The 72089-nt window shown below is 37.1% G+C and overlaps 1 protein-coding gene across 1 annotated transcript; it reads right to left on the bottom strand.

The window, feature by feature from the left end:
- Positions 1-22206: 22206 nt before the first annotated feature.
- Positions 22207-67241, bottom strand: LRRC63 (leucine rich repeat containing 63). The gene is made up of 8 exons (XM_008585195.1): positions 67073-67241; positions 66526-66594; positions 63561-63718; positions 51920-52018; positions 49265-49401; positions 34132-34215; positions 29724-29963; positions 22207-22505 (listed from the first exon to the last, which is right to left on the bottom strand). The coding sequence occupies exons 1-8, from the start codon at positions 67239-67241 to the stop codon at positions 22295-22297; spliced, it is 1167 nt and encodes a 388-aa protein (XP_008583417.1). The 3' UTR covers positions 22207-22294.
- Between the last annotated feature and the right edge of the window lie 4848 nt (positions 67242-72089).

Genomic DNA, 72089 nt, shown 5'->3' with positions numbered 1-72089 from the left:
GTTGGAGCACGAGGTTACTGAGCTAAAAACTTTGTTGTACTAGTCAATACAATGCAAATGACAAAACTTAGAGCCTGTGCCAGACGTGCTCCGTTTGCTCCTCCAGATCCACTGCCTGCCCTTCTCTATGCTGCTATCTGCCCCAGAGGCCAATCTGTGAGCTCTGGGTCAGGGGCTCTCTAGCGTTATGGCTTCTAGGTGAGATTGGATAATTAGAAACCCCCAAAGGAGGCCTGAGAAAGAAAGGAGAATAAGGTCAGGGTGTCTGTTCCCCCTGGTTTCTTCTTGTGGGGCTGCCTTGAGTTGGCCACATTCTTTGACCAAAGGTGGCGATTCTACCTAGCTCTCTCCTTTCTGGCTCTGAAAACTTCTATCTCCCTGAACCCTTCAGGCTAGGAAGTGGTTGGAGCTCTGCTGCTGCTAGACCAGGTTCCTGTTCAACTGCACCCTGCCCATACCATTGTGAGCATACACCATTTGTGTCTGCCTCCCCACCCCCAAGTCTCCAACATCGCTGCTGTGGAAGGCTTGCAGAGAAGCAGTGCTCCTGCTGTGGAGCTGCGATCATTCCTGGTGCGGAATGTGGGGAAGCCAAAGGAAGAGATCCCATGGGAACTGGACGAGCTATGGATCCAGCTGGTGCCCCACACTAACGAGGTGAGTCAGCAGGTCCATGAAAGTGTGCATGAGCTGCAACAGGGTCTGACCTGCATCAGTCTTCAGAGGGGAAACGTGGCTCGTGCCTCAGGCTCACTTCTCTTGTGGCCAACCCTAACTAGAAACGTACTGGGAAAATGTAGCTCAGCCCAGGCAAGTTGACACAAGACCACCACAGGAATGCCTCTATTATTCTTTCTAAGTTTCCTCATGATATTTCTAAGACACTAAACTAAGATGATGAATTATGGTTAAGAAAATGTTTGGTTTTATCAAAACCTTCAAACTGTGAAGGGAGTAACTAGGGGTGTCAGCTCTGGTGAGAAAGCTCAGGGGATGACAACTTTTCAAGCCCCCAACAGAGTTGAATCTGGATTTTACCTTAAGACAGTAAAAATAGGGAAAAATTCAATACATATTTGAAAAATTTTGTCTACTTCCTTAAGGAAAGTGTGAAAAAATTTACCATATCTGTAGGCACATGGAGGAAAAGTCACCCATGAAAAATAAAAATGCAGCGCTTGATGTCAGAGTGTATCCTATTTGCATAGCTTGGGAAACTTAAACCAAGAAGTAAGTATGCACACTGAGCCAGAGCCACTGAAACCCCTAGAGTTCTGAAAAAACAAATGAAAGACTTTCATAGCTGAGGTTTCATGAGATTCCCATGGAAAAATAAATTCCTAATAGCCCAGATATGGAATCAACCTAACTGTCCATAAGAGATGAATAGATAAAGAAAATGCGGTATATATACACAACAGAATACTATTCAGCCATAAAAAAGAACAGAATCCTATCATTTACAGCAACATGGATGAGCCTAGAGAGCATTATGTTAAGTGAAATAAGCCCAGAGTAGAGGGAGAAATACCATATGTTCTCACTCATTGTGGAAGCTAAAAATGCTGATAGCATAGAAGTAGGGAGTAGAATAGTGGTTACCAGAGATTGGAAAAAGTTGGGGGAGAGGGTGAGGTAATGACAGGTTGGTTAATGGCTACAAAATTACTGCTAGATAGGAGGAAAAACATCTAGTATTCCATAGCACTGTAGGGAGACTATAATTTAACAATTTATTGTATACTTTCAATTAGCTACAAGAGAAGATTGTGAATGTTCCTAAACCAAAGAAATGATAAGTGTTTGATGTAATGGATATGTTAATTAACCAGATTTGATCATTACACATTGTGTACATGTATTAAAATATCACAAGTACCCCATAAATATGTACAATTATTATGTGTCAATCAAAAACTTTAAAAAAGAAAAAAGAACTCCTACTAAAGATGAGTATAATTTAAAAAAAAAATTGCTAGCCAAAAGAGGAAACCGTCCACTACAAAGGAGATTCAGCACACATAACAAACAGATCAGCATGTTGAGAATTTGAAATAACAGGACAATCTGAAAGAAACTATAAAATAAGCATATTTATAATGACTAAATAATTTTAATAGGACTAGAAATTATAACAAAAGGATAGATACTGTGAAAAAGACAGAGTTGAGAAAGAATCAAATGGAATTTCTAGAAATAAAAAAGATACTGAAAACAAAAACTCAGTGTATGAATTAAACAGCATATTAGAAACTAGAAACAGGGCCGGCCCCGTGGCTCACTCGGGAGAGTGCGGCGCTGGGAGCACCAAGGCCGTGGGTTCGGATCCTATATAGGGATGGCCAGTGCTCTCACTGGCTGAGCATGGTGCAGACCGTACCATGCCAAGGGTTGCGATTCCCTTACCCGTCAAACAAACAAACAAACAAACAAAAAACTAGAAACAGCTGGAAAACTGGAGTCACCTCGAATGCAAAATAAATAGATGGTAATATGAGAGAAGGTAAAAGACATGAAGGACTAAATAAGAGGTTACAATTACTTCTAAATCTAACAGGAATTCTAGAAAGGGAGCATAGAGAGAATGGAGAGGCCATTAAAGAGCCAATGTCTAAGAATTTTCTAGAAAGGAACAGTATGCAGCCTCAATTTGAGGAAGTATGCCAAATTCCCAAGCATAATAAATAAAACCAAATCCACACTAAGCATATCATGGTGAAACTTCAGACCATCAAAGACAAAGAGGAAATATTAAATGATGAGAAGATACAGGTTACCAACAAAAGAATATTAATCATATACAGAGAAAAGACTTGTTATTAACAATAATAGATCCAGAAGATAAATGTCAGAGTACTGAAGTGAAATAGCCATCAGCCTAGAACTCTACTCTCAGCTCAATTATTATTTTAGAATGAGGTGAAATAAAAGCATTTCGTGCATAAATGCCTATCACATAATAAAACTCCTGCCTGTATTTAAAATATATTTGCCTTTAGAAATTAATATGTTCCCATAATACCCTTTGCAAACATTACAATTGTTGATTCAATTTTCTGAAAAAATAAAAGCTGAGATGAAAAAACACCAACTTTCCCAAGTTTACCAAGTAAGTAGAGGACAAAAACCCTTGAATTGTTTCTTTCTGAACCACAAGATATAAAAAGATAAGAAAGGCCTTTTTTCTTTTATCAAAGATACACAACTTGGATTAGTTAGCATTTGCTAGGTTATGCTGCAGTAACAAACAGCTCCAAAATCTCAGGTACTTATAAAAACAAAGGTTTATTTCTTGCTTACAATACATGTTGGCTGGTGTCAGCCATAGCTCTGTTCTACATATTTTCTTTATTCTGGTTTATAGGCCAAAAGATTCACCCCTACCTAGGACATGTCATTTTTGTAAGAGAAGGAAAAATAACATGGCTGAACAATGCAAAACAGCTTTTAAAGCATCTGTCGAGACATAGTATAAGTCATCTTAACCAAAGCAAGTCTTTGGCCAAGCCTGTCAATAGCATGAGGAAATATATTCCATGGAAAGGTACAGTAAGTCACATGGCAATAGTCATGAATGTATAATTCACTTACAGGGAGGGTGTAAATAATTTGGAAAAAAAAATACTGCACATCCCAAAGGTATTTTTCTCATTTATATTTTTACAAATAGTTGTTAAATATAATTCCTCTCCTGTTGTGCAAAAAACCCTAGCTGTCATGCTCTAAAATTTTTCTGATATTAACCCTTGGAAATGTGGAGTCTTTCTACCTTAGCAGTACTCACAATCTGATCCAGGAACTATGTATTAACTATCTGCAATGAGATGAGAAGACTATGCCAAAAAGTAAATCAACACACTGCTTCCTTCATCATGAAAGTCTTGCTATGAAACGTAAAATGACAGCAAAGCTGAACAGTTTGCTTATTGATGTGGTGGGTTAACATCTTGGCTTAAGCTCCTTATCTTGTCATGGACAGGTTCTAAATAGTTTGTGGACTGACAGTGATTGACAAACCATTCTTTGATTGGCACCTGCTCTGCAGAACAGAGGTTTCACTCATAAGATCATCCAATTATAGAATTTTAAATCTGAAAGGTGTCTTAGATATCATCTAATCCACATCCCTGGTTTCACAGTGGAGGATCCTGAGAACCTGAAAGTTTTAGCAAATTGTCCAGAGTCACATAGTGGTTGTGATGCTATATGAGTAGAGGTGACTTGTCCTGACACTTTCTCATCACCAGAAAGCCCTGAAATTCCTGAAGGAAGATGAATTTCCTCGGAGGTTCCTGCTAAGTAGTCTTCAGGCTCCATCTGGTATAGACTCAATAAAAGGGGCCAGAGAGCCTCCTGGCTGGGAGTACGGTGTAGAGGATGCACATAGGATTTCATAACAGACAGATGTGGGTCACTTTCCAGCACTATCTCTTACTCACAGAATGTCTTTGGGAAAATTACTTAAATTCTCAAAGCCTGAGTTTCTTACTTTGTAAATGTTCTACCTCCAAGGTTACTGTGAGTACAAGGGATACAAAACCAAAGTCTCTGGTGTTACCTCTAGTTGTAGACATAATAACTGCCCCTCAAAGATGCCTACCTCCTAATCCCCAGTGCCTGTGACTATGTTATGTTACATGGCCATGGGGGGAGTTGAGGTTCCAGATGGAATTAAAGTTGCTAATCAGGTGACCTTGAAATGGGGAGATTATCCTGGTTAATCTGGGTGGGGCCAATGTAATCACAAGGGTCCTTCTAAGAGGGAGATTGGGGAGAAGACTCAGAGACGGTGGTGTGCAAAAGACTCAGCCTGACATTGCTGGCTTTGAAGACAGAGGAACAGGGCAGTGAGCCAAGGAACGCAGGCAGGCTCTAGGAGCTGGAAAAGTCAAGGAAACAGATTCTCCTGTAGAGCTTCCAGAAGCTGGAACAGATCCCTGCTGACACCTTGACTTTAACCCAGTGAGACTCATTTCAGACTTCAGACCTTCAGAATTGGGCGATGAGAAAGTTGTGTTGTTTTAAACTACTGATTTGTGATCATTTGTTCCAGCAGCAGTAGGAAACTAATACACCTTTCATTTGAACATTGTTACTGCTTCCCTAGAGCAGTTGTTACATCATTTTTTGGAAGACAAAGCCTTTTAAAGACACATTTTGTAGTGGTATTCTTGGGTAGAATCTGCTGTAACACAAACTAAACACAAAGTCCTCCTCCTGGAGGGTTGCTTTTTTTGAGGGCGTAGTTTCTCTTCACTGTTTTTCAATTCCTTTCAGGCTTTTTGGATATAGCTGAGTTGAAAACAATGGTTTGCATTTCGGTGTTATTGCCCTGGGAATTCAAATATAAAATAGCTGGTAATCTCATTTTTGTTCTCTTGCCTGATCATTGATTTTAGTTAGAGCTGCAGTCTTTCCAGAAAACACTGCCCTTTTGCACTGTGTCAGACACTATTTGCCAGAAAATGGTTGAGGGAGAGGCAAGAATGAGGTTCCATGGTGCCGGGTGGTGGTGGCAGACGGTTTGTGGTCTCTGCACTTTGCAACACCCATCATCCTGTTTGATGCAACTCTTTGATGCCCTGTGACAGGCACTGCAGCAGTGGTAGGATCCTCTGACCTACTTCCTTACACTCAAGCACAGGCACTGGGATTTGAATGTCTGATATCCACACATTCACTAAATTGCATAACATTCTCAGCATGCAGCACACAATAACATGATTATCACCATGATGAGTTTAAGTGAGAAGAGGAGAAAAAGCACAGAGTGAGACTGAAACTAGTTTTGACACATGCATACCCACCGGCTTCCCATCACGTGCAGCTGTCACATGCAGCTTCCCTTGAAAATGTGGATGCTGGGGCTGAAGCTCCAGCTGTTGAGAGGAACTGAGCAAACTTATTTCTGGTTCCTCAGAGTAGAGAAGCCATTCCTTTTTTTGGAACCAGCTGTCAAAGCATGGGAACAGCTAATACTTTTAGCTTTTCCCTTTTCTAATTTCTTCTTTTCTTTTAAAAATAAAATAGCTACAGCCAGTTCCAGGTAAAAGAGTGAAGCATTTAATCTACTTATTTAGGAATTATGCCATGATTACTCCCTACAAAACTCAGAAGGATTACAAGGAATTTAAAACAACTACAATGGTACACCACGTTCCCATATAGAATTATGAAGTGTCTTGAAAGACAATCCTCAGTGCTTTGGTGAGCCTGTGATGAAAGGGTGATCGTGTAGCTTGTTGGGTTTGCATGCTAGTGGGGCACAAAGTTTTCAGAAAGTAGATTGGCTTTCTGTATCAAAAGCCTTAAACACGTTTATGTTCCTAACCCTGAAATTATATGGCTTGGAATCCATCCTTTCTTAACTCTATTTGCTTCCATCTCCTTACCTATAAAGTTGAGATATAAGTAGGAACTATTTCATAGAGTGATGCGAGAAGTTGATCACGGATAACTGGCATATTGTGTGCTCAACAATTGTGAGGCATAATTACCAATGAAAAAATAAAAATCTTTCCAGACTAAAATTATTACAGCATGGTAGCACAGAAATTCAGGGCATTGTGCTGCAGCGAACCTAAAAGCCATTTTCAGAGGAGAGCTTTGGCTGAGCTTGTGAGCCTTCACCCACCCATTTCCCATGCTTGAGTAGGTCTCTTAAGACGTCTGAAAGTTATGTAAATTGGAGGTCATAATTTAATACAGAGATTTTATTAAAAAAAAAAAAGTAAAGGACTTTGATAAAAGAAAACTACGTACGAGATTTTTATGGATTGCTTTGGGGGCAAACACTGTTCTCTCTGGATTGTGTGTTTAGTGCCGGCTCATTGCCTTCCCCAGAGGGCACTCTCGTGGGACTAGAATTTAGGTCTATTTGAAAGTTTTCAAAGGGCTTTGAAGATGGAGCTTTCCTGGTTCTTGAAGAAAGAGGAGCCAGATTGTGTTTGGCTGGCAATGACCAGGCTGTGGTTTAGATGGGCAGCTCAAGGCCTGTTGTAAACAAAAGAGGAGAACACACCATGAAGAGGGAACCCAAAGAGAATAAAGAGGAGGGAGATGCACTGTGTTTATGGGATGGAGACCCAGTTACCTGGGACTTGAGCAAGAGGGAATCATCAGAACTTGGAGAGAGGCTGTCAATGTAGTGCAGGGGTGGTGGGGTGGAGTGAGATCAGGAGGGATAGATTCACAGGAGGCCTAGTGCAAGGTCTCACATGCTTAACGGCAACCCATTGTCTTTATAAGTAATATTGTTTTCCTACTTAAACTGATTTGTCTTTTACATAGGACATACACACTGAAGACTACAAATAGCTATAATTCCATTTGCTCTGTATAAAGTGGGAGGCAAGGAAGATATATCTAATACTTATGATAACAGACACCTCTATCATCAGAATAGAATAAATTCAGTTAGATCTAAATACAGGGACATCTAAGGGTTCTTTGAGCTTTGCCAAAAGAAATATTGTAGATTCTTTTGGGTCTCTTTCTTGGTGTATTGCCAAACAGAAAGGGAAAATGAAATTGGAGAGTTCCAATTAGACAATTCTTTCCATGATGCATAATGTTACAAAGAAATGTCCTTGTCTGAAAGCTGTTTCAAGGACTCTATGCTTGTTGGGCTAAGAGAATGTTCAGTTAAGGTCAATTGGAAATCTGGTGTCCCAGCAGATATTTCCAATTACATAATGACTTTTTGTAACTGCCTCTGTATCTGGCTTAGATCTTATGGAGACTATTGATCTGCTTGCTGAGCCAAATTTTGCATTACTATAAATTACTTGGGTAGTGCTTACATTTTAGTATCTCACTCCTTAAATTAAAAGGGTATGGCAAAAGCAAGAGTGACCCTGGGATCCAAAAGTATAATTAGTGTGCATTTCTTTTTAGTAGAAAAAATTTATACAATTCGTAAGCTATATGAAATTAGGCTACAGAAAAGTAAAAGAAGAAAATCAAACTGACTATTATTTGTACAGTGTCAGGCAAGCCCATGCTTCTTACTAAACTTTAAAAAATTATGGTAAGTGGCTGGTCTGAGCCCCTGAAAAATATGCCAATTGGCCCCATAAGGTTGCAGTTTAAGGGAAATCTAGTCATGATAGTATTCTGGAGATACCTCTGCCTTCTGCAGAATTTCCTAACATCAGCACTCTTTATTTGAAACCTAGGGAAAATTTCACTTGTGCAGATTTTCCCAGTGGTCAAACGAATTCAGATGCTTTTGAAATGTCGTTTAAAAGGATCAGACATTTCAAAACTGATGTGACACTCTGAGTAGGCTAATCCTTACTCTTCTCATGCTCCAGGTGTCAGGAAATATTCTTTCCAATTTTCAGATGTGGCTGGGTGGAATTCTCTTAAAAGAGACAAGTGGTTCCAGTGCCTGGGCTCACACATTGTCTACGGCCACACTGGTCCTGAGGGCAAGCCTGCTGTGGCTGCCTTTTTGAACATGTAGGGCCCTGTGAGGGGTGGGTGCAATGGGGGCAGCATGGAGCAACTTGGTTCTTTTATACCTCTTCCACGGGCTGTTTCTTTCCCTGCCCCTGCCTGAAATCTCTGGCAGACCCAAAAGCCTTTCCCAACCTTTTGTGTCATAAGAACAATATCATTGCAGTAACAAAGTGTCCAATCCAGTGTAACAATTACACTCCAAGCTCTTAACCAAGTGAGGACAGTATTGGGTCAGGCATGAAACCTACAAGCCTGACCCATCTGTCACCCCACCCCACCCCACTCCAGTTCCACGTGGTTTTTCCACTGACTTGCTGCAGTTTCTGACCCCTTCAGAGTGGTGCCCCAGGTACAAAGGAGATATTAGGGGAAACTGGCACAGTCTTGTGTTCCCGGCACTGTCATGATCTGGCATTGTACCATTTGGATGCTCAAGGCTGACTCTCTCTGCGTAATTTTGTGCGGTTTTTGGAGAGTTCCCCCCACCAGGAATCTCCCACTACAGTTCCCACCATCCAGGTGATGCTTCCATCAGTTGCCAATTTCCGTCCTCTCCCTTAAGCCCTGCACTTCCAGCAGTAGATCCCTCTGCAGCCATTTTGCCCCACCCCCTCCCAAAGAGAACCTTTCACTCACATCTCACCAGCCATGATTTAGTGGCCAGGTGTAGCTTCAAGGGAACCTGGGAAAAATAGTGTCTTATACTGGGAGGCAATTGTGTCTCCAAGTATAAAAAAACCAGGATTCTGCTCCTAAGGAGCAGAAAGAGAAAGAAAATGGCACCGGTAATCAGTCTTCTGTGCCACACAAGTAATACTAGAAAAGCCTTGACTATAAAGCCTTCCCTTCCTTTGGTATATGAAAGTGCTTTGCAAAATTATAAAATGTATAGGCAATGTAAGCTTGTTTATACTGGAATGTAAGAGTTTAAAGTGATGCAAAGGTAGTATACTGTTTGATGAGAGATTAAGTGAGCAAATTAGGAGTATTCAAATTATAGCGTCTTTTTCTCCTAATAAACAACTTAAACATCATGATGGTATACCTAAATCTATTTTTTAAAATAGAAAATATATAGTCTGCCACTTAATCTGAGTCAGAAAATAGATCAGAATATTTCAAATTGTGAAGTAATTTATGCAATATATTATTAGAATCACTCTGTTGTTTTGAGAATTTAATCACTTGAATAAATATAGGCACCTTCTGGTGCCTGCTGTGTGCCAAGCACTGTGCTAGAAAATACCTTAAAAACTAGCAGAATGGAAAATACCATGTCCTATTTTTTTTCATTGAAACACAATTGATTACACATATTTGTGGGGTACAAAGTTGACTGTCAATACCTGTGTACAAATATGCAATGATTGGGCCGGCCCGGTGGCGCACTGCTACAGTGCGCCGCTTGGGAGCGCGGCGGCGCTCCCGCCGAGGGTTCGGATCCCACATGCAGACCGGTTCCCGCTCACTGGCTGAGCGAGGTGTGGGCACAACACCGAGGGTTGCGATCCCGTTGCCGGACACGAAAAAAGACAAAAAAAACCCAAACAAATATGCAATGATCAAATGAGGATAATTAGCATATTCATCATTACAAAATGTAATCATTCTTTGTCTCTCTTAACCAATTTCTTTCTAGCCCCCCTCCCCCTCCCCTTTCTTACCTCTAGAACCACAGTTCTGTTCTCTCCTTCTGAAAGTTGAATGTATTATTGTTTTTCTTTCTTTCTTCTTTCTCTTTCTTTCTTTCTCTTTCTTTCTCTCTTCTCTCTCTCTCCTCTCTCTCTCTCTCTCTCTCTCTCAGCTCCCACTTAGTGAGGACATGTGGCATTTCTCTGTCTCTGCCTGGCTTATTTCACTTAACATAATCTTCTCCAAGCTCATCCATGTTGCTGCGAATGGCAGAATTTCATTCTTTTTATGGCAGAGTAGTATTCCATTGTATATACATACCTCATTTTTCTTATCCAGGCACCCACAGATGGATGTTTAGGTTGGTTCCAAGTCTTGGCTATTGTAAATAGAGCTGCCATGAACATGGGAGTGCAGGTATCCCTTCGACATGATGATTTCCATTCCTTTGATTATATACCAGGTAGTGGGATTGCTGGATCATATGGTAGTTCTGTCTGTAGTTGTTTCAGAAACCTCCATACTATTTTTCATAATGGCTGCACTAACTTACAGTCTTACCAACTGTATAGGTTCCCCTTCCTCTGCGACCTCGCCAGCATTTGTTATTCTCTTTTTGATAATAGCCAGTCTAACTGGGGTGAGATGATATCTCAGTGTGGTTTTGATTTGCATTTCCCTGATGATTAGTGATGTTGAGCATTTTTAATGTGTCATTGGCCATTTGTATGTCTTCCTTTGGGAAATGTCTATTCAGCTCCTTTGCCCATTTTTTAATGGGATTACTTGGTTTTTTACTGTTAAGGTGTTTGAGTTCCTTTGCATACCCTACCTTTAAAAAGAAAAAAAAAAGAACAATTCATTAGAATGTAAATTCCATGAAGATAGAAACTTTAGTCTGTTTCATTCACTGCTGTAACCAAAGTGTATAAGGCAGTGTCTGTCATAGAATAAGAATCATGTAAACATTTGTTAACGGAATGAGTGAATTAATCCTGGAAAATACTGAACTGTCATTTACTCTAAAAAAAAAACATATCTTGGGGGAAAAAACATAGATTGATTTGAAAGTATGTGTGTCTATTTTTAGAAAGATATGTTTCTCAGGAGCAATGTATCAAATCCTTTTCAGAGCTGACAATTTAAAGGTGTCATATAAAAATCTATTTATAAAATAGAAGGAATTCTTTTACAAAGAGAATAATCACCTTTATTTTGTTTGTTTGACAAATCTGGATTTTTTTTTACAGGTCACAGTTGCATAAAGTGGCTTTGACTACACTTTAGTACTGAGAAGACAACAGAATACAAATTAAAACCAGAATGCAGTTTTGCAATATCGCTCCTATAAAACTAATTTTCTCAATGACAAAGTTATGGCAGAGTAGTAAAATAGACTTTTTTTCATATTTCTTCCTCTCATAAAATGCAAATCAAAAAAATCATCCCTCTCTCCCTCATGTTCAACATCCAATCTGCCAATTTTATATTCTAAATATTTCTTGGAAAATCTCCTTACTGCTGTTGTCATGCCTCATCGAAAACCTTAGCATCTTCTCTGAATTTCCTCTGTACATCTACCAGACTAATCTGTGTGGAATACACATTTGGCTATGTGATTCTTCTGCCCACACCTTTCATTGACTCTTTAACAGCTACTGACATTCCTTAGCATGGCAAATGAGAGCTTTACAACCCAGTCCCACTTATGTCTCTAATGTCCTCTCCCGTAATTCTCTGCTGTGCATTTTACGGCAGCAACTCTGTTCATTTAGTTTGACTAATACACCCTCAGAAAGTCTTCCTTGAATTCCCCGAGTGGCTCTGTGCTGCTTCACTGTGCTCCTATGGCATGCTGGTCACACCTCTGTCATAAAATAATCCACATTCCACTTTATCCAAAGGGAGTAGCATGTGCCGGGTGTCTAGTAAGTGCTCCATAAATCACTGGTGAATTGAACTAAGCTGAAAAAAATGTGATCTCCAGTAACACTAGTTGGAAAGTTTGACTCAAATAATAGTTAATATGATTATTATTTATTTTCTTTCTCCCACTACCAAACAACTAATCTCCAGGTCTCCCCAGAGGTGTGCAGCAAAAGAACACTCTGGACCCCTGGGTCCCACTATTCATAAGTACTCTGACAATCATTTACAGCATCTCTTTCTGGTGAAAAATAAAATGTTAGAAAAGAGTGGTTAGGTAGTCCAAATGGTTTGGCACTCTTGATTTGTGGACGTATTGATGTCTGAGATTAATTGTATTGGGGACATTTGCATTGCTCGCTGGCCAACGGAATCCTATTTAAAGACTAGAAGTGCTTAACTAAGCAAAACTTGGAGAAAATAGAAAGAAGAATCAATTTTTATCATTAGTCTACATCCTCCCCTTCCCCTAAATGTAATGAAAGCAACACAGGAAAAAACAGAGATTCTCGATTGATATTCAATTATTTGGAAAGATCATTGTGTTTATAATTTAAAAATAGAAGAAATTGGAGAAATACACGTTTAAAGTCTATTTAAACAAACAAACAAACCATAATGCCCTTGAAGTCAGCCATTACGGTATAGGAAAAGGGAGAATTGACCTGGGCCTGAGCAGATATTAGTTCTGACATAAAAAATAAGAGCTACTCTTTTCTGAGTCCCTACTCTGTGCCAGGTCCTGCACCAGGTACGATATCAGTCCTGCAGTGAGCTGAGGATCCTTGACCAAGTCACTTACATCTGATTTTCACCTTATTGGAACTGAGGACCCTGAGTCTGGGTTCTTGGGGAAAAAAGAGTCAGCACCCATCCTACCCATCCATCCCTCCACACCCCATGGCGGCTGCCCAGGCTGAATTGACCACTTGCTAGAAAAACTCCCCATATATATGTGACCCTCGTTGAGACTGTCCAATTGGTTGTTAACTCACACTGCTGGTAAGTGGGAGGAGAGAGAAATTTGGTAGGGATTGAGCATTGGTAGAAGAGGGTGGTTGGCCTGGAGAGGGCGTATTTGCCATGACAGAATGGGACAGTCACCTGGTCATCCTGAGCAAGCACACTCCAGGGCTTCAGCACCTGCCCTCCACGCCTGCAGGAAGCAGAAGCCCATGGGTGGTACCACCACAAATCCCTCGTTTCTGCTGTGCCAGCCTGGGCTGGAGAATGTTCTGGGCTGCCTTGGTTGAGGATTGGTCTTTTCCCACCCCCACCCCCTGCTATCTCTGGCAGACAATGACATCACGTAATATCTTCAAATCGTGGTGTGTGGTAGGGAGTCAGATCACCGGAGTGAAGGGTCAGGACGCATGATGCCAAATACGTGAAAGTAAAGCGCTGCCTCGATGGGCAGGTTGTGGCTAAATAACCATACCAGAGAGCTGCTTTGGACAGTGCCTGCTGCCCAGAGGATACTTAATATCCCTTGTGATGTGCAAGGAGTATCACACAGTTCTTCCCTCTTAGATTCCAAGCATGAAATGACAATCCCTAGCAAAGGGATCTTAGAATACTCTGCCCTCACATCCCCACTCCCTGTCTTTCACCACAGTTGGCCAGGAATGCAGATCCCAGCCAGAACTCTAATGGTGGCTGAGAGAACAAAGCAGAGAGCAAGCAGAGATCACATCCAGTCTTTCAGAGCAAGGCAGGGAATTCCATGGACCCATATTAGGCAAAATTCTGAGCTTGGTAATTATGCTTTTTTGAGTAAGTGCATAATTACAACTCCCAATAAAATGCAGACTAAAAACTGCAGACCACATTGTTTTTACCATACAATATGGAGCATGCAGAAGTAAATCTCCCAATGACTGAATTATTATTATCATTTTTATGTAATGAAGTTACACAGTATGTTCCTGGATGGGGAGACTATATTGTGTGGATGTTAGTTCTCTTCTAAATAAAGTAATTCTACCCCAAATCTAAGAGTTTACTTGGTATGGAAAAAGGAGATAAAACATAATAATTCTAAAGATGATGAAAATTATTGTGGAAAAATAAAGGCACAGGAATAGCTAAAAAGTTTCGCATAACAATAGTGATGAGTTGGAACTTGATAAACCAGATATATTGAGATGTGGTTTTGGTTAAAATAATTAAAATGGTGTGGTTTTGGCATTGACTAGACAAGATAATGGAACAGAACTATGAGTGCAAAAAGTCTAAATTTATAAGGATTTAGTGTATCATAAAGATGGCATTTCAACTTGGTGGGGTAGATATTGAGCAGATGATTGAGAGCACAACTTCCTGGCCTTCCAGAAAGACTTGAATTTTGGAACCTTGGAACCATATGTCACTTACCACACTAAAGTAATTCTGAGATGAATCAAAGATTAAAGTGTAAAATAAGTAAGATATAAGTTAGTGTTCATGTAATTTAGGGAATGAGGAAGAACTTATTAAGCATAGAAGTAAAGAACAAAAACATAAAAGAATAGACTGATAGATTTTATAACCTAAAATATAATATCTTCTCTATGCTAAAAAATCCCACTTCAGCTTCCAGTCAAGATGGCAGAATAGTTGGTCCCCAGCATCACTCTGTCCCACAAATCAACCAATTTACAACTATATAAAAGCAACAGCAGCCAAACTGGGGCTGCTAGAGCTCAGGGGAAGAGGAGGAAAGACCTACTGAGTGCATGAAGGCAGGAGAAGCCACGATGAGAGAAAAAAACCACTCTGACCATTTCATGCCATGGCCACTTTAAGGCTGGAGCTGCTGAGCACATGGAGCAGGAGCCAGCAAAAGCCACAGCTGTGCCCTTCAGATGGGGTTGCTTGGAGGCAGAAGGGGAGAAGAGGGCCTTGGTGGACCCCAGGCCAGCAAGACCACTGATAGGGTTCCCGTGGATCCATATAGCAGTGAGGAACCACAACAACTGAAAAAAAAGATCCACTCAGAGGCCGGTGAGTCATTGCAAAGGACCAGCACACAGTCTGTCTGATGTGAAGTGTTTGCAGCATGGGTGGTGAGGGAGAGGGGCCCACCAGCGGAACACTGAGGCACAGCAAGGACAGCTGACTGGCACACCAATCAGCAAAGGACCACCCAGAGGAGACTGGTCAGGAATACAGAATTGCATGGGGTACAGGCCCAGATCAGAGTTTCTACACAACCCAGGTGCACCGGGTCTCTGGAGAGCAGGAAGTAGCTATAAAGTCAACCATTAAACCCTGAGCTGCACAAAGAGCCTTCCCTAGGGAAACAGCAGCAAAGCAGCAATTTAGCTCAACCACACAGCCCAAGTACTGGTCCCCACAGGAAGTTCCCCCTTTTTAGAAGTAAGCAAAGAACAAAAAATTAGTTCCTGCCCAGGCACACCGCCATTGCCTCAGGGCCCACCCGGGGACCTCTGAGGCATGGAGTAGGGTCTGGACCTCCCCTCCACAACCAGGCACACCACCAGCACCAAGAAACATGCCAAAAACATCACCTCCATGTGGGTGGCCCACCACAGCCACCACAATTACTAGGGCTGCTGCGAAAGTGGCTAGATGCCACAACCACCACACAGATGGTCCACCAGCCACTGGAGTGCATTGACACAAGGAGAGTCACCAGCAGAGACCAAAGAAAAGAAGAGGATGTCTCTCTCCACAAAGCCCATCCCGGAGTGACAGAAGAAGCATCTGCTCTATGATAATATTGGGGGACCTGAACATACCTCTCACCATTGGACAGATCATCTAGGCAACAAACCAACAGAGTAACCATTACTGTTTCAGAGGGAGAGAAGAAATCTAGGGTTATCAGAGGTGGGAGGGGAGAGGGAGAGGGAGATAGGGAGAGGTTGGACACGGGGTATAAAGAATTAGTGTGATTTATAACAATATATATGCTAGTAATATTGATTTGATCAGCATATGTCAATGTTAACCCCCAAAATATGTATAATCAATTATGATTCAATAAAATTATTTTTAAAAATCCCACTTCAAATAAAAATAAAAGTTAGGGAGTAAACTGAAAACAAAAATTATTTTACATGACAGAAGGTTAGTATTCTCTCTCTATGTATATAAACTGCTACAAATCAGTAAGATGAATGAGCTTACCAATGGAAATGTCAAAAAAAGAAAAAAGATGCAAAGGGAAAAATCAGAAAGGGCGATAGAATCAGGATTATTTAACATAGAAGCCGAACAACTTCATTAATAAAAGAATTTAAAGCAATAAAAGAAATTAATCATATAGACTTTCTGTCTAATTGGCAATGAATATATTAGTTAATTAACTAAAATCAATAATGTCGTGAGTTTGGGGAAAAGGGCATTTGATACACTGCTGGTGAAAAGGTAAACTGATATGAGGAACAATTTTATCATAAGAATAAAAGGTCTTAAACCTCTGCATGACGTCTGACCTAGCAATTGTACTGTCAGAAATTTATATTAAAATCAAATAAAAACAAATACAGTTGTCCCTCAGTATCTACTGGGAATTGGGTCCACCGTTTCACTCCCCCTTTCCCCCTGCAGATACCAAAATACACGGATGCTCAAGACCCTGTATAAAATAGTGTAATATTTGCATATAACCTATGCACATCCTCCCGTATATACTAAATTCTCTCCAGATTACTTGTAATACACAATATAATGTAAATGCATGTAGTTCTTATACTGTATTTCTTGATTTGTATTATTTTTTATTGTTGTATTGGGTTTTTTAATTCTTTTTTTAAAAAAATATTTTCAACCTGTGGTTGGCGGACTCTGCAGATGTAGAACCCGCAGATATGAAGGACTAACAATATTGTTTTTCGCAAAGGATTTTTAATTAAATTGTTGTTGATAATAGCAAAAATCGAAGATAATTTATTTAACAATAGAATGGTAAATAAGTATATCAGGGCACTTCCATAATGACATATCAATACTGAAATATCACAACAAAGATTTGTGACATATAGTTGTCTAGAGGAAGCAACTGTGTCATCATCATGTGATCCCATTAAAAGTTAAAACATTTTTTATTTTTGTAAGAGTAACACATAATTATATTAAAAATTCAAATGATCAGAAGTACATCTAGTTAAAAGCAAAAAAACCATTCCTAGTCTCTAGATTCCATTTCCCAGAGTAACTATGAATCTGTTGTTTATCCTTCAGATGTTTTCTTCCAACCTTCTTCTGTGTATGTGCAGATCAATGTACAAACACACAAACTCACCATCACATGACAACTTTGGGATTGTCTTGAGTATTTTATAGACAGATGATTTCAATTATCCCTAATCCCCTTACATGTTTTAATTGAATTAAGCACTCTGCACCAGGAGTGAGAGAAAGATGGGAAAAAAATAAAGGGTGAAAGAAAACAATGAAAAAGGAGAGAGGAGGAAGGATGGAAGGAGGAGGAATGAAAGGCAAGGTGAGTCAAGGAAAGGAAGGAAAAAAAGAGCCTACTTATTGAGGTGTTGTGGATAAAGATCATGAAAACCTAGAAATAGAAACATTCACCCATCTCTATTCTGCCACCTCTGGTGCTCCTGGAGCTCTGGACATTATAGTGGATGTAGGATTTACAATGGGTTCACAGTGGCTTAGGATGGTTGATTTTTGAATGTTAAACCAATCCTGCATTCCTGGAATAATTTTTATAGATGAGATCCTCAGTGATGACAGTGTATGGCAGACAATAAAATAAAGTACGTTACACCGAAACCTGCATCTCTTATTTAACCAACATCTTGGTGTGAGCATTCTGACCTCTGTAGACCAGTGATTCTTAGTTTCAGTGAGCACTAGCATCACCTGAAGAGCTAGTAATTAAGAAGATTCCTGGATAACATCCCCAGAGATTGTGATTTAGTAGGTTTGGGGTGGGTTTAAGAATTTGCATTTCCAATAAGCTTACAAATGATGATAATGTTGCTCCTAAATTATATACTGAAAAAAAAAAAGTACTGTAATAAGGGAGATTCTTCTATACACAGCTGTATCCTAATAGGTACTTAGTGCTTGGGCAAATGCAAAAAGCTAGTTAACAATATTTGCCTCTGAGAAGTGGGCATCTGAAGGAAATTAATGAGTTCGATTTACTTTTCATTATAAATCTTTCTTGAACTGGGTACAGTATGTTAGTATTACCTACTCAAAAAGTGAATAAAATAAATAGATTATATATTTCCCCTGATTATCAGTTAAATATAAATGCACATACCTTTCAACCCAGAAATTTTACTTCTAGAGATTTATACCACAGATATATCTAAATATGTGCAAAGGACAAAGTTATTCACTACAATATTTTTTTTATAGCAAGAGGTTACAAAATGTTAATAGTTCACTAGCAGTGAACTGATGAAACAGACTGTATACTCATATGTTGATCAATGGAATAACATGCAATCATAAAAAAGAATATAGGTTAATGATGTAGTGATGTGGGACTACCTCTAGGTCATAATGTTGAATGGAAAGATGCAGAACAAAGTATATTATGCTAGTATTATATAAATAGGGAGGAAACATATTTATGTATTAGCTTACATACGAATAAATTCTCCTTGAAGAACACAAAAGAATTGATACCATGTTTGCCTCTGAGATGGCATTGGGGTTAAAAACGGAATTTTTGGCTGTGTACTTGGGGTTTATTATAACATTCTAATTTTGTGTATGTTTGAATTGTTTGAGAGTAAAAAGTTTTTTTTTTAAAAAGGACTTTTTATGCTATACTCTTTTGTATCTTTTGAATTTTGAATTATATAATTATATGACCTAGGAAATATTTTTCAAAAAATATTTGGTAGATATCTTTCCATGTCAGGAAAGACAGAGCTATCTAATTTTTTAAATGGCTGGGATGACATTGCTTTGTATGAATTTACCCTATTTAACGAATTCTCTATTGACAAAACCTTAGAATGTTTCCAAGTTTTCACTATTGTAAATATCCTTACAGTAAATATCCCTGAATATATTTTTGCAAATGAGTTTAAGTATTTTGGAGCAGAAAATTCTGAGAATTATTGTAAAAATACATACATTTAATTTTGATCGTTAGAACTATTTAAATATTTAGTTCATCTTTTTGGTGTTATTGTTACTTGCAAAAGCTTATTGTATATTAGGAAGTTTAGAGGCCTCTGAGTGTTCTAGATTTTAGCTACCAAGAAATGGGCATGTGACTTGGGCCTGGCCAATTATTCTATCCATGAGGCTATATGGACACGTGGCCCAAGCTGAGCCAATGAAAATCATCCCTAATATGTTTTATGGTAAGGATTGGGATGGATGCTGCACTTTTCTCTGAGGTTCCTGAGATTCCAGCCTATAAACCCGGAATTATCAGTGTCCATTCTTGCTACCTGGATATGAAGCAAACTTAAAGAAAAGTGTTGCTAAGAGATAGATGATAGATGATTGATTGATTGATAGATAGATTGATGGAGTAAGTGAGCTAAATTACAGAAATAGATAATACCTTAAAGACACAGTTTGAGCTCCTGAATCAGCTGTGCCTGAAAACATATGCACAAACCAATATATTTCCTTTTGTTGCTTTAACTGGTTTCTGTCGTTTACAATCAAGATTTCTTGGTTAATAGCCTAGCTCTTTGTTAGTCATATATATTGCAGATATTGTGGGAGCTAAGAGAGAAAGAAGGAAAGAAAGAAAGACCGTAGTGGTGTGTTGAACTTGCAGAGGCAGAGAACAGACCTAGGGTTGCTGGGGGTGGGGGTGGGGGTGGGAGAAAGGGAGAGGGAAAGTTGGGGAGAGATTGGGTGGGGGACAAGGGGAATAATTGCAATTTGAGGTGGTGGGCAGCAATTTGAGGTGGTGGGCAGATCAATCAGATAGTATTGATCTGATCACCAAATCTTGGCACAGGTGTTGGTGGTCAGTTCTGTGCCCCATGAATATGTATAATCAATATATATATATATATATATATATATATATATATATAGAGAGAGAGAGAGAGAGAGAGAGAGAGAGAGAGAGAGAGTAGATATTTCACCCAATGTATTGTTTGACTTCATTTATGGTGGTTTTGGCTGTACAGATATTTAAAAAATTTTTAACATAGAAACTCTGTTCATCTTTTCCTTGGGGTTTCATTTCCTGCTTACATTCTTCTCATTCTAATTTTTTTTTTTTGTCCTTTTTTTTTTTTTTTTTCCGTGTCCAGCAACGGATCGCAACCCTCAGTGTCGCGCCTGTACCGGACCGGGACCAGCAACGGGATCGCAACCCTTGGGGTCGCGCCCGCACCTCGCTCAGCTAGTGAGCGGGAACCGGTCTGTATGTGGGATCCGAACTCTCAGCGAGAGCGCCGCCGCGCTCCCAAGCGGCGCACTGTAGCAGTGCGCCACCAGGCCGGCCCCTCTCATTCTAATTTTTTAAAGACCCTATTTATTTCCTTATATTTATATTTTAATTTAGACCTTCAGGTCTAAAACTGGAAGTTAATTTTTGGTGTGGTGTGAGGCGGAAAATCCCATTTTTAAAAAGAGTAATACATTGTATAAACGTGGGTATGTACACATACACGTCAAAATGATTATCTCTGGCTGTCATTGGGTGGTGGCATTACAAGGGGAATTTTGTTTTCTTTTTAGGCTTAGTTGTATTTTCCAATATTTCTATAATAATATGTCTTAAATTTATATTAAAAAACATACAATAAGTTACTTTTTTTGAAGATCTATAGGAGATCATTCAGATTCAAGGTTTATATTAACCACTAATGAGATTGGGCTCTAAGCATGTTTCGTATTTGTCCAAATGTCTAGGTATATCTGTTTCTCTGAAATGTCTCTCAGATATTTTCATTTTTCTTGAAACCTATTTTTTCTTGTTTATTCCCTATTCCAATGTAACATCACCCAATTACTCAAACCAAAATCTAAACATTTTTTTGAATGAATAAATAAACATATTTTTCCCCCAAGAAATACTTCAGGGACAAGAGTGAGTATAATAAGCCAAATGCCACCAGAACTTAATCTTATTTTGTTATCTTGTTTTCTAATATTACATTTTAATAAATTAGTTTGTTATCATACTACAAGTATCCCCTTCTGAATTACATGTGTGATGTGATAGTTACTTCTCCTATTACAAATAATTTTATGCTTTTGCTGGAGAATACAGTATATACTTCTCAAGCAAAGTTTGCCAATTTCTGCTTAAAATCAAATTAAGTCTCAAAAAAAAAGAATGTAAGCATTCCAATTTACTGAAATTATAGTCAGATAATAATATTTTGCCTGATATATTTTATCTTTAATTTAAATAATATCATTAAATGATACAAACCTGTCATAATGTGTATTTTCTGACATTCTCTGATGACAAGACAGCTGTATATATTTAAATCATTTCATTAAGTTTCACTAGCAATGATATTTTAGATTTAAGTTAATTGCACATACTTGTAAAAGATATGCCATACATGAAACAATTCTATGCCATTCTAAAATTTTATATCAAAATGCTTTTTTACCTTCTTCTTACCAAACATTAATTCTTAAATCCTCAAGTTCTACTGTATGTGCATGTAGCTTTGCAATATAATTTTGTTGTACTACTCTATTTTCTTGTTGGGCTATAACTGAAGGCCTTGGTAAATGCTGGCATTAGCCTATGAAATCAGGCTAATGCCCAGTACCTCAGCATTATGAGATGAAGATCATGGTAACTGTTAGAGATTATACAAGTTTTTTAACAGCCTGGGAAACAAATTCAAACAATGAAAAATGGCGCTGGAATTAATTTTTTATTCCTCAGAGCAACCCACAATTGAGATGGTTGGCACTGGACAGATTTCCACAGAAATGCACAAACATTGAGTACCTAGATGCATGACTTTGAAGCTGTACGTGGTGCAAACCCCACTGGTGACTGAAATGCTATCTTGCCACTTAGTGTGGATACATGAAAAGACCAGTTGTAAGACATAACCCTTTTTTCAGAGGATTCTAACGTTTTTCTTTTTATAGTTAACAGGCTCTGAAAGAAGTTTTCTAGATCTTCATTAAAATCCCAAGTTCTTCACTAATCCTTCTTGAGCAATTATTCTGCAATAATTTCTTAACAAACTTTCATAAGGAACTAGGATTACAAAGAGAATTCGTATGAGAAGACACATATCTTCCATACAGAACCTATACTCTCAAATAGATAAATTACTACACATATAAACTTTATTGGCTTTTACAGTGGGAACGATAAATCGTTGTACTATCATCCTTCTCTCAACTCCAAATTTAGAGGTATTCTTTTATCAGGAATAACATCAGGAATATAAGTGCTTTTCTTTACATTTCTATAGCAAGAAGAGGAACAAACATGAAACATAACAGGAAGCTGTGATGCTCCGAAAATATCACAAGATCGGATGACACGAAAACCTTTCCCAAACTTGGGACCATGACACCATTCACACTTGGATGTGCTGAAATGAAGGAAATACCAAGTCAATATTTAATAAACTTAAAGACACTGTGCTTGATGCTATGCAAGACTCAAAGTAATATAAAATATAGCCTTTATCTTCACTGAGCTTACTATCCAGATGAGACGCTTACCATCAAGTGAAAAATTAAATGCTAAAAGAGCCAAACAATAAAGCAGATATATGGATAATACAATCCTAGTTTTCTCAAACAAGTAAGCATATATGCATAGCAAGAAAAGACTGTAAGGGTAGATCCCAAACTAAAAACAGTTATTATCCTTGGAAAATGCAATCATAGAAAATTTTAAGTTTCTTTATAATTTTTTTTTTTATTTTCCATTTTTTTTTTTTTTTTTTTGTGGTTGGCCTGTATGGGGATCTAAACCCATGACCTTGATGTGACTAGCACCACACTCTCCCAAGTGAGCTAAACAGCCAGCCTCCTATTTTCCAAGTTTTTTTATAATAAATATGTATTATTCTTATCAAAGCAAAATCATTTTAAAACTAAAGGGATGATCATAACCTAGCATAGGATTAGTGTCCACTATATATATATGTTTTTTAAATTTTTTAATTTATTCATTTTTGGAAGCTGGACAGTACAGGGATAGAACCCTGGACCTTCTAATCAACTGAGCTAGCCAGCCAGCCTCATAATATATTTTTAAATCAACCAATTAAAAAAAAAAATCAAGCCATTAGTAAATTAACATTAGTACATGAATAGACTATTCACAGAAGAAAATGAATGCCAAGAGAACAAAGGTAAAGCTTCTCAATCTCATTAGTAATCAGGGAATACAAAATAAAATAGCAAACAAATACCATTTCACAAAAATCAGATGAGCAAAATGTAAAGGGCTGACAAAGCAGTGTTTGGTGAAGATGAGAACCATCAAGGACTGTCATACTTTCTCGGTGGAGCATAAACTGGTGTAATTATTTTGGATAATAATTTAGCAATTTCTATTTAATTTTAAGATGCACATAATCTATGACCTAGAGAAACTTGCATATTTGCATAAGGAGACATGCTTAAAAATGTACATTGTAGATTTCTTGGTAATAGTGAAATAGGAAACAACCCAAATGTCCACCAGAAAGAAAAAGGATAAATAGATTATAAAATATTCATTTCAAGGAAAACTGTTCAGGAGTTAAAGGAACTAGGGCTATATAAATCAATATGGATAAGTCTAAAAAAACAATGTTGAGCATAAAAAACATGTTGTAGGACATACTTGTGTATTTGTGTAAAGTTTAAAACACGAAAAACAAAACTACGTATTTTTCCGAGTTTTTTCTAACACAACCAGTTTTCCAATTCCCTGTGGACTCTACCGGGGTATCCTAAAATTTAATCCAATTCTGATACTACTTACTAGGAATTAGCATCAGGCTCCACAAGTTAAGGGCTTAGTGCCACAAAACTGCCCTAACTTTAGACACCACTTGCAAGTACTGGGTCTTCAGGTCACCCACACTTCTGTCTGGCTTGACAAATTGGGGATTCCCATGACTCCTCCTCTGCCAGATGAACAGCCAGATGAAGTGAGGTCTGCAAGGGTCCTGAGCACAGGAGCCTCTGTCCCTGGGTGGAGTTGGGGTGTGACACTGTCTCAGGACACGGGTGTGTTCAACAACTTGGAAGCTCTCTGAACCCTGTCATTTAGGGTTCTTTTATTATACAGTCATGATTTATTAAATCATAGGCCTTTATAATTGAACTCAATCTCCACACCCTCTCTTCTCCTTAGAAGTGGAGAAAGATGAGGCTGAAAGTTCCAAGCTCCTAATGAAGGCTGAGACTTTCAGCTGCCAGCCTCCATCCTGAAGCAACCCAGGGGCATCATAAGAGTCATCAAATTACTGTAAACTCATTTACAGTTGAAAGGGGCTCATTCAATCAGAAGATTCCAAGGGTTTTAGGAGTTCCATGCCAGTAACTGGAAATAAGAACCAAATACTTTTTCGTATAACTACAATATTGCTTATGGAAATATGCAGATGTAGTAAAAGTTTAAAACATGGGGAATCACAACTGTCCACGTAAAGAGAATGGTCTTCTTTTGGGAGGAAGTGAATGTGATTAGAGAAGGGCCAAAGGCAGCTTTAGCCATATTTTTAAATGTTTTATTTAACAATAAATATTGTTATTTGTTAAACGTTTTACTTAAAAAAATCTGAAGCAAATATAACAAAATAAGATTTGATGAAGATATGAAGCATTCAGTTTTAACTATATTCATTCTATGTATATTAGAATGCTTGCAAATATTTAACAAAAAACAATGTATGCTAAATTAATAAATGAATGTTCTGTAAAGGAAATAACTGTCTAGTTATAGTACATGCCATAACTCAAGTAAGCTTACTGAAACAAGCCTCTTCTGGCTGGAAATTAGAGGGAAGGAAAAAAATCTCTTTCCTCTACCCACCTTAGGTTCATTGGCAGGGGCTCTGGGAATTAAACTGACAAGAGACAGATTAACAGGAGAAAAAAACAGCTTAATAACATATATATGCATGGTCCTTTTGAGAAGAAATGAGACTCCAGGAGGCCAGATGATTGAGGTTTCCATATCATCTTAGGCTAAACAAAGAAAAAAGGGTTTGGGGCTTCTGGGTGGGAAAGGCTAGTTATGGAACAGTGAGGGGAGGAAATGTACGGTAGATTAGAGTCTCTCAGATTATAAGAGTAGCTCTTTTCCTCTTTTCTTTTTTATTTACAAATAGAAATTCCTTTATAAATGTAAATTTTCTTTACAAAAACTGCCTATGTTTAGGCAGTTGGGTGAAGGTAAAGAGCTTTTCCTGCATGTGCTGGTTCTCAATTGCCTTTAGCTCAAAATAATCCGGGTACCAAAAAGGCATATTTTGGGGTATTATATTCTGGTACACGTCAGAATAAATAGTGTGCTAGAGGGAATCCAGGATCAGGAGAAAACAATGCTGCCCTTGAAAATGGAAAGCGGGCTGCCTGGAGTAAGATCCACAAAGACCGGCAAGGTCAGGCTTGATTTAACTCATCAGTGTGTGAGAAGGGCCTATGCTGTGAACACAGCTGGCAGGACCACCGTATGTTCACACTCTAGCTGTGTAAACTGGGGTTCAGGGAGGCTTGCAAGCCCAGTGAGAAACTGGATGAGGGCTAAAGATCAGGGCTCCCTATAAACACACCAGCTGGAAGAGGAGTCAGTAAGGATTGGTCTGAGGCTGCAAACATTCTCCCTGCTTTCATCACAATTAGCAAAGGAAATGTTTGGGTGTAAGCTTGTCAGTGAAAGGCTTCAGTGACTGTAGCTAGAGTGCAAGAGGAGATTAGGATATGACACCATATAAAACGAGGCTCAACTTCTGCATGAGCAATATCATTGACAATGTAAAATTTTTGTTATATAAACCATAGTGTAATGTTGGAGACTCAAATACTCTCTTCTTGGAGGACTTCTAGTTAAATACAATGAATTGATAACATGTACTTATTTAGTTTTCCTCCTGAAACCCACTAAAAAGATAATAAAGAAATAAAAACGATATAAACCTACATAGGCAAAGAGAATGTGAGATAACACTAGATAAGATATTCCAACACATTTTTTGGAAGGTGGAAAGGCAATGAAAGAGTATTAACTGATTTAGTAGAGCCAAGAAAGCTAAAAATTAAGTGACTGCAGAAGGGGAATCCAACAGGAAGCAATCCAATTTGTGCCTTGGAACTCAAGAAAAGCTCAGTAGTTGGGGGCGTAGATACTTTGGTAGTCAGGAATGAGTGTGGGGCTGAGACTAGGTACAAGGAAGAAGACATCACTGCAAGTCAGTATATGGAGCAAATAGACTCCCTATTTCTCTCCTAACCTTGGACATTCTCCAAAATTCCTCTCTCCGTCCTTGGAAAGAGACATGAGACTTGCTCTGTAAATGAGTCAAACCAGAAACCCTGCGAACTCACAGACCCTAGAAACAGCAGATGGATGGCAATATGCAGACAGTTGATGAACATGAAGAATGTTAAACCTCACTAGTAACGAAGGAATTGCAGTGTAAAATAGCAACAATAGGTTTTCTACCTACCTGTTTATCAAAATTAAAAAGATTGATATTGTGTTGATTTTGAATGCCTGTAAACAGGACTGTCATGTACAGGTGGTTCTGTAAATTGGTGAAAGCTTCGCGGAAAGCAATTTTGAACAGAACCATAACAGCCTGAAAAGAAGTGATGCCATTCTGTTAAACTTCTAAATTAAAAAGTATTTTGTTTGTTTGGTTGTTTCTTTTTTTTTTTTTCCTTTTTGTCTTTTTTACTGACTGGTAACGGGATCGCAACCCTCGGTGTCACGCCCGTACCGGGGACCGGCAACGGGATCGCAACCCTTGGTGTTGCGCCCGCACCGCACTCAGCCAGTGAGCAGGAACCGGTATCCATATGGGATCCGAACCCTCAGCGGGAGCGCCGCCACACTCCCAAGCAGTGCACTCTCCAGTGCGCCACCGGGCCGGCCCTGTTTGGTTGTTTCTTACTCTTGTAACTCGAACCACACAGCTTGCAGCTGGACATTAGAATACAATGATTCTTGTCCACATGACTGTTAGAACATAATGACTTTTGCTCACATTGTACACAGAATAATTATAGAAGAAATTATTAACTGAGGTGGCCAGTCTTTACTAGCTTACTAACTAGATCTTTTTGAGGTTAACAAAAACTAAATCTGTGACTTGACTTCATGGAGGATGGTCACCATGAATCAGCTCCCACCCGAGAAGTTCTTTGATGTTTATTTGCAATTTTATGATTATGCCTGCACATCCCTGCTTAGGTCACCATGAATCAGCCCCCTGCCACCTGTCCCTATAAACCCCTTTGGCAAGTCTGGGAAAAGTGGAGATGGTCTTTGAGACATAAGTCCACCATCTCCCAGGCTGCCAGCTTCCTGATTAAAGGCTGCCTTTCCTTACACCAACACTTCTCTCAGTTATTGGCTATTGAGCGGTGAGTAACAGAATCACATTCGATTTATAGCTCTTATTTGAAGAGAACTGATATATTGTTAGTACTGAACTTTATTATCCCTGAATATGTATATCTCTCCCATTCAATTCAGTCTTCTTTACTTTTTTATAAAGTTTTAATTTTTTCTCCACAAATATCTTGCACATATTTCACTTGATATATTTCTAGACACACTGTTTTATCTTGCTATCATAAAATGTTTCTTTTCTAACTGCTTGATTTCTGGTTTTATCTTTTTAACCCCATATCATAGATATTGCTATTATTGTTACTTCATAGAGATCATGTTTGTTTACCAATATATTTTCCCATTTCTTTTCTCAGCATTTCTTCTTACACCTCAGAACTTGCTTCTGGAGTCATTTTCCTTCTTTCTGATGCTCATTCTTTGCAAGTTCCTTTAGTGGAAAATCTATTGGGAGACATTCTCTCTCTTATTCTGGAAAGTGAGTTTTTCTGGGCAAAGTAATATTTTTTTAGCCTTTGTTTTACTGTTCCTGGAAGTTTATTTGTTGTTCTTTTTAAGTGATTTTTTTTCTCCTGGCTGACTTTAAGCACTTATCTTTGTCTTTGGTGTTCAGTTTCACTGCAAGGTGTTTTACTTAGTTTGTGTAGAGATTTCAGTGTCTGTCGATTCACATCTTTCATTACTTCTGAGAATCTGTAGCCATTACCTGATTGAACAATGACTCTCGCTATTCTCTGTTCTTACTTTCTGTGTTTCTAAGTGTATGTCAAATTTTCTCCTTCTTTGTACATATCTCTTTACCTCCTGTCTGCATATTCACTGCAATTTCTTCAAATCTCTCTTCACGTGCATATAATCTGCTGTTTAACCCATGCATAAAATTAATTTCAACTATGACATTTTTAGTTTCTAGAATTTTGTTTTATTTAAAATTTCTTTTTTGTATTTTCCTGGCTATATTTGATAATAACTTATTTCTGAATTTCTTAAATTATATTTTATTTCTTTAAACATTGAAAGAAGGTATTTCATAATCTGTAAACAATTCTAATTTCTTAGATCTTTGGAGATTAGTATCTGTTGACTGTTTTTGCTGACTTTTATTCTTGGTGTCTTGTTTCCTCACATTTTTGGAAGTTTCTTTAAATCATGAGGTAATATTCATTTGAACTTAATTTTCTGGAATCTTTACAGTCTAAGTTGAGAATGTTTCTGTCAAAAGTATCTGTCCTGCTGGGAGGAAGGTAATTCACTGTTCTGGAACCACTTAGCCCATTTTTGGGCCCACATTTAATTCAGAAATCTCAGGTTGATCGTCCCTATCTTGTGATAAATCCAAAACCTATGGTGCCATATCTGTTTACCACTCATGCATCAGGTTTTAATTCTTTAAAAAATTTTTTTCCCTTGAAGATTTTTCTTACTTTCTCATATGTGATCAAATTTCATAAGCATTGACATCTCAAAATACTAAAATTAAAAATTTCTGGGCCCAATTTCTTTTTTATTGGTAGATCTTTAATCACCATTTTTAATTTCTCCAATAGTTACTACTCTAGGTTTTCTACCTTTTACTGAGTCAGTATTAGTAGTTTATATGTTCCTGAGAAGCCATTTACTTAGGCATACAACAAATATTTGTTAAACCAATCACCTAAGCACTGATAACTAGTACTTCAGTAAAAATGGTTTTATACCATCTGAAAGAAATAAGAGACAGCCTGAATGGATTTTGAGTGTGTGGAGTTTAAGAACCCTAGTCCTGAGATTAGACAATTATTCTAGCACAACACTGTCATTATTGGATACCTCAGGGAGAAAAGCCACTCCATGTATGTCTGCTCTACTCATGGTCTTTATGAAGTCAGAGTGGAGTATAACATTTCTCTGCATAGTGAGCCCAAGACTAAACAAATTTTTTTTTAAAAAATCCACTCCTATGAATTTAATAATTCATAGAAAGAATTTATGTGATAGCTATATAGAGATTGCCAGCTATTCCTCAGCAACTCGAATTTCACATTGGATTTAAGTAATAACTTGAGAATATTAGAAAATGGGCTGAATTCAGACTAAATTATTACACCTGAAGAGCTAGAAGGGGCAATTGAATAATCGTGTGTATGGTTTTGTGTGTAGTGTGTGTGCGTGTGTTTTGTAAAACTGTCATGGAGAACATTTTAAATGCTTAAAGTGTGCTTTGGTTAAAAAGACTTCAGCATTTGCTCACCATTTTAGTAACTTTTGAACTTTTGCAGGGATTGCATCATAAAATTTATGCAGATTATTTCTGACAATGAACCAAGACGTAATTTGAGTAAGTCGCTGTGGACTATTCAAAGAATTCTCTTTCCAAAAACTAGGATGAATGAAATTATTCTCACAGGAGATTTTTGTCAGGTTAAGCTTCAGAATTGCAGATGGTAAAGAAGTCAGTTCATTTCCATCGATGTTCAGTTTTTCAAGTGATCTGTATATGAAGACAACCGTATTTTAAAAGGTATTCATGCAATTTATAATATTGAAGTGAAATTCTGCCTCAGTGTTTTGGAAAACTGGTATCAAACAGTAGCAATAAAATACAAGTGTGTATTTAGTATTTCCTTAGAATCAGGAGAATTTACTTACACAGGCAGAGCAATTAAAACAACGTATTATTATGCAAATAAGTGCATTTGTGTGAATACACAGTTAAAGCATTTATTTTGGGCTTTGCAACATGTCTTCACTATGGAAAAAAAATAATATCCACAAATGCAGAAAGACTAATCATGTTACATCACATAAAACATAATAAAATGATACATAGAAAGAATATGTTTTCATAGAGAAATTTAACATCAACACATATTTTTTCACTCAAGCCTAACCAAAACAGTGAAATTTATGCTATCAAAATGTATTTTGTGCTGTATTGTTTTTTGACTTTTCATCACCTGGATCCCTTTGGTTTTTATGGTGTCAATTGCTTCTAATAATCCTATTCTTTTCTTAAAAAAGAACCACATTACTGACTTCCTCATTTTCTTATTTTCGTATGTCTCAATGATGTTCTGTACAGTCACTTATCTCCTTTCTAAATTAGTACTAGAAGTGGACAGAAAAATATGTGTTCATGAGGGACATATAAAAATCAAATCAAAGGCTGGTCCAACTTGTCAAATGCATCAGAGGTGACGAGATTGATATGTAGACTTTAGGTCATGAGTACCTGGGGCCTCTAGACTCTCATTTATAGTCTAGTCTCATATCTCATATCCACACAATCTAAATTCTTTATGACTCCTGCTGACAATATTAAAATATGGACAGAGGGATATTTAAACAATGAGGCTAGGAAGAAGCCATCTCAGCTGCCTTCATCCCTCAATCACAGTTTCATTAATTCTCCTCTCATGGTCTAGAAAGGTGAGCAGGATGCCTGGCTTTGCTTCAGTCCTGAAGGAGAGAGCTGGCGTGGTCACTCTTTTCTTCTGCATCAAACACAAGCCTGGGGGACAGCAGCAGACAGCCTGCTATGGTGTAAATGTTTATGTTTTCCCAAATTTCAAATGTTGAAATGCTCACCCCCAAGGTGATGCTATTAGGAGGTTGTCTTTAGAAGGTCTCTAGGTCATGAGGGTGGAGCGCTCATGAATGGGATTAGTGCCCTTATAAAAAAAAAAGCTTGAAAGAGACCCCTCACCGCTTCTGCCATGTGAGGTTAGAGTGAGAAGACAGCTTTTTATGAGGAAGCAGCCCTCTCCAGACAACCAATCTGCCAGCACCTTGATCTTGGATTTCCAGCCTTCAAAACTGTGAGAAACAAGTTTCTGTTGTTTATAAGCCCCCAAGCCTATGGTATTCTTTTACAGCAGCCCAAGCTGCCTAAGATAAGCCCTATGTGAACAATCATAAGGAGTGTGGCACACTCTGGGGAAATGCTAATGAAGGTTCTCAAGATATCCATGGTGAAGCTGCCCCTGCCTGAGTTGGCATATCTTGGAGGACCTACCCATTTGGGTGCCCCCTTCTCCTTGATGAGTTTGGAGGAGCTAGGCAAGCTAAACAATCTCTAAAGTTGCAAGAGCTTCATATTTAGACAGCCGAGCATTCTAGGGAGCAGAGAAACTTCCTGTTGGTACAACACTGACATTCTTGGTGCCCTGAATGGTGTTCTGTGACCACCACCAGACCTGCATAAAAGAAAGAGCAGCCAGAAGAGAAAAACACACCTAACACATAGCACAGTGGTCCTGAGGCAAACACACTCTGTGGAGAGACAGATAAGGAGTTGGGGTGAGGGGCAGAAGAAACAATAAGATGCTAACACAGCGTGGCGCGCGCGCGCGCACACACACACACACACACACACACACACACACACACACACACAGTTCCATGAACCAAAATGCACGATTTGTAAAACTAAAAAATTAAGTGGATGAATGGAAGAAGTATATGGTCTTCATGGAGATCCAGATTAAAATCAGAGACAAAGTAGAAGAAATAACTCAAAACAGAGCAAAAATAGAAAGAATAATAATGAGGAAAAACATAGGTGCAACGCAAGACAGATCCAGAAGACCTAACATAAAAATAATAGGCATTTTGGGAAGAGAAAATGAAACAGACTAAGAACAGGCAATAATAGAACATATTTCCTTAATTAAAAATAAAAGTTTGAGCTGGCTGATTAAAAGAGCTCACTGAATTACAAGAAGACAGGTTTTAAAAAAAGAAAAAGAAAAGACACTGTTAACCATAATATAATAAAATTCCTAAATATCAAAGATTATGAGAGAATCTTAGTCTTTCCAGATAAAAATAAGAGCCACTTATTTAAAAAAGACAATCAAACTGGCATCAGGGGCCTCATCTGCAACACAGGAGGTGAGAGGAGGAGGAGACGTGGAGGTCACTTGTTAAAAGGGCTGCAGTGCAAGCCTGCCCACCCATTCCAGACGTCATTTATCTGCAAGGCCCAAAGATTGAGAAAGAAATCACCCGTGTACTCCATCTCAGGAAAACACTTAAGGAAACTCTAAACAGCAAAAGGGATATCTCCGGGTTCAGGATGAGAGGAAAGAGGAGAGAAAAGAGCACTAAGCAATGAATCTTGAAATACGCTCATTTAAATATAAATGGAGAATGACTGAAAGTGCTTGTGAGATGCGAGTGCTAAATAAATATTCCTTAACAAAAGAGACATAATGTAAAGGAAAATACTAATGAGAATCTGTAACGAAAGTTTATAAACCATCTCAGCAAAATCTAGAGTTAGAGAAGGAGCAGATGCATTTGGAAGGAAAGTCAGAAAAATAATAGTTTTCTGAAGGTCTCAACTACCAGTGGAAGGCAGCAGTGGGGAGACAGACCTGATTTACGGTGAGGCAAGTGGCCTTTATGAATTATTAAAGAAAAACGTGTTTGATTATGAGTTTTGGAAAAGGAATGATAGCCATTAACAGATTAGGAAAGTACAGTGATGCTTCAAAATTAACAAGGGAGGAAAAAAGAACAAATAGCATCCTGAAAAATCATCAAAAAAAAAGGGGGGGGGAACAGAAAAAGAGGAAAGTAAATAAATTAAATAATAAATACAAGGAAAACTGGGAGGCAAAATTTTAAATGTATCAATAATAACAAATACAAACAGGCTGAATTCTCCTGTTAATATGCTGTTAAAATAGAGATGGTCACATGAGAAATTAAATAATTGGTATAAATATTAGAAAAGCAGAAATAAAGTTATCTCATTTTGTTGAAGGTAAGATTACATGTCTAGAAAACCAATGAAAATAGAGTAAACTCAATCAAAACTAATTTGGTAGAATTTGGTTAAATGGCTTGATTTTAAATTAATGTAAAGAAGTACATAGCTTTGTTCTGCACTAGCAATAGTCAGCTAGAAATGTAAATAACAGAAACATTACATTCACAGTAGCAACATAATTATAAAATATTTAGAAAAAGTCATTAAGAAAGCTATGAAATGAATCATAAATTCTGGTGAAGAACATAAAATAAGATCTGAAAAAATATAAATTTTTCAACATTTATGTGTAAATTCAAGGCAATTGCAATTGAAATCCCAACTTTGTTATTGGGTAGGGGCTGAGAATTATATTAAATGATCTTAAAGATTATGATCTCAAAAGAGTAGTTAGGAGATTATTATGGAAAAATAACCTTCCTATTAGTTGTTAAAAATTACTCCAGAGTCATAATCAAAATAGTATGGTACTGACCTAGAAGGACACAGATGAACTTCAGACTTCTTTTTATTAATGTGAGAAATAATCGGAGTTTAGAATTAAAATTACATTGTGTGCAAGTATTATTAGCATTTTGTGTATATGAATTTCCTTAAAAAAGATGAGTAAAACTGATACGAGCCACAGGTACACACAAACGAACATAAGTAGCTTGTTATTCTATTAAGTCCTCATCTGTACTGTACTTTAAATAATTACTGAAAATGTTATGTTTTAAAAATACTGTACACTAATCATTCAAATTAGATTTTTGGCAAACTTTGTGCTTTGCATATTACATTATATGGCTATTAAATAAATGAAAGGACTCAATTTTCTCCATCACAAAGATGTCCTTAAGGGGCATATGACTTTCTGTGTACTTAACTACTTCCAAAATACCTGAGTTTCTGGATTTCACTTGGAATAGAAGTAATATCATTGTAGGAAATATCAAGTTCCTCAAGATGGGTCAGTAAAAATAACCTTAAATAAAAGAGGAAATTAATTGTAATAATGATTGCATATTTGCCACCACTGGGAATAAAGAATTAAATACTTGAGTACAAAGGTAATAATACAGAGAAACTACGCTTTTCTAAGATCTTCAGATTTATATAGATTTCATTATAGGTGGTGAAATTGCCATGAAATTTTTAAAAAATTATTTATCGACCATTAAGACCGGTTTGAAATGTTTGAAGTGGATAAAGCCCCATTTAGAAAAAGGTACCCCGAGATATTTTAACATCATTTAGATATATCTTTTTCTTGGTTGCTATATTAGTTTCCTAGTACTGACATAACAAACCAGCACAATCTGAGTGGCTTAAAATAACAGAAACTTATTCTTCCACAGTTCAGAAGGCCAGATGTCCAAAAGCAAGGGGTCAGCAGAGCTGTTTCTTTCTGGAGACTCTGAGGGACAAATCATCCCTTGCTCCTCTCCTAGATTCTGGTAGTTCCCTGCAATCCTTGGCATTTCTCGGCTTGTGGCAGCATAACTCTAACTTCTCTCTTTGTCTTCACATGGCCTTCTTAAGGAAGGAACCATGCTAATGTGGTATGAGCACACATTAACTTAACTAATTACATCTGCAAAGACTCTATTTCCAAATAAGGTCATATTCTGAGGTTGCCTATGGACATGAATTTTTGAGAAACATGCAACCCAGTACAAGTGCATTAAAGTTTTCCTAGTGAAATACTTTTGATATTTCTTTCCATCTTAAAAGTAAGAACCAAAGAATAAAAAGACTCTGTAACGCAGTTAGGCTGCCTCAAGCCCTGTCTCCTGGGGTATGGCAGTGGGAATTGCCTCTCGAACACTGGAATTGAAGGGCTAAGTATGATATTCGTTATAATCCCTAGTAAACATTCCCCTCTTTGTGTGTGCTGTTCTCAAATACCTTCCTGTTTTCCACATAAATATAAGATGAAAAATTATTTGCATAATTATTAACTAAGGCATCATGAGCACAATATTTCATTAACTTCCTACTCTCTTAGTGTGGCATATAAAGGTCCTCATGATCCGGCCCCAAGACTACTTGCCCAGCTCACCTCTTGAGACAGAATAGGGCTAGTCCTGTGAATCAAACTGACTCCATTATCCCTGCAGAGAACATTTTGTTACTTTTCCACTCCTCAGTCATAAGACCTACCCAGGGTGCATGATTGCTCCATGGACTGCCCTGATAAAATAAGCTGAGATAAGAGGAAAACAGATATTCGCTGAGTTGCAAAACCCCTTCCCCAAGGCTTTTAAAAATATGACTGTAAGCTTCGTTTAAATCTTATTATGTACCTATTCTTTCTTTTTGCATAATTGTAGAAATTAAGTTACAGATCAAGACCCCTTTAGGAGTTCCAACATGTGCACAAAGCTTCAAGGTGACTGCTGCAATAACCATCCTGGGGTGATAATAATGACTATCACCTTCTTGAACCAACTGAGCAGGCACAAGGACCAAAGACCTAACTGAGCATGTACCCATGACACAATCAGGAAGAACAGGACGGACCACCTGCAGAGGTGCAGAATGATGACGCTGGCTTGCACTCCTTAACTCTTTGCCCTATAAAGGACCCTGAACAGCTCCCTTCAGAGAGCTAGCTTTCCTGTACCTACCCCCCTTATGCATAAGTCTATCTCCTCTTTTAATAAAGCATTTCTTGCTTTACTGCTGGTATGTTGTTCATTTCTATGATTTTGGAACCCAAGGGCCTGATTCAGTTTGGAACCCGGGGGACCACCTCACATTACCCCATATTCCCCTATGGCCCAGCACTGATTTGCTAAAATTCCCTGAATTAACCAGTTCTCACTAGCTCCAAATACCATATGAAATTCCCCTAAATTTGATTCTTTGATCATTGTCTTTTCATTTTTTAAGACTTGGTTCAGATATCACCTCTTCCAAGGAACTCTTCTTGAATCTATCAGGCTGGGTGAGCTGCCTCTTCTGTACTTCTCTGCTTACCTCTATCACAGCACCTATCACATTGTGCAATAAATATCTGCCTCCTAAATTTATGAGGTTCTGGGGGCCAGGGATTCAATTTTGTGTTTCTATATATTCAATGGCTTGCATAGTGCTTAATACATCATAAGTGCTGAGTAATTCACAACTGACTAAAGGAAAGGTGACTCAGTTAATTTAAAATCATTCGCTATGAAAAATTAATGAGAAATGAGATTGAAAAGGAAAACAAACAGAAATGCCTTTTCAATTCAGTGTTTATCTCTGACTTCTTATCAACTCTATAAAAAAAAATGTTAATACCATTTGCTCTATTTTTCAATTCAAAATCATGTTATTTTCTTGCCTCAGGCAGTTTGTAGAATCATTTTGTCTTCCCTTATCTCTTCAGTACTGTCAAAACAGTCTGGCTCCAGCCTTTCATCTGGATGATATATTTTTGTTGATTATGAGGTTTAATAGAGTTTATAGACAGCATTAAGGAAGCTAATTAAGAAGCTGCATAGGTTCTAGACTTGAAATTTATCTAATCTATTTATGATTTTAGAAAGCAAATCAGTTAAGACAGCCTCAGTTTGGTCTGATAGATTCCACTAGCACCAAATCTATCACATTTGTTTAGGATGAATAGAATTCTTTACATTTATATCATTGCTTTATTTATTGGCACATTATTGGGCAATGAGCTGCTTAAAGTAGAGCCCTGCCGATAGCTTGGAAGATTAGGCTAGCATCAATAATTACATGTGCTAACAATGATGACCACCACAACAATATAAGTGTCATTTATAAATAGCCTTCTATATATTCAAGGCACTTTAGAATAACCTCTCACCACATCACTTCATTATTTTTTACAGACTTTTAAAAAATGAAAGCTGCAAGAAGTTAAGTTACTTATCCAAGTCAGTATGAAATTAAACATAGCTGTCCCTTTGCTTCAGATATGTTGAGACAAAGTAATTTAATTCCCCTCCTTAATAACAGTATGGAAAATAAATATGTGCAATTTTAGAATCAGCTCTTAATAAGGGCTCTCAAGTAGGTTGTTAGGTTCTTTGTCCTAAGTACCTTCTCTTTTCTAAAGAAACTGCCTGCCAATTCAAGCAAATTGATTCAAACAAGTAAGGCAAAAAATGTGATTCTGTTAGTTAAAAGTAGCAATTTACTATGTCATTTTTCTCCTGCTATCCACTGAGAAAAAGATAAGGGATTTTTTTTTTTTCTAACCTTTGTAACAGTTATTTCTGAATAACCTCAGGGTTTGAGTCTAAAAAATTGTTTTTGTAGCCAATAGTATTTTTTCATGAAATATGTGCTTTTCTTTGTTCACTTGAGGGGCAGTGACATCACCAAAACATGTCTTTCCTTTCTTTTTTTTTTTTTTTTTTCCTTTCCTTTCCTTTCCTTTTCTTGTCTTTTCTATCTAAAAGCTTTGGGAAAAGAAATAAACTTTTTGATTTTTTAAATGATTTGTTATATTTATTTTATAAGAGAGTTAAAAAGACAAATCAAAGAGCTTTTCGTGGTTACAAAACTCCAAACATAACATGAGTGAGTTGACTATACGCGGATAGTCTGTAAGGGTCACAGTGAGAGTGAAAGCCCAGGTCTTTCTGCCTCCAAAGCCTGGGCTGCCCTCCCTCCACGTGTTTCATACTATATGCCCTAAGCAGGTTAACGCTATGAGCTCCTTCGAAGAAAAGCAAGACAACTTTGTGTCTCATCTCAGAACTCTGAGTCATGAGATTCAATGCTCTCTTTAGATTGAATTCAACACTCTACTTTGAAAGGTGGAGGAGGTGGAGATGTGAAGACACCTAAAGCCTGATAGCTCCTTTGATTGTATTGATTGTGATGGAGTTTGGATGTGTTGTCCCCTCCAAAACTCATGTGGAAATTTTTTTTTTTGTCTTTTGTCTTTTTCCGTGTCCGGCAACGGATCGCAACCCTCAGTGTTGCCCCCGTACTGGACCGGGGACCGGGGACCGGCAACGGGATCGCTACCCTCGGTGTTGCCCCCGTGCCTCGCTCAGCCAGTGAGCGGGAACCAGTCTGTATGTGGGATCCGAACCCTCGGGCGGGAGCGCCGCCACGCTTCCCAAGCGGCGCACTTATCCAGTGCACCACCAGGCCGGCCCGTGAATTTATACTTTAACCAAATGGACTTTTTCTCTTAGCTTCTAATCTGACCTACGTTGAAACAATCAGCTGTTACCTAATTTCAAAAACATTGAATATTTTATTTTGTTTTAGAAATTTAGTTCAAAGGAAAAAGAAAAATCTGTAAAAATAATTGAAAAATTTTTAAAAATAATTTACAAGATTTCCTTATTTAATTTTTGTAATGCCCTTGAAAACAAGTGCAAGTTTTCTAAGCTTTCAGAGAGAAACTGAAGTTACGATTGGGTCAGCGGTTTGCCAAAGTTACAGCATCTAAAAACCTAGGAAAATTCAGACTAATAATGAGAATAGGAAAAGATAATTTTTCAAATACAATGCTTAGCCGCTAAAACAAACAACCATTTTTTCTATGTTAGATAAATCTAGAAAAAGTACATATCTTACTTTAAATTCTAATACTACGGTTTTAAACAAATTGGGTAACCGATTGTTTTATTTAATAAAATACTGCTAAATTTTACTTGAACTGATAAATCTATCCTGCTAACCCCCACTTTGTTCAAATGTTCCTTTTTCAGTATGGCCCACCCTAACTTCTCTATTTAAAATTGTACTCTCATTCTCTTTTACTGTTCTGTTTTTTAATTTTTCATACCATTTATTACCTTCTAACATACTATATAATTTACTTATTATACATACTGTTATTGACTGCCTCTCCCTGTGAGAATGTGATCCCACAAGCATAGAAATCTTGACTGGTTTTATATTAGTTTTTTTATCACTGCCATAACAAATTGCAACACAAAGTTAGTGGCTTACAACACCACAGATTTATTATTTTATAGCTACATAGGTCAGAAGTCTGGCATGGGTCTCACCATACTAAAAGGCATCAGCAGGGCTGCATTCCTATCTGGAGGCTCTAGGGAGAATCCATTTCCTTGCTTATCCGGGTTGTTGGCAGGATCCAATGTCTTCTAACTGTAACTGAGGCCCTTGTTTTCCTGCTTGCTGTAAGCTGAAGGCCATACCCAGGTTTTACAAGCTGCCACATTCCTTGACTCATGGCCCTCTTCCTCCACCTTCAAAACCAGCAACAGCAAGTCAAGTCCTCAAATTGCATCTCTTTGACAAAAACTTCTGCATCCCTCTTCTGTTTTTAATTTTTTAAATACTTTTTTCAATTTTATTTATATTTATTTTTGTGGCATACAGTGTGTTGTTCAATACATGCATACACTGCACAATGATTCACTTAGGGTAAAGAGCATAGCTGTGTACGCATTAGTCCACCCTTCTCTTCCCCCATCCCCTCCCAGCCTCTGGTAACCATTATTCTGTCCTCTATTTCTATGAGAGACCCTGCGGTATTTGTCTTACTGTGCCTGACTTACTTTGATTTCTCACTATTCATTTTTAGTACATCTCATAAATTTTTGTGTTATGGTTATCTTGAAGTTTACAAAAAAACACGTTATAACAGATTGTTTTAGTCTAAAAACAACTTAACTTTGATATCTAAGAAAAAAGAAAAAAACAAGGCGAGCTCTAGGCTTTGGCTTCATTCCCTTTACTTCTTGACATTTTCTAGTCCCAAGTTACATCCTTTAACACTGCCTGTCTCTCTTACGGTTGTTGCATCTGTTGTTGTCTTGTAAGGGTTGTCCTTTAGTCTTCACACTAAGGCTGTGAGCGGTTTGTTCACACACACCCCCTCACAACACTGGAGTTTCTGAGGTTGCCTGTGGACTCAGTTTACTAGTGAGTTATATACCTTCAGATGTTTTCTTGCTGCTCCTTTGTGTCGTATTCTTTCAGATTGAAGAACTCCCTTTAGCATTTCTCCTAAGGCAGGTCTAGTGTTGGTGAATTCCCTTAGCTCTTGTTTGTCTAGGAAAGACTTTATTTCACCTTTATATTTGAAGATTAGTTTTGCCAAATACCGAATTCTTGGCTGACAGTCTTTTTCCTTCAGCACCCTGAATATATCATCCCGTTCTCTTCTAGCCTGTAGGGTTCCTACTGAGGTACCTGCTAAGAGGTGTATTGGGGCTCTGTTGAATGTTATGTGTTTTTTTTCTCTAGCTGCTTTCAGTACCTTTCTTTGTCTTTAGTTTTTGATAATTTGATTGTGACATGCCTTGGGGTGTTCCTCTTTGGACTCCACTTAATTGGCAACCTCTGAGCTTCCTGTACCTGGACACTGTCATCTTTCTCCATACTTGGGAATTTTTCAGTCATTATTTCCTTGCATATGCTTTCTACATCTCTTCCTTTTTGTTCTCCTTTGGGTATGCCAATTATGCAGAGTTTATTTAGTTTGAGAGAGTCCCATATTTGCTGTATTTCTGTTTCATTTTTTCTTTTCTTTTTTTTTTTTTTTTTTTTTGTCTTTTTGTCTTTTTCCATGTCCGGCAATGGATCGCAACCCTCAGTGTTGCGCCCGCACCGGACCGGGGACCGGCAACGGGATCGCAACCCTTGGTGTTGCCCCCGCGCCTCACTCAGCCAGTGAGCGGGAACCGGTCTGTATGTGGGATCCGAACCCTCGGGCGGGAGTGCCGCCGCGCTTCCCAAGCGGCGCACTATCCAGTGCACCACTGGGCCGGCCCTCATTTTTTCTTTTCTTTTTGCTCCTCTGGTTGGATAATTTTGTATGCTTTCTCTTCAAGCTCACAGATCCTTTCCTGGGTCTGATAAAGCCTGCTGTTGAAGCTTTCCATGAAGTTTTTAAGTTCATATAATGTTTTCTTTATTTCTAGAATTTCTATTTTTTTTTAACTGATTTAATTGCTTTGTCAAGTTTCTCCTTCTGCTCCTGGATCATTTTTCAGATATTTAACTTTCTATCTATATTTTCTTGTGACTCCCTGAACATCCTTAATAGGGTTTTCTGAATTCTCTCAGACATTTTATAAATCCACTGTTCCTCAGGGTGCATTGCTGGTGCTTGGTTTGTTTCCTTTAATGGTGTCATACTTCTCTGTTCTTTCTCCATCCTGGTGTCTTTACATTGATGCCTGGGCATTTGAGGAGACTGCTACCTCTTCTAGGTTTTACAGATGTTCTTTGGTGGTGTTAGACCTCTACTGGTTAATATCAGAGCTTTGTCTCTGATCTGTGGTTTTTTGTTTTTGTTTATGTTTTTGTTTCAGTTCTGTGTTGGATTATTATCTACCACCACCACTTAAACTCTGCACTGGAACTAACTTATTGTCCTTTGGTTAATTCCAAAACTGTGGGAACTTCCTGTGGGGATCTGCTCTCGAGCCCTGTGGATGAGCTAAATTGCTGCTTTGCTGCTGATTCTCTGGGGAAAGCTTTTCATTCTGCTGAGGTTTTATTTGTTGGCCTTTTAATCACTTCCATGTGTTCTGAGGTTAGATATACCTGGGCTGTGGGGAAATTCTGTCCTGGGACTGAATCTTTCCAGAAAACTGTGCCCCTTGCAGTTCTATAGCCCTGAAAAGTCTCCACTAGTGCTAATAACTTTTTTTTTTAAATTGGGGTAAAATATATATAACATAAAATTTGCCATTTTAAGTGTACCAATTAGTGAATTAATTACAATCACAATATTGAGCACCCATCAGCACTATCCATTTCCAGAACTCTTTCATCATCCCAAATAGAAACTCTATACCCATTAAACAGTAACTCCCCTCCCCCCCCCCCCCCCAGTTCCTGGTAACCACTGTTTTACTTTCTGTCTTTATGAATTTGCCTATTCAGGCTATCTCATATAAGTGTAATCACAGAATATCTGTATTTTTTTTTTTTTTTTGTCTTTTGTCTATTTCCGTGTCCGGCAACGGATCGCAACCCTCAGTGTTGCCCCCGCACCGGACCGGGGACCGGCAACGGGATCGCAACCCTTGGTGTTGCTCCCGCGCCTCGCTCAGCCAGTAAGCGGGATCCAGTCTGTATGTGGGATCCGAACCCTCGGGCGGGAGCGCCGCCGCGCTTCCCAAGCGGCGCACTTATCCAGTGCGCCACCGGGCCGGCCCTGTATTTTTGTTTTTGACTTATTTTACTTAGCATAATGTTTTCAAGCATCATCCTTGTTTTAGCACATATCAACATTTCATTCCTTTTTAATGGATAATCTTTTAATGAACATTTGGGTTGTTACCAACTTTTGGCTACAGTGAACAAAAACAATTAGTTTCTTCATTCTCCTGTTGATGGACATTTGAATTGCTGACTTTTTCAGGCTATTGTGAATAAAGCTCCTATAAATATTTTTATAAATATTTTAAACACTGCTATAAGTCTTTTTATGGAGGCTGAAATCTCCCTCCTATACATGAGTGACTAAAGCTACTAAATAAAATCACATAGGAATGCAAATTAGTTTCCCTACAATTCATGGTTTCCAATCTCAGCTAAACCCACAGCACTGTCTCTTAAATGTTCACTTTTCTGTGCTTTGTTTTCTTTTCCCTTCTTCTCAATATAAATAATAGGCATACCTTGGAGATGTTGTGGGTTAGTTTCCAGAACACTGCAATAAAGTGAAAATCACGATAAAGCAAGTCACAAGAATTTTTTGATTTCCCAGTGCATATAAAAGTTACGTTTACACTATTTTGTAGTCTAAGTGTGCAATAGCATTATGTCTAAAAAAATGTATATACCTTAATTAAAAAATACTTTATTGCTAAAAAATGCTAATAATTACCTGTGCCTTCAGTGAGTCATAATTTTTGCTGGTGGAAGGTCTTGTCTCCACGTTGATGAATACTGACTGATCAGGATAGTGGCTATTGAAGGTTGGGGTGGCTGTGGCAATTTCTCAAAATAGAAGAGCAGTGAAGTTTTCCACACTGATTGACTTTTCCTTTAATGAGCACGCTATGCTGTTGAAAGCATTTTAATCACACTTGAACTTTTTTCTAAATTGGAGTTAATCCTCCCAAACCCTGCTGCTGTTTTATCAACTAAGTTTATGTAATATTCTAAATCTTTTGTTGTTATTTCAACAATATTCACAGCATCTTCACCAGAAGTAGATTCCACCTTAAGAAACTACTTTCTTTGCTCATCCATAAGAAGCGAGCCCTTATCCGTTAAAGTTTTATCATAAGATTGTAGCAATTCAGTCTCATCTTCAGGCTCCACTTCTAATTCTAGTTCTCTTGCTATCTCCACCACATCTACAGTTACTTCCTCCACTGAAGTCTTGAACTCAAAATCATCCATGAGGATTGGAATCATCTTCTTCCAAACTCCTGCTAATGTTGATATTTTGACATCCTCCATTGAATCACCAATGTTTTAATGGCATCTAGAATGGTGAATCCTTTCCAGAAGATTTTCAGTTGACTTTGCCCAGATCCACTACAGGAATCACTACCTATGGCAGCTATAGCCTTAAGAAATGTATTTCTTAAATAAGATTTGAAAGTCAAAATTAATCCTTGATCCATGGGCTGCAGAATGAGTGTTGTGTTAACAGGCATGAAAACAACTTTATCTCCCCGTACATCTCCATCAGAGCTCTTGGACGACTAGGTATATTGTCAATGAACAGTAATATTTTGACAGGAATCTTTTAAAACATTTTTTCCTGAGCAGTAGGTTTCAACAGTGGGCTTAAAATATTCAGTAATCCATGCATAAAAAAATGTGCTCTCACCCAGGCTTTGTTGTTCCATATATAGAGCACAGGCAGAGTAGATTTAGCATAATTCTTAAGGGCCTATGATTTTCAGAATGGTAAATGAGCATTGGCTTTAACTTAGTCACCAGCTGCATTAGCCCCTAACAAGAGTCAGCCTGTCCTTCAAAGCTTTGAAGCAAGGCAATGACTTCCCTCTAGCTGTGAAAGTTCCTAGATGGCATCTTCTTCCAATACATTGAAAATCTGTTGAATTACCTTAACTGGATCTTCTGGATAACTTGCTGCAGCTTCTACATCAGCACTTACTGCTTCACCCTTGTCTTAAACCTCATGAATCAACCTCTGCTAGCTTCAAACTTTTCTTCTGCAGCTTCCTCACTTCTGTCAGCCTTCATAGAATTGAAGACAGTTAGGGAGTTGCTCTGGATTAGGCTTTAGCTTAAGGGAATGTTGTGACTGGCTTGATCTTCTACCCAGACCACTAAAACTTTTTCCATATCAGCAATAGGGCTGTTTTGCTTTCTTATCATTCATGAATTCACTGCAGTGCACTTTTAATTTCCTTCAAGAACTTTTCCTTTGTGTTCACAACTTAGTTAACTATTTGGCTCAAGTGGCCTAGCTTTCAGCCTGTCTCTGCTTTCAACATGCCTTCATGACAAAGCTTTTGATTTCTATCTTTTGATTTAAAGTGAGAGACTTGTGACTCTTCCTTTCCACTTCAACACTTAGAGGACATTGTAGGGTTATTAGTTGGCCTAATTTCAATATTGTTGTGTCTTGGAATAAAGAGGCCCGAGGAGAAGAAGAGAGATGGGAGAACGGCTGGTTGGTGGAGCCGTCAGAACACATACATTATTGATTAAGCTTGCTGATTATATGGTCATGGTTTGTGGTGACCCAAAGTGATTACAATAACAACACCAAAGATCACTGATCACAGATCACCATGACATATAATAATAATGAAAAAAAGACTGAAATATTGTGAGAATTACCAAAACGTGACACAGAGACACAAACGGAGCACATGATGTTGGAAAAATGGCACCAACAGACGTGCTCTATGCAGAGTTGCCACAAACCTTCAATTTTTAAAAACACAATATATGTGAAGCACAACAAAATGAAGTGTGCCTGTACTAAACCACCACAACTTTCTTTAAAGCTCCTTTTCAGTCTTTACTCTTCTTGCTCTCAAAGATAATCTTAATTTATGTCACCTCAGAGTAATCTCCCCAAACTGATACATAAAAAGGAGTTAAAAAAATCTTTGTTGAACAAATTTTCTGGTTTGTTTTTATTTTTCAATCCATGTAACTGTATATTTTTCATATTCAATGTTAGAATGGACCTCCAGTTTTAGGAGATAAGGTTCACTTCTCCCGTTCAAGACCAGAATCTCCACTTGTGCCCAGGACTCCTTCTCCTCCCATCCCCTGTGAAATTCTGCACCATCAGTCATCCTTCCATGTCAGCGATCTCTTCTCTACTGGTTCCTGTCCATCATTCTGTGAATACGCTTGAGTCTTTGAAAAACTAACAACGTTTTTAAGATTCCACATCCCTTTTAGCTTTTATCTAATCTCTCTCCTCCCATTGCATCTAAATTTCTCCAAAGAGAGGTCTACAATTGTTATTACCAATTTCCTTCCTCCCATTCCATCTCACCCCATTGCAAATTGGCTTTTGTTCTTAACAATTCCACTGAAACTGTTCTCAGCTTTAATGCCATTGAGTTTTTGTCTTGTATTTCACAATTTTGACCATCCTTCTTTTTCAAAACAACTTACCACTTGGCTTCCATAATACATTTGGATCTTTCTATGCAATTACCATTTCCTTTTCATCTGTCTGTAGCTGAAACGCCAATGTTTCTCTAGGAATATCTCCTCAGAAGATTGCTCTACACATTCTCTCTGGTTTCAATTAGTATATACCGGTAATTCAAAATCTTCATCTCTAGCACAAAACTCTCCTGTGAGTTTAATATGTCTAAGTCCAACTCTGTGATGGAAAACACAATCCAACCCCAAACCAACATGTTAATCTAAAACCAAACTTATTTTTTTTCTTCAAACCTCCTTGGCTTTAATCTTATTACACTTCAGCGTAAAACCAGCCAATGCTTCTCACTGCACTTAAAATAAAACAAAACTTCATTCGCATGATCTCCCAAACTTCATGGGGGTAGCCCCTGTCAGACTCTTGGCCCTCACCTGGGGCCACCCTTTCATTACACCCATGCTGGTTTTCTCTCAGCCTCTGAACAGTCCAAGCTTTTACCTGCCTCTCGTTATTCCCATTGCATCAAAATCCTTTTACCCATCCTGGTGTTTGTTAAAATTCCTGTCTCTCTCCCTGGATTCTAACTCCATATGGGAAAGTGTCATGCCCCTTTCATTTTCCAATCTAAACCCAACTCTTAGGACAGAGCTTAGTATTTAGTAAATATTCAATAAATATATTTTACATGATTGAATTATTTCACTTTAATTAGAAATCTGGGAATAACCTTGATTTCTTTTTTACCTTGACTCTTCCATTCCCTCCACCCTCTGTCTCATTAATACCAGATCTTGCAAATTTCACTTTAATTTCTTAACAATTTGTTCTTTCTTCTCTGTGCTTGTTACCACTGCCCTGGTCCTAGTTCTCCTCATCTCTTGCTTGAACTACTCTGACAGCCCCTCAACTGGTCATCTTAAACTCTGCTTTACCCCCTCATATCCATATTCTCCATTGCCACCAGGGGGACCTAAAACGTGAGTCTGACTCCACCATTTCCCCTATGGAAAATGCTTTAATGACTTTTCATTGCATACAACATAAAGTATCAATACTTTACCTTAGCTCACAAGGCCCCTGATAATCTGTTCCCTGCTTACTTCACCAGGTGAATTTCTCAACACTTGGCCTTGCTCTCTAAGCTCCAGAAACAGCAAACTGCTCTTATTTCCCATCCCATGTTGTATATGCTGCTTCGTATCTCTATTCTTTGCATTTATGTTGTAGCTTTCCTGGTAGTGAAGAAATATCCACCGCATCATTGGCCCAACTACCCCTTGCTCTCTCTCCCCTTGAACCTAGCTAATTCATAGTCCAACATACTTGGATCAAATATCATCTTTTCCAGGGGGCCATCTCTGACTCTCCAGGATGGGTTACGTGCTGCTCTTTGGAACTCACAAATTGTACAACTTGCATCTCCATTATTTTATTTTACTCAGTTGTATTCAATGTTCTGCTTTCCCACTTGGTGGTGAGCTCCTAGGAGCACACAGTAAATACTTCACAAACATCTACCAAATTAATTATAAGCATGAAAGTATAAAATTCAAAGTACATTAGTGCAATTGCTTGTGACAGTAAAAGCAGCCAAACTACAGAAATTACAAGGAGCCAGAACTATCTCAAATGCATTAACTAATTGTTTGGTTCACCGCATTTCACCCAATTTCATACAGTTGCTGCTCCCTAAGTCCAGCCTTCTATGTCAGGTCTTCCTTGCTCAGCGAGCTAGAGTTCTGATAACAATCTTTAAATATGAAGAATTCGGCACACTCATTTCTCACTGTATAAGTGCCCACTAGGTGAGTTTTCATTTAACAAGCTCCGCAAGTGAACATTTTCATTTATGTCAGAGCTTGCTTTAAGTCTTCTCTGAGGTCAATTAAGTTTTCCCATAATGTTTTTCAACCTTAGCTTCAATATGCTGTTCATTTTCCCTTGATATGCATACATATCCTATGTTATTTAATCAAAAACATAATGCTTTAATTTAGAAACACTAATATTTTTGAAAAATAGCTCTTTAAAACTTTTTGATTATAACCAATAGTGTATACTAATTTGCACAATCTCTAAGCTATGAACAAACTGTTGATCCTTCAGTTATGATCAAATTTTAGGAATTTTTACATTTTCTTTAAATGACAGTTATGATAATTTAAATTATGTAATTATTATTATAGATCATTCAGTATGAATTTATGATTAGATGCTGTTTCTGTAGCTGTATAGGTACATGCGTAGTTATGTGTGGATATACATGTATTTATGTGTATGTGCATATATACATAAACAATTACAGATGTGTGCATACACAGATTAGTATGCATATATATTTTACTTAGCTCTGTCAACTGAGAGAGCATAGAACCAATGACAGACATCCCAATAGCAATGAGGACACCCAGCAAACAAATCATGGCTTTTAAACACCATTTTTCAAGAAAAGGAAACAGGGTTTCCTTAGAGAAACTTCTGATTCTAGTATTAGGGCAGGAAAAATAACAATTTACGTTACTGTGGAAAAATACAAATGAGTCAATTAGAAATAAAATACCCATAATGAAGCAGTCTTGTTTCCTTAGTGTTTACTCTTTCTTTTTATGTATGTGATGTGTGACATATAAATATATATATACGTTTTACACAGAAATAGTATAATTTTTACATAAGTTTTTACTTCTTTTAGTGACTGAATATATAGCATGAGAATGTACAATTTGTTGGATCATTAATTACAAACAATGCTGGATGAACATCTTTATAAATGAATTTTGATGCACTTCCTTAATTACTATAAGAATCTTCTTCTGCAAAATGTTGTTCAGCTATTTATGAGTCCTCGTCCCTTTGCCCTCAACCTACATTCAGTTTGTTAAACTCTAATTAGAAGAAGTACCGTTTTTTGGCATTTGGTTAAGGTTTAGTGTTAAAACTTTCATTAGGTGTTAAATAATTACCAGTCCATATGTGGAAAGAAATTCATCTCTTCTCTGCCCAAATAACAACATTCTTACTAGAGTTCAAAGGATATTAGATATCATAAAGGCCAGTCTCTTTTCTCAGTTCATAGATTAGAAAACTGAGGCCCAAAATGGTTAAGTTACCTTTTCCAGATCAAATAAATAATTATCATCAACTTTAAAGTCAAAACTCTAGGTTTCCTAATTCCAAGTGCAGTACTTTTTCCATATTCAAAAAGGCTGACAAGGGATAGGTGCAAGGTTCTCACCTGAACTGCCTTCGATGATTTGTGTTAATTTAATACATATTTAGATGACAGATCTCTAGATATACATTCACTAGACTCATATTAATTGCCATCTATGTAGCTGGTAGGATTATTTTTAACACCATAATAAGAAGCAAATCAGCTAATTAGAACAGAATAAGAATTACTGTACTAAATAGCAAAAAAAACTGCTAGCTGCTTTCAAAAGAAAAATCAATCCTTTCCTAAATGATAAAGTCTTTATTTGCTGTGTTTATAATCTCAGACTAACAACCTTACCCATGTGGAAGATCAGTAATCAAATTAAAGGCAATGATGAAAATCCTAAGGAACTTAATTTGTTGAATTTCAAAGGGAATTACTTTGATAGGATTATTTCTCAGTTTCAGTATCTGTAAATTTTTGAGACACAATATCTGGAAAACAGAAAAGAGAAACAAACATAAGTGGAATAATGAAGTATGCAAATCCCTATTTGTTACTTTTTGAAAACTCTTTGAACTGATGTAGTAGAATTGGTATAACAATGTTAATTGGCTATATCACATATCTCAATAAATACTCTCAGTAAACCTTCAAAATAAGTGACCAGCATTAATTTGTATGATATGGTGACACAGTGCAACTACTGCACTCATATGCCCTTGGCATAAGAATATGGGATATTCTAAATGGGAAATAATATTTTCTAAATGGGCAAGTCATCCTTTTTGATGAAATTCATAGTTTCATAGAAGGCAACCATGTAGAGATGAGGGAGGAAGGGGGTATCTGCAGAACCAGAAAGATTAGTTCATAGTGTTGCTGAAGTCTTTTACTTCCCTGCTAATCTTCCGCCTACTTACTTGTTCCACGCTTTATTGAAAGTGGGGTATTTTGAAGTGTCCAGCTATTATTGTTGAATTTTCTATTTTTTCGTCTAATTCTTTCAGTTTTTGCCTCATGTACTTTGGGCCTTTGTTGTTAAGTACATGTATGTTTATAATGTTATATTATCCTGATAGATTGACAAAATGTTCCTCTTTATTTCTGGTAACATGTTTTGTTTTAAAATCTATTTTGCTTGATACTAGTATAGTCACTCTAGCTTTCTTGTGGTTGCAGTTTACATGATATATCTTTTCTCATGCTTTTACTTTTAACCTCTTTGTATCTTTCAATCTTAAATGTGTCACCTGTAGACAGTACTCATACATCATTGGACTTTGATTTTTAATCCATTCTAACAATCTGTACCTTTTGACTGGATTGTTTGATGTATTAACAGTTAATGCTACTATTGACATGACTGGGTTTCCATCTGCCATTTTACTTTTATTTTTCTCTATGTCTTGTCCATTTTTTCCTCCTTTACTGCTTTCTTTTGCATCAAATGAATATTTTCTAATGTGACATTTTAATTACTTCAGTGATTGTTTCAGTATATTCTCTGGAGTTATTTTTTTAGTGGTTGCTTTAGAGGTTATAATATATACCTTAACTTATTAGAATCTACTCCAGATTTACACTAACTTAATTCCAGGGAGATATAAAAATGTTTTTCCTATATATTCTATTCCGTTTTCCTTTTCTTGTGTTATAATTTTTGTACATATTATGTCCATATGTTATGGACCTAACAATACCTTATTATAATTATTACTGTTTATGATTTTAAGTCTGTTAAAGGAGCTGAGAGAAGAATGGAGACCAAGCATATGTTTACAGGGTTCGTTATAGCAACCTTCTCATTTAACATTTCTGCTTCTACCTTCTCCTGTCCTAAACTATTTTAGCAGACCCTGTGCTCTGCCTGATCTCACCATCCTGAATTTTCTATGAAACCTGTAATAACTTCAATTACCTCACTCACCCCAGTCCCCAGTCTTCTATTAATTGCCTTTACTCCATGTTAATAACTGGGCATCAGTAGCCTCCCCCTAGTACAGCCGGTCCAAGCCTGGATATTCCATCCTCACTGGAATATTTTATCTATAGTGATACAACACAGATTTGCATCTTAATGCAAGTTCTATTGTTTTCTGTCACTTTAAAAATGAGCATTTTAAACCTTACATATGAATAGCTCCCTTGTATTTGTACATTACTTTTTAGCAGATGGAGTATTCTTTGGCAGATACACAAGCCTTATCTGGGTCTACTTATAAGAAAGTTTAAATTAACATGAAGAACTAAGATTCCTATATTCCTTGGGAATTCTTGTCAATTTGTCCTAGTCAAATTAATAAAACTGGTCTTATGTATTAGAAAAGAAAAAATGTCTTCTTAGTGTGAATAAAAATGCAGTATTATAAGGAAAGTATAGAAAATATGTTTTCAATACTATATATTTGAAATAGGAAGAATTGCTAAAAATCAATTCACTAAATGCCACTACTCTGGAAGTCAATTCACAAAACAACCAATCACACAGTGACCAATGAAACAATGACTAAAGACACTGAAAACACAATCTGCTCTACTCATAATAGCTCATTTATTTAAAGTGACATTAAATTAACTCACCCCATATCTGATTATCCTTGATACATTTTATTAAGCAGAATATCCTATTTCAGTCTATGGTAATTAAAACTTGTTATGTTACCTGGTCACTAACTTAGTTTTTAAAGCTTCTGACTAGCACATGTATAAGGTTTCTTTTAGGTTTCATTCAAACTTAGAAGAATAAGTAAATTATTTAATATACATTGTATAATTATGAGAACATATTTGAAAGCCTGATTAAAACATAGTCTTTGAGGACTTTGACATGGGACTTCCTAAAAAAGATGTACTGTACTTTTTGTACTTTTGAAAATAAGCATCAGTTTTTTGGATGCAATCCAAAATATACTTACTTTATAGTAACTGCAGGGTATTATTTTATTTATTATGATTATTATCCACAATTACAAATTATAGCAATATGTACAGTAATAAAAATGGACTCACTTCCATGGGAAAGTCACGAAGATCATTAAATGATAAATCAAGATATATTAATTGAAAAGCCAAAGGTGTTAAGTCTGGACATTTCAGAAGAAAAAAGCCCTAAAAGAATGTGACAGGAGATAAAATGTTAATTTTTAGCAATGCACAAAATATTTTACACAATAGTAAAAAAAAATGAGCATGTTATCTGAATGACAATATTTGACACAATATGCTAACAAGTCTACACTCGCTTTCCAAAATTTCTTGTTAAATACACCAATCTCTGACTGAGGAAAACTTATGCCTTGCTATGGACTGAATGTTTATGTCCTCCCCCAAATTCCTATATTGAAGCTGTATGATGGTATTAGGAAATGAGGCCTTTGGGAGGTAATTAGGTTTAGATGAGGTCATGAGGGACCCCTATGGTAGGATTAGTGCCCCCATGAAAAGAGGAGGGGCCAGAGCACTTTGTCTCTGCTGTGTGAGGATATAGCAAGAAGGCAGCCATCTGCAAGAAAGCTCTCACTAGGAACCAAGTCAGATAAATTATCTTGGACTTCCCAGGCTCCAGAACTGTGAGAAATAACTGTTATTTAAGCTACCCATCCACAGCATTTTGTTATAGCAGCCCAAACTGACTAAGATATGTCTGGTGCCCTCCTTTCATGCTCCAGGAAAGTTGGAATATTTGTTTCTTAGCGATCAGAGAATCAGTAGTGATCAACTGAATGATTCAAGGAACTCTAATGCTAGAGGATCAAACCTCAGCTTGTAGCAACGGGAGGCACTGCTGCCAGTGCATGATGCTGTGGCATGTACTATATAAAAATATACAGGTTCACGGCCAAAGAGCCTCAGAATTGGCAGCATTGGGTTCAAGACTGACGTACTATTAAAGTATTAATATTTGCCAATGTCTATACATTGGTAGTAGACAAAAGCAGGTGTCCTTTTTTCCTGTCATTAAACATTTTTTCTTCTCTAAAGAACTAGTGGCACACTAAATTATGTGGCAGAAATTATGTCTGTTACTGTCCCTAATCACTCCATTTAGTGTGTTCAGATAACTAGTGGCTTTACATTTCCTTCTGCCTGGAAAGTTCTTTCCTCAACTATTCCCATGAATTACTTCATTCTCACTTCATTTACTGCCTATCATCAGTTGCCTGCTCATAAGTCAGCTGACCAGAGAGGCCTATGACCGACACATCATAAATAGCAACCTCCCAAACCAGTGCCTGATCTACGGCTCCCTGTCGCATTCACTTGCTTTATTCTTCATAGCTCTTATCACTACAGAATGCACTGCACATAAATGCATGTATGTACATATGATCTCACCCCACTGAAGTATAAGCTCCATGAAATAGGCATTTTGTCTGTTTTGCTCACTGATGCATAGTGAGATGTACAGTTTAACACTGGTACATAGTGGGTTCTTAATATATATGGGTTAAATAAGTGAATATCTAGGACTTTCTGATTGCTTCATGGAATCCCAGGAACCTTCACTGTGGATAGACCCCCATGAGGCCTTCCCACCACAAGTAATTTGGATCTCTCTTTTCCCATCCCATCATAAGACCTGTTTAATGTGGTTTTCATGGAAGGGATGTAAAGAACTAAATAGCACAAAAAATGTGGAGGCTTTCTTAGTCCCTTGAATTGTACTAGCAACCTTTAAGCACTTATGCACCGAGTCTGTAATATATTAATCAGTACATTTGTTTTGTGTAAATTCAAATAATATCTGTTCATATAATGTCTGTTCCTTCAGTAGCCCCTGAGATAGATCAGGATTTGTGATTTTTAATTCTTTCATATCACCCACACAGAGTTCAGGATTCTATTCTGGAGTCAAATATTTTAAAAAATAATATTAATGACTGAGAAAATAGCTTTTTTCTTGTCTATTTTCACCAAACTCTCTAAAAGCTGTATTCCTCCTCCATTTAAAGCAGGGAACAGCAAACTACTGTCTGCCACTTGTTTTTCTAAATGAGGTTTTATTGGAACACTACATGACAGAGTTGAGTAGTTGTGACAGAGACTATGTGGCCTTAAAGCCTAAAATTTTTACTATCTTGCCCTTTACAGAAAAAGCTTGCCAACCTCTGATTTAAAGTAATTCACTTCAAAGCCAGATAATCTGATTTTTTTCTCTTCTACTAATGGTCAACAAGCTTGTTTTAAACTAATCCTCCCCCTAAAAACAAAAAGGAAAACAGACAGACAACAACAACAAAGACTTGGGGACTCACCAAGGTTTCAATAACTTAATGGGCGAAAATGCTAGAGAGAAAGGAATCCAAGAGTAGTAAACACAATCCTTGACACTATTTTTCTCCTAAAGCCTAATCCAAAGCTGTGGTTGAGAAGCTGAGTAGAACTATAGCCAGGCTCACAGGGCTGGGGAAACAAAAATTGGAATTCAGGGTTTACTGAGGAGGAGGATGCTCAGACTATCTATGAGATGGCTGAAGACCATGTCTCTAGGGGAAAAGATTAACAGGAAAGCTCTTATCAAGTTTGAAGCCCAGCATTAAACCAGTTTATTCTCTGATGAGATTAAGGTGAATCTTCCTTAGTTTCTCTACCTGCCAGAGAAAAAAATAAAAATTCTCTGGAAGAAGATAATATCATCCAGAGCATCAAATTATCTCTACACAACATCTATTATGCAATCAAAAGTAAAAAAGGCATGGAAAAAGACAATAATTGGATAAAAATCAAGAGAAATGATAGACCATAGAAACAGACCCATAGAATCCACATAGTAGATGTATCACACATGTTTAAGAAAAATAACTGTGATTAATATGTTTAAGAAATTAAATGACAAGATAAAGAATTTAAAGTAAAAATGTAAACAATAAAAATATGTTTCTTAAAAATTTAGATTATAAAATAAAATAACCAAAATTAAGGACTTGGCAAAAATTTTAACAGCAGGTTTCACAAAGATGAAGGGGGAGTTATTGAACTAGAATTTAGATAAGAAAAAAATACTTACAATAAAGCCCAGAGAGTAAAAGGGATGGAAAATACAGGAAAAAGATTACTTTAAATAAGAGGTTGGCAAGCTTTTTCTGTAAAGGGAAAGATGGGCAGGATGCAAAAGTCTAAGATACATGAAACTCAATTCCAATAAGAAGAGGACATGAAGAATGAGGCAGAAGAAATGCTTAAAGATATACTAACAAAACTTTCCAGGATTGATGAATGATATAAAGCCATTGATTCAAGAAGTACTATGAACCATAGGAAGACAAGTATTTTTAAAACCATACCTAGGTACATCATAATACAACTACTTAAATTCAAAGTCAGAGACCATTTTAAAGTCAGCCCAAACTAAATCCATCTGTGTGGGCAGAGCAGGATGAGCCTGACATAATCTATCATAGCCTGAGTTGGGTCAAGAAGACATCCACACATGAGGACATTCCAGTGTAGGATGACAGAGCCCAGGTGGAGTAAGAAGGGTATCAAAACAGGGGAGTGTCAAGGACCCCAAGCAAGGAAAGGAGGGAGTACAAATGGGTGAGGTGATAACAGCAAAAGAAGCAAGGTTGGTTACATAAGTGTATTGACTGAATAAGTAAATACATTAAGGATAATGGAAGCCAGATTGAGAACACTGTTGGAGAAGAGAGTTACAAATAAAACAATGGAGAAAATTAGAATAACCCCTGTAGTGTTATATAGCATTAGATTAGAATTCAATGTATTGGTATGAATTCACAGTGTGTGGGGGGGGGGCATATGTGCACACACATATATTTCCTAGCTTTGTCCATTGAAAGAGTCTGGAATACCCCAATAGTAATGAACACACCTAGTGCCGGGTTCCTAGCTTCCCTACTAAAAACAACCAGAGGTTTTGGAGAAATGACAGATTCCGGGTCTGGGGCAGGGAGAGTACAAGATAAGCCTGGAATAACAATGGGGATGTGTCGAAAAACCACACAGAAACCAACTTTAAGAGGCTTCTACTTACGAAATATGAAACAATTTGAGGATAAAATAAACAGTGGTATAACAGATTGTACTCACCAAATAAAATAGTAATATAAATTAATAAATAAACAAATTGAAAGTTTGATGAGAAGTAGGATTCTTGCATAGTTTCAAAGTACCACAATATACTTATTAAATACAAAAGAAAAAAGATTAACAGTGGAGAAGACTGGCAGATTGAACAGGTAATCAAAGTGGACATCATTAGTAATGGGAAAAATAGAAATCATGCATTATTTGATAAGGCAGAATGAAAAAAATACTACATTGCTTTCAAGATACTAATGCCAAAGGTGGATTACCTATATCTAATCATTAGAAAACATAAGACAAGCCCAGAGTAATGGACATTTAACAAAATAACTGACCTATAATCCTCAAAAGTTTCAAAGCCATGAAAGTCAAAGAAAGCTAGGCACATACCAGCTTTAAAAAGACTAAACCAACTACATACACTATATGACCCTGGCTTGGATCCTTTTCTTATGAAGAATATTAATGGGTAAATTGGCAAAATTTGAATGGTGTCTCTTGGATAGAGTAATGAACCAATATTAATTTCCTGATTTTGAGGGCTGCTCTGTGGTTATGTAGAAGAGTGTCCTTACTTGCAGGGAAATGCACTAAAGAATTCAGGGTTAAGGAAACATAAAGTCTGCAGGTTTTTTTTTTTTAATTAAACTTTTCTTGCAACTCCTCTGCAACTTTGAAATTATTTCAGAATTAAAATATTAAAAAACATACATAACAAACCTTCAGGGATGCAGTTAAAGTCATAATTACTGGACAATTTATAGCCTAAATATAGCATAAATAAGAAAGAAGAGAGGCTGAAAATCAGAGATGTCCATTTCATATCAATAAGTTAGGAAAAAAACAGCAAATTAATCTCCCCAGAAGTAGAAAGACATAAATAATAAAGATAAGACCTAGAATGTAAAGAAGCAGCAAAAATTTGGTAAGACAAAAAGAATATTGTTAGGGTTTCTAATTTTAGGTATTAAAGGGTATGCTTTGGTATTTCAGTGTGGTTTTAATTTGTCATCCTTGATAAACAATGATGCTGAGAATATTTTCATGTTCTTATTGGCTATTAGGATGCATGTGTTCCTTTGCAAAGTGTCTGTTGATGTTTTCTAATCTATTTGTATTTTTGTTGCGTTTTTGTCACTGATGTCACAGGCAGAATTCTAGATGGCCCTATGTCTTTGTTCCTTTGACATAACTCCTTTACACCAAATATTGTTTTCAACAACCATGCTAAATTTACTTACGACCTCTGGTAGGATTTTTTTTTATTATTATTCCTTAAGAGTTTCCACATATGCAATCATGTTGTCTGCTAATAAAGGCAGTTTTACATCTTCCTTTTCAAACTTTATGCCTTCCTATGTCCAGTCTTAGGGAGAAAATATCCAATCTTCATTACTTATGTCTGATGTTTGCTACAGACATTTCACATACACCCTTAATTGGATTGTGAAGGTTTTCTTTTAACTCTAGCTTACCTAGAGCTTTTAAAAATTTTTTTAAATGGGTGTTGTATTTTGTCAAGTGTTTTTTTACATCTACTGAGATAATATCATTGAGAAAAAACATTGATTTTTAAACATCAAAAGAACTTTGAATTACTTGAGAAAGCTCCACTTGATCACGATACATTATTTATTATTTTTAACATATTATATTGTTGGGTTTGATTTGCTAATATTTCACTGAGGTTTTTAAACTTGTATTTATGAAAAATGCTGGTGTGTACTTTTTCTATCTTGTAATCCTCCTCCGGTTTTGGTATGAGAATTACACAGGTATCATAAAATGAGTTAGCAAGTGTTCCTGTCCTCTATTTTCTGAAAATAAATTGGTATTTTTTCTTCCTTAAATGTTTAATAGAATCACCAGTGAAGTTTGATGTGTCTGCAGCTTTCTTTGTGCAAAGACTCAAACTTTTAATTAGAATTTTTACAGACACAGGAATATTTAAAATTTTATTTCTTGTTGTGTCCATTTTGGCAAGTTTTGTTTTTCAAGGAATTTCCATTTTTTCAAAGTTGTTGAAAAATATGTTGTTCTTAATATTTCCTTTCTTTTTTCTATTTTAATGTCTGTAGGAAAAGCAGTGATCTCTTCTTTTATTATGAATTTGGTATTTAGGGTTTTCTTTCTACTTTCCTTAATCATAGTATGGATTTGGCAATTTTATTAAACTTTTTACAGAACCAAGTTTTGATTTTGTTGATTTTTCTATGATGTTTGTCCATTTTCTAGTTCACTGATTTCCACATATACTTTTATTTCCATTCTCCTACTTACTTGGGATTTGATTTGCTCTTTTTCTCTGCCTTCTTAAGATGTAAGCATAATCACTGATTTTATACCTTTCTTTTTTTCTATATGCACGTAAATCTATAAATTCCCCTGTGAAGTTTCCTTCAGCTGCCTCCTAAAATTCTGATCTCTTGTGTCTTCATTATCACTCAGTACAAAATATTTCTGCTTTCCTTTTTTGACCTACTTTTTATTAGTAGGTTGTTTAATTTCCAAATATTCAGTGTTATTAATATTAATACATGGATATTTAGCACAGATATTTAGTGCTTTTCTAAATATCTTATTGTTATTGACTTCTATCTTAATTCTGCTGTGGTCAGAGCATAACTGTAATATTTCATTTTTTAAAAATTTACTGAACGGGCCGGCCCGGTGGCGCACTGGATAGTGCGCCGCTTGGGAAGCGCGGCGGCGCTCCCGCCCGAGGGTTCGGATCCCACATACAGACCGGTTCCCGCTCACTGGCTGAGCGAGGCGCGGGAGCAACACCGAGGGTTGCAATCCCGTTGCCGGTCCCCGGTCCGGTACGGGGGCAACACTGAGGGTTGCGATCCGTTGCCAGACACGGAAAAAGACAAAAGACAAAAAAAAAAAAAAATTTACTGAAACATGTTTTATGACCCCAACATATGTTATATCTTGAAATCGTTCCATGCACACCTAAAAAGTGATGTATATTCTGCAGTTGTAGGGTGTAGTGTTCTATAAATGTTAATTGGGTCAAGTTGATCAATAGAGTAACTTCGGTTTTTCTATAGTTTTATTGAATTATTATTGACTACTCGTAGCAATTCTTTTGTTTGTTTGTTTGTTTGTTTGTTTTCATGTCTGGCTGGTATTGGTATCCAAACCCATGACCTTGGTATTATAAGGCCTCACTCTAACCAACTGAGCAAATATTTGTATCAATTCTTGAGCAAGAGATGTTAAAGTTTCTAATCTCCAGTTATGATTGTGAATTGGTCTATTTCTCACTTTAGTTTCACCAAATTTTGCTTTATGAATTTTGAAGCATTCTAATCACATCTGCACACATTTAGATTGTTCTGTCTTGATGAATTGACCCTTTCAACATTTTTGAAATGTCTCTCTTTATATTTGGTAACACTTTTGCTTTAGTGTCATCTTCTCCTTTGTCTGATAATATAGCCATAACAGCTATAGACAAGTGCTTTTTAAAAAATTTCCTCCCCTTTTCTTAAACACATTGTTGCCTACCATAAACATTGTGCTGTATCTTGTTCTTTTTTTTTTTAACTAAATATATCATGAAGAACACCTCACAGCGGTACATAGAGCTCTTTCTCACTCTTTTCATACTTTTCTCTCTTATAGCTCTCTTTTGTGTACAAATGTGCACCACTGTTTATTCAACCATTTCCTTATTGATGACCATTTGGGTTGTTTTCAGTCTTTTCCTATTACAAATAATGCTGCAATAAATAGTCTATGCATACATCATTTTGAACTTTGCCAGCTTCTCCTTGGGATGGATTCCTAAAAGTGGCATGGCAAGGTGAAAGGGTAAATGCACATGTAAATTTGATAAATATCTTAAATTCTCTCTATAATGATGCACCATTTTTAATTTCTACCAGCAATTCTACAACTGCAGCAATAAGATATGCTGTTAAACTTTTTCCAATCTGTTAAGGGAGAAATTGTACCTCTGTGTAGTTTTGAATTGCATTGCTCTTATTTTAAATAAGGTTGAGCATCTTTTCATATCTATAAGGGTAATCTGTATTCCTGTTTCAGTGAATTAACTGTTCATATATTTTGTTCATTTTTTCTGTTGGGTGAAATTGTAAATGGAATTATCTTCTTAATTTCCTTTGACAATGTACAGAAATACAACCTTTTAATTGTTTATTGCTGGTGTACAGAAACACAACTGATTTTTGTGTTTGATCTTGTACCCCGTAACTTTGTTGAGTTTTTTTTTCCCCAATTTGGATGGCTCTTATTATTAATAATATTTATTTCTTTACTTATTTATTTATTTAATTTTTCTTTGCCTAATTTCTCCAGCTAGAACTTCCAGTACATTATTGTACAGCAATGGTGAAAGTGTCTTTCCTTGCCTTGTTGCTGATCTTAGGGGGAAAGCTTTTAGTCTTTCAGCATTGAGCTGAAGGTTTTCTAAACGTCCTTCATAATGAGGAAGTACCCTTCTATTGTTAGTTTTCTGAAATTTTTTTTTTTTAATCATGAAATGGTATTGGATTTTGTCAATGTCTTTTCTGCATCAAATTGAGATGATCGTGTGGTCTTTTTCCTTCATTTGCTAATGTGGCATATTACATTTATTGATTTTCTTATATTGAACCATCCTTACATTTCAGAAATAAATCTCATTGGGTCATCATATATAATCATTTTAATATGTTCATTTTGGATTCAGCTTTCTACTATTTTGATGAGTATTTTTCATCTATATCCCTAAGGGACACTGAGTTGCTTTCTACTATTTTGATGAGTATTTTTCATCTATATCCCTAAGGGACACTGAGTTGCATTTTTCTTGTGGTGTTTTTGTCTTGCCTTTGTATCTGAGTTACACTGACAGCACAGCATGTGTTAGAAAGTGTCTCCTCCACTTTTGTTTTCTGGAAGAGTTCGAGAAGTATTAGTGTTACTCTTTCCTTAAATGTTCAACAGAATTCACCCTGGAAGCCATTTGCTCCTAAACTTTACTTTGTTAGGAAGTTTTTGATTACTGATTTAATTTCATTACTTGTTAAGAGTTCTGCTCAAATTTCTATTTGTTCTTGAGTCAGTTTTAGTAATTTGTATTTTCTAGAAATTTTCTCATTTCATCTGGGTTATATAATTCATTGACATACAATTGTGTATAATATTCTCTCTTTATTTCTGTGAGGCCAGCAGTGATGCCTCCATTTGCATGTCTAAATTTAGTTATTTGTGCAGTATCTCGCTTTTTCTTCGTCTAGATGAAGATTTATTGATTTTGTCAATCTTTTAAGAAAACTTATTACTGACTTCATTGATTCTCTCTACTGTTTTTCTATCCTCTATTTCATTTATCTCTGCTCTAATTGTTATTGGGGTTTTTTTTCCTTCTTCTAGCTTTGGGTTTAGTTTGCTCTTTTGTTTATGTTCCTTAAGGTGTAAGGTTAGGTTATTAACTTGAGATCTTGCTTCTCCACATACTCATACCCACAATATCAATATCTTGCATAGCAGTAGAGTATATTTGTTACAATCAATGAACCAACATTACCACATCATTATCAACCCAAGCCTATAGTTTACATTAGAGTTCATGTTTTGTGTTGTATGGTCTATGGATTTTGAAAAATGTATAAGGAAATTGTATTAGTCCATTTCTGTTGCTTATAACAGAACATCTGCAACTGTGTAATTTATAAAGAAATGAAATTTATTTCTTAAAGTTTGGGAGGCTGAGAAGTTCAAAGTCCAGGGAACCTATCTAGTGAGGTCCTTCTTCCTGTGAGGTGTCTCTCTACAGCAACTCAGGGTATCACATGGTGAGAATGGCCTGAGCAAGACCCCAAACAGCCAAAGCAATCTTGAGCAAAAAAAATAAAGACTGAAGCACTACACTACCTGGCTTCAAATTATACTCCAAAGCAAAGCTATACTAACCAAAAGAGCATTGTACTGGCATAAAAACAGACATGTGGACCAATGGCACAGAATGGAGAACCCAGAAATCAATCCAGGTACTTACAGCCAACTGATCCTTGACAAAGTCACCAAAAACATACACTGGGGAAAGAACAGCCTCTTCAATAAATGATGATGGAAAAACTGGATATCCATATATAGGAAAATGAAATTAGACATATCTCTCACCATATACTAAAATCAACTCAAAATATAAGATCTAAAAGTATAAAACTCATAGAAGAAAACACATGGAAATCACTCAGGATGTAGGACTGGGCAAAGACTTTATGAATAAGATCCCAGAAGCACAGGCAACAACAACAAAAATAAACAAATGGGATTATATCAAACTAAAAAGCCTTTGCATAGCAAAGAAAACAATCAACTGAGTGAAAAAAACAACCTACAGAATAGGAGAAAATATTTGCAAACTGTGTATCTGACAAGGGATTAATATCCAGAATATACAAGGAACTTAAATAACTTAACTGTAAAAAAATCAAATAACCCAATTTAAAAATGGGCAAAGAAGCCAAATAGACATTTTTCAAAGGAAGACATACAAATGGCCAACAGGTATATGAAAAAATGTTCAACATCACTAAGCATCAGGGAAATGAAAATCAAAACCACATTGAGATATCATCTCACCCCAGTCAGACTGGCTATTACTAAAAAGACAGAAAATAATGAAAGCTGGTGAGGATGCAAAGAAAGGCGAATCCTTCTACACTTTCGGTGGGACTGTAAATTAGTACAGCCTTTATGAAAAACATTATGGAGGTTTCTCAAACAACTACGGATAGAACTACCATATGATCCAGCAATCCCTCTACTGGATATATACCCAAAGGAAGGGAAATATCATGTCGAAGGGATGTTTATGGCAGCTCTATTTACAATAGCCAAGATAAACTTACCTAAATGTCCATCAACAGGCGACTAGAGAAGGAAAATTTCAGATACACACACACACACACACACACACACAATGGAATACTATTCAGCCATACAAAAAAAAAAATGAAATTCTGCCATTTGCAGCAATATGCATGAACTTGAAGTAAATTATGTTAAGTAAGCCAGGCACAGAAAGAGAAATACCACATGTTCTTACTCATAAGTGGGAACTAAAAAATAAATAAAGACAAGAAGGAAGGAAGGAAGAAAGAAATAAAAAACAAAAAATAATAATATGCTGAACTTTCAGAAGGAGAGAACGGAACAGTGATTATTAGAAAGGAGTAAGGGGGAGGGGGAGTGGGGTTGGGGAGAAATTGTTCAATGGACACAAAGGAGTACATTTTTTTTTTTTTTTTAAAGATGACCGGTAAGGGGATCTTAACCCTTGACTTGGTGTTGTCAGCACCACGCTCACCCAGTGAGCGAACCGGCCATCCCTATGTGGGTTCCGAACCCTTGGCCTTGGTGTTATCAGCACCGCACTCTCCCGAGTGAGCCACAGGGCCGGCCCCTAAGGAGTACATTTTGTAATGATGAGTATGCCAACTATTCTGATTGATCATCACATACTGTACACAAATACTGACAGTCAACTCTGCACCCCACAAATAAGTATAATCAATTATGTTTCTATAAAAAATTTAAACAAAACAAAAAATAATTAATAATACAGGAGAACATAGCATACCTTAAGATTAAGTGCATTTCTTCCATTTATTTGACAGTTTACTATGGCCATGTTGGCCATGGCTATTACTGTTTCATATCGTGTTGCCCTAATAGTCTTAAAACCTTCACCACGTAAAACACTTAGCAGTGACTCTTTTCTTCTAGTTATAACAAGACCTAAGTAACGAAGACAAAACATGAAACTTCAATGTGTTATCATTTAGAGTGGGAATTAAAAGGTATATGTGTTATTATAAGATTGACCTGCCATTAGGGCTCAGCTGTACACATCCTCTGGCAGGGATCTCCCATAACCTTCATCCACCCAATCTCAGTTGATTCTGTTTGCCAAACTGGATGTTGTTTTGGTTTGGTTTTTAATATCAGATAATTCAGATTTTATCAATTTCAGTCTTTTTGTACAATATGTGAAATGTTTCTCAAAATTTTACTATGTATTGCATAAACAACTTCTTGGATCACAAAATTAATACAAGACAACACATACGCATAACTCAGATACATATCACCTCCCAAGGGGCAGCCTCACTTTTCCTCTAATGTCTTCTGAATGTATGATTCAAATGTCCTATGTAATTTAGCTCTTCCCTCAGGTTGTCAATTCCACCCCTCCACCCCCCAAAAAACAAACAACTCAGGATTTAGCCAAACAGAGACCATCTAAATTTAAATTTACTTTATCATGACTTTTGTGGGTTTCATCTTCCATCAAAAGTGGCCTATGCAAGTATACGCCAAAGTGCGGCAGGAAAATATTTTGGAATTTTATAAAATACATTTTACATTCCCAGCCATTCTTTCTGCATTACTTGTAGAAACATATTTTACAGTCTCAGTAATTCTAATGCCATTGCTTCAATGAAAGGAAATAATGCATCCTAGAACAAAGAAAGCTATTCAGTTTTTAATTTCTAAAACAGACCCTCTGTGCCTATTTTAAATCAATAGATGTGAAAGTTATCCACAGAATACAGAAAGATGTGGCATGAAGATTTTTTGTCTTGGCAGAGAGAATGGAGTAAGAAAAAAAGAAGAGTAAATTAAGACACAAATCTGTGGCCTGCTCCCTACTCACACACCCTCAGGGTCTAAGCCAAAAAAAGTAGGTTTTTGAGTGGAAAAGAGGGAGATAGAGATAGAGAGGTGGTTAGAAATTCCATGATAGATGTCTGAAGGATCTGAGAACCCTTAAGCTCAACAGAAACTTTCCAGAAGGGAACCAGTAGAGCAGAAGAAACTCTACAAAGCAGAAATGGCAATATGAAATGCTTAGGCTCATGACATGGAGGAGACCCAGAAGTTAATTCATGTCACAGACAGTGATATAGAACTGCTGGGAGGAATAGTGGGCTCCAAGTCCTATGGTTGGAGGGTTTTGCTATGTATAATTTTCCACTAAATACAGTTTTTGAATCATTCATTTGTCATATTATTTTTTTGTCCCAGAACTTATTTGACTCGGATTTTTCAAAAAAAATACCAGTTCTCTGGTGAAATTCCCCAACTTCTTATTTTCTTAAACACAGTAATCATAGTTATTTAAAATCCCTGTTTGAAACTCTAATATCTGAATCGACTTTGGGGCTATTTCTATTACCCATTTTCTTCTACTGGTTTTCAGACATATTTCTTGTTTTCTTAGATGCTTTGTGATCTTTTAATTTAATCTGTACTTCGTGGATAAATAATTTTAAGTGTCTGGATAACAGTATCTGTCTAACAAGTGTTAGTTTTTCTTTAATGAGGCAGAAAGTATCACTTGATTTATCAACGATTGGTTTTGAGCACTGTCAGGGCTAGTCTATTTTAGTTTCATCCTTTCTCCTAAAACATCATCCCTATTCCTAATGCATGGGTCCTCTGGCTCTTCAGCTGAAAGCCTTGTGTGTTACAAAGGCCCCTGCACTTTGGCAGAGCTTGAACTCCATAATCTGTTTCTTGTGCAACTGTAAAAACTTACGCTGAATTTCTTAGCTTCTCAGCTGACATTTTCGGCTGTGTTTCTTAGAGTCTTATCCTGGACATGAACAGCTTAGAAATCATCCAACACCCTTAAGGAAGTTTGTATGCAGATTTTTGAGTTCACTTCCCTTTTATTCTCTCCTCTCTAAATTTTACCCCTCAAGTTCCAGCTATGTTGGCAGCTCTGAAATCCAACTGCTATCTCCTCAACCCACTAAAACTACCATTTTCTACTTGTGCTCTATTCTCCCACAAGAGCAAAAGCCAGGGTAAAAGTAGAGCTAACTCATGAACTTCCCTTTATTCCGGGATTGTAGCCAGTCAAGTCATGTCTGTACTGGTTACTCTCCAATTCCTTTAATAGCTATTTTATATATTTTTGGCAGCTTTAAAAGTTGATTTTGGTAGGAAGGTTAGTCCAATACATGCTATTTAATTATGGACAGAATCAGAAGTCATCAGGTTATTTTAAAATCTGCATCCGATAATCCTAACACCTAATACACCTGCATGTTTTTACCACGTACTGTTTCTGCTATTTTTCATTCATTTGATCCTTCTCTTTGTGTGCTTGGTGATTGTGCGTTGTTTACCACACTCTATATTTGTGAGATTGTAGAAATAATGTGAGGTCTAGGATGTTGTAATCTTTCTTTAAAGATAATTTTTATTTTTTTCTACTAGGTAACTAAGGTCAAAGCACTTAGAACAGTGGTAAATAGTTTGACACATAGTAGCTAGTTAACTCATATTATTGCATGTCGGTCTACCTCACCCAGATTAAGCGTACGTCAACTTTTATATTCCCAACATCAGTACATCTAGTTCATAGTCAATACTTGAAAAATAGCTGGTGAGTAAATGGCTTAAGAAACTGAAACTAAGGTATGACATATCGATGAATCACACTCATGTACACAAACACACAAAATCCAAATACTTTTATAGGGACATAATCTTATATACAGTTTCTAAAAGAATAGTATAAACCTAGCATTTACCTTCAGGAGATCTTGGTGTGATTTGCTTTGGGACATTTTCTACATTTTCATTTTCTGTTCCAAGAGTTTCTAGAAGAATGAAAAAGATGGAACAACTTTTGGATACTTGTAAAAATTCATTTGAGGGTATTATGACTTCATTATAATTGTTCATCATTTAGGAAACTGGGATTATCCATGGAAATGTATCCATGAAGTCAACCATTAGCATTGGCATTCTACTTCTGGAGTTCATCTAGATTACCTTCTGAATGGTTTTTCATGCTCAGTGCTCTTTTTTATATTAGTTTTCTTAGGTCCTGTGAATTTCCTTGTCGGTTCCCATCACCACCATATGGATGGAGTACCTAGTTTGGACTTGGAAGGTCTGCAAGGTCAGGATTTCTGCTACTGCCCTCTGACCCAGGTATTAAATGTACAGGCAAAAGATGAGTCCATTTTCCCACCCTGAAAACCCAAGGGGGAAAGGCACCATTTTCTTGCATGCCTTCTCTTCCTTTGCTCTTCTTAACCCCATTATTATAGCCCATGTTCACATTGTATTTACCTAAAATAGACTGTCTTCGAGGTTTTCTTGGTAAAATTGGTGTCGGTATAAACGTGATACCTGGAAAGTGACTAATACTTAGCACCACTGTAGCACCTTGTTGTACACGTGCAGACTCCTGACTTTCTAGTATAATCGATTCGGTAGTAAGTAGAGGTCTTGTCACCATTGCACTTAAGTCATTCAAGGGCTGCTGATAGGGATGGTCTGGAGTCTTTGGTAGGGGCCGATACCCAAGGTGCACTGTTTTGAGTTTGGTAGTGGCAATCGGGCAAGTAGCATGTAAAGGTTTGGAGAACTCTGAAGAAAGAATTAAAATGTCTTCCAGATTTTTATCATTATAAATCTTTTTTATTTTGTGTTTCTCTTTTTTGGACTTTCTTGAACGTTCCTTTTGGCTTGTGACTTTCCCAAAAACTTGTGTAGAAGCTGAATGAAAACTTGGAAAAAATCTGGAGCTGGTAGCAGTCTCTGGAATGCACCAACAGACATTCTTAGTAGACTTCTTGGGTTTTGAAATAGTAGACACTCTTTCTTCTACATGATGATCAAAAAAGAGAGTTTGGGTTCTGACAACTGTTTGTGCTTGTTTTCTTGAAATATCAAGAAAACTAGCTTTGTCTTTTTCAACTGAAGTGGTTTCATCTTGAGTGAACTCTGTATGGGGTGACTCAGTTTCACCAGTCTTGGCTAAACCAGAAAAACAAAAACAGAAAAATTATATTTATCAAGATGTCAGATTCAAATGGCCAACAGAATCATGAAAAAATCTTCAACATCACTAAGCATCAGGGAAATGCAAATCAAAACCACACCGAGATATCACCTCATGCCAGCTAGACTGGCTACTGTCAAAAGGACAGAGAATAACAAATACTGGCGAGGATGAGGAGAAAGGGGAACACTTCTACACTGGTGGCGGGACTGTAAATTAGTGTAGCCATTACGGAAAACAGTATGGAGGTTTCTCAAACAGTTACAGGGAGAACTGCCATATGATCCATCAATCCCATTACTGAGTATATACCTGAAGGAATGTAAATCATCATGTTGAAGGGACACCTGGACTCCCATGTTTATCATAGCTCTATTTACAATAGCCAAGATATGGAGCCAACCTAAATGTCCATCGACGGATGACTGGATAAGGAAAATGTGGTATATATACAACATGGAATATTACTCAGCCATTAAAAAAAAAAAAAGAAATTCTGCCATTCACAGCAACATGGATGAACTTGGAGAAAATTATGTTAAGTGAAATAAGCCAGGCACAGAAAGAGAAATACTGCATGTCCTCACACATAAGTAGGAACTTAAAAAAAAAAAAAAAACAGAGATAGAGAAAGGAAAGAAGGAAGGAACAAATGAAAGAAGGAAGGAAGGAAGGAAGGAAGGAAGAAACAACAACCACAATAATAGGTTGAACTTTCAAAAGGAGAGAACATAACACTGGTTATTAGAGGTGGGAAAGGGAAAGGGGTGGGGGGTGGTGAGAAATTGATTAAGGAGCACAAAGAACAATTATGTTTTGTAAAGATGAGTATACAAATTATTCTAATTTGATTATCATGTATTGCATACAGGTATTGATATTCAATTCTGAATCCCACAAATATGTATAATCAATTATGTTTCAATAATAGATAAATAAATGATGTTGGAGACAAAACTATTAATGTCTTAGTATTCATAAGTTTTTTTACCCACTCCTCTGTCATCTTCTAAAAATGTTAGTACATATAATTGCTCAGTTACAGAACTTTTGTTGAGTTTACTCTAATAAAGTTTTATATTTCTTTTTGATGCCAGATGTCAGACCCATGTGTCTTTTGAATATGATAACATTTTGATAGGGCTACAAGGTGCCACAAGTTTATAACAATAAGTGTTCTTTCCTCTTTTAGGTCCAGAAATTGCACTGACCTTGTGTTCTCAGACACCTCACTACATCAAATACGCCTTTTCTTTCCTATGCAACAGAACGTTAAATCACATTTTTCTGTTGTCTCAGATGCGTACAATAAATGGTAAGGACCTTTGTATTCTGATGAGGAAACAACAGATTAAGGCAAAATTTGCAAAGAGAGGGCCGAAACAAGTCCTTCAACCCTTAACCCCTCACCCACCTATGTATAAGAAATGGCTAGAGGGGTCTTATTCATAAAGTCTTTGCCCAGTCCTGGAGTGTCACTACTTCCTGGAGTGTTCCCCTGTGTTTTCCTTTAGTAATTTTATGGTTTGGGGTCTTATATTTAAGTCTTTAATCCATTTTGAGTTGATTTTGGTATATGGTGAGAGGTGCAGGTCCAGTTTCATTCTTCTGCATATGGATGTCCAACTCTCCCAGCACTATTTATTGAAGAGGCAGTCTTCTCCCCAATGTATGCTCTTGCTGCCTTTATCAAAGGTCAGTTGGCTGTAAATATGTGGGTTGATTCCCACATTTTCTATTCTGTTCCATGGCTCCCAGCACCTGTTTTTATGCCAGTACTATGCTGTTTTGGTTACAATAGCTTTGTAATACAATTTGAGTTGGGTAGAGTTATGCCTCCAGCTTTATTGTTTTGCTCAGGATTGCTTTGGCTATTTGGGATCTTTTGTTGTTTCATATGAGTGTTTGGATTGCTTTTTCTATTTCAGTGAAGAATATCATTGATATTTTGATGGGGATTGCACTGAATCTGTAGATCACTTTGGGTAGTATGGATATTTTCACAATGTTAATTCTTCCAATCCAAGAATGTGCTATGTCTTTCACCATTTTGTGTCTTCTTTAATTTCTTTCGGTAGTGTGTTGTAGTTCTCATTGTAGAGCTCTTTCACCTCCTTGGTTAAATTGATTAGTAAGTATTTTATTTTTTTGGTGACTACTCTAAATGGGCTTGCTTTCTTGATTTCTTGGGTTTTTAAATTTTTTAATTATCTATTGATATTATTTTTTACATTCTAAGATGTTGCAGAGCAGTTGGGGGGGTGGGGAGAGGGGAAAGGGTAAGGAAATAGGGTGGAGAAGGAGAAAGGGGGAGCATGGTTGAAGCCCATGGCATTCCCCTCATTCCTGCATGAGAGACCAGGTGGATTCCAGTGGCAGCTTGGTCATTGCTGGGCTGGATGCAGATGTCAGGGGGTTGTGGCTGAAGCCCTCAGCTCCCCACCACTCCAACTTGGGAGCCTGGGGCACTTCCTGTGGCAGCTCAGTGGTCATTGCTGAGCTAGTTGTAGATGTCAGGTTGGTGAGGCTGAGGCCCTCGGACCCCCACCTCTCCAGCTCAGGAGCCTGGGGCATTTCCTGCAGTGGCTTGGTGGTCATTGCTGGGCTGGGTGTGGTCAGCAAGAGGGGCATGGCTGAGGCCCAAGGCCTTCTCCACTCCGTGGCTTGGGAGCCCAGGGGCTTTCCAGTCCTTCTAGGTTATGTTCTTTGATGGTATTAGACCTTTACTAGTTAATATCAAACTTTGTCTCCGATCTGTGTGTATTTTGTTTTTTCTTTCAGTTCTGTGTTGGATTATTCACTGTTCCCACCACTTAAACTCTGCACTGGAACTAATTTGTTTTCCTTTGCTTACTTCTAAAATGGTGGAACTTCCTGTGGGGACCAGCATTTGAGCCCTGAAGCTGAGATAAGCTAAATTGCTTCATTGCTGCTGATTCCCTGGGGAAGACTTTTTGTGCAGCTCAGCTATTAAAGGTTGACCTTGTATGTACTTCTGGGTCTCGTGAGGTCTGGTACACCTGGTTTGTGTGGAATCTCTGGTCTGGGCCTGAGTCTTTTCAGCAAACTGCACCCCTTGCAGTTCTACATTCCTGACCAGTCAAGAACAATATCAGTATGATATTGTTGATCTGTTTGTCGTATATGGCTTTTATTGTGTTGAGATAATTTCCTTCTATACCTAATGAATAAGACTACAAAAGCACAGGCAACAAAAGAAAAAATAAACAAATGGGATTATATCAAACTAAAAAGCTTCTGCACAGCAAAGGAAACAATCAACAGAGTGGAAAGACAACCTACAGAGTGTGAGAAAATATGTGCAAACTATACATCCCACAAGGGATTATTATCCAGAATATATAAGGAATTCAAACAACTATACAATAAAAAAACAAATAATCCAATTTAAAAATGGGCAAAGGAGATGAGTAGACATTTTTCAAAGGAAGACATACAAATGGCCAACAGTACATGAAAAAATGCTCAGCATCACTGATTATCAGGGAAATACAAATCAAAATCACATTGAGATATCATCTCATCCCAGTTAGACTGGCCATTATTAAAAAGACAGAAAATAACAAATGCTGGTGAGAATGCAGAGAAAGGGAAACCCTTCTACAAAGTTGGTGAGACCGTAAATTAGCATAGCCATTATGGAAAACAGTATGGAGGTTTCTGAAATAATTACAGGTAGAAGTACCATATGACCCAGCAATCCCACTCCTGGGTATATATCCAAAGGAATGTAAATTATCATGTCAAAGGGATACCCGCATTTCTATGTTTTTTTTTTCGCATTTCTATGTTCATTGCAACTCTATTTACAATAGCTGAGATATGAAACAAACCTAAGTGTTCATCAACAAATGACCAGATAAGAAAAATGAGGTATATATACACAGCAGAATATTATTCAGCCATAAAAAGAATGAAATTTTGCCATCTGCAGCAACATGGATGAGCCTGGAGAAAATTGTTATGTGAAATAAGGCAGACACAGAAAGTGAAATAATGCATGTGCTCACTCATAACTGGGTGCTATGAAAGAAGGAAGGAAGAAAGGAGAAAAGAAAAGAAAAGAAAAGAAAGAAAAGACCACAGTAGTGTGTTGAACTTTCAGAAGGAAAGAACAAACTGAAAGATACTAGTGATGGGGGGGATTGAGGGATGGGCGCTGGGTAGTGATAGATTGGGTGGAGGGCATGGGGAAGGATTATGATTTGTAATGATCAATATGCTAATAAAAAAATGTTTTTTTAAGTTGAATAGGTGGGAGCCAGATAATGAAATCGAAAA

This window comes from Galeopterus variegatus, unplaced genomic scaffold, assembly GCF_000696425.1.
Source record: "Galeopterus variegatus unplaced genomic scaffold, G_variegatus-3.0.2 Scaffold3487, whole genome shotgun sequence".
Taxonomy (NCBI): domain Eukaryota; kingdom Metazoa; phylum Chordata; class Mammalia; order Dermoptera; family Cynocephalidae; genus Galeopterus; species Galeopterus variegatus.
This window is presented reverse-complemented; position numbering and strand designations above follow the sequence as displayed.

Coding starts and splice junctions, on each gene's coding strand:
- LRRC63 (XM_008585195.1), bottom strand. CDS start 67,241: ATGGTGACAAGACCTCTACTTACTACCGAATCGATTATACTAGAAAGT. Junction 63,719..66,525: donor CACACCAAGATCTCCTGAAG/GTAAATGCTAGG, acceptor TTCGTTACTTAG/GTCTTGTTATAACTAGAAGA. Junction 52,019..63,560: donor GAAATGCACTTAATCTTAAG/GTATGCTATGTT, acceptor ACATTCTTTTAG/GGCTTTTTTCTTCTGAAATG.